This window comes from Bos javanicus, chromosome 7 (genome assembly GCF_032452875.1).
Source record: "Bos javanicus breed banteng chromosome 7, ARS-OSU_banteng_1.0, whole genome shotgun sequence".
In the NCBI taxonomy this organism is placed as follows: Eukaryota; Metazoa; Chordata; class Mammalia; order Artiodactyla; family Bovidae; genus Bos; species Bos javanicus.
The window spans coordinates 75065281-75137369 of NC_083874.1; the positions used below are offsets into that span (position 1 = coordinate 75065281).

General features: G+C 38.6%; 2 non-coding genes across 2 annotated transcripts; both read right to left on the reverse strand.

Annotated features, from left to right (window-relative positions):
• Positions 1-11440: 11440 nt before the first annotated feature.
• Positions 11441-11548, reverse strand: LOC133252199 (U6 spliceosomal RNA). The gene has a single exon (XR_009737823.1). It is a non-coding gene; the product is annotated as a U6 spliceosomal RNA (small nuclear RNA).
• A 7071-nt stretch (positions 11549-18619) lies between these two features.
• On the reverse strand, positions 18620-18692 carry TRNAE-UUC (transfer RNA glutamic acid (anticodon UUC)). Its single transcript has one exon. It is a non-coding gene; the product is annotated as a tRNA-Glu (tRNA).
• Positions 18693-72089: the final 53397 nt, after the last annotated feature.

The following is a 72089-nucleotide window of genomic DNA, read 5'->3' on the forward strand; positions in this document are numbered from 1 at the left end:
TGACCAAGGGAACTTGGATCTCGTGCATTGCAGGCAGATTCTTTACCATCTAAGCCACCAAGGAAGCCTGATACTTGTTATAGATGCCATTAACTAAAAATAGTTTCCTCATAATATACATATGAGAGGATATATTGTTTACTACACTGTCATGATACTCATTTTCAATCTGCTTTGCCAATTATATGAAAGTTTATTTTTTCACTGAAATATGATATGTAAATTTCTGCCTTCTTTAATATTAGTTTTACTTGCAGATTAGTTAATCTTGCAAAGTAATCAAACATTTTTGTATTAACAAATGACTCCAAATCATCTGAAACTCATTTAGAAGATTCGTGTACAAGCTAGAAAATTCCACTTCCAAATTTAAATGTCTTGATATATCTTTAACTACATGACATACTTCAATCACTTAGGTAACAGAAATTTTTAAATGGGGAAATTCCCAAATATTAATATCCTAAAATTTTCCATAGCTTTTTAAAAAATCTCCCTAAGTAAGTTATTTTCTTAGGTATTAAAATATTAATATTTACCTTGAAGGGACAGTCAAGGCATGTATGCTATTTTAAATCTATTGTCATATAAGAGGCCTGAAAAATTGGAATTTATTTCTCTAAAAATTATATAATTCATCTTTAATTGGGCAGCTCTACAACTCTTTTAAGTACTCTCCATTAAGATAACTAACAAACATCTGAGTGATATAGATGCTCTTGATGAGTCCTTATCTCATTAAAAAGTATTATAAGAACTTTGCTAGTTAAACATATTCATGTCTCTTAACCTCTCAGGGCAGCTCTGTAAGTACTGCAAGTGAGGGCAAGATGGAAAGAAGTGACCTGCTCTATCAAAGTTTCTTTCAAGATTCATGTGTATTCAACATACAGGTCAAATATGGAAGCTATAGTGATCTTTGTCTTAAAACTTTTAGATAAGAAATGTCAGTGTGTGTGCTCAGTCACTCAGTCGTGTCCAACTCTTTGTGACTACATAGACTGTAGCCTGCCAGGCTCCTCTGTCCATGAAATTTTTCAGGCAAGAATACTAGAGTGGATTGCCATTTCCTCCTCCAGGGGATCTTTCTCACCCAGAGATCGAACTGGCATCTCTTGCATCTCCTGCATTGGCAAGCATATTCTTTATCATTAGTGCCACCTGGGAACCAAGGATCAATAGATATTTTAATTTGTTCTTCCTACCTTTAATGGTTTAATTATTTGTAAACCCCGATTTATAGACCTTGGCTTCCCAGGTGGCACTAATGATAAAGAATCCGCCTGCCAATGCAGGAGACATAAGAGAAGTGGGTTCAATCCCTGGGTTGGGAAGATCCCCTAGAGGAGGGCACAGGAACCCATCCCAGTATTCTTGCCTGAATAATCCCATGGACAGAGGAGCCTGGCAGGCTGTGGTCCATCGGATTGCATAGAGTTGGACAGGACTGAAGTGACTTAGAACTCATGTACTAGAAAATAAAATCTATATCCCCTTGTATGGAGTTCAAAGCTTAAGATCTTCTGTTTGATTCTTTTGTAATTTTCTATTCTGTGTATTTCCTCATGTTATTAGTTCTTCATAGACTACCATTCATCTTTCTTTCCTAAATTTTTCCTTATCTGGTTCTCAGAATTTCATCTATCCTGCAAGCCACAGGACCTGACTTACTGCAGTTGTACAGCAAATGTGGGTTGAATGAAGGGCCTTCTGTTCATTTCTTTTGATGTATTTTTCTTCACTTGTGGTTACATATCCATTTATTTGTTGACCTGTTTGTTACTGTGACTAGACCAGGTGCATATGGGGACTGTGATCATCAAATAAATATTCGTACCTAGGTCTGTAACTCACACAAAGTAGGTGCTTTATTGTAGTATATCCAATGAATAAAAGTTAAGTCACCCTGAAGCTTTCACTGATTTTTCACCCACCTAGCCGTAACTAATGTTTTCCTTTTATAGTCTCAAAATCTGTGCTTTGTACAGAGTAGGTACTCAGTAACTCTTGAATTAGAAGAATAAGATCCAGTAAGAGGCTTTCTGGTTGTCTGTTTTTGTGGCTTTCTGCTCTGTAGTTGGGTCTGACCTGGTGGTAGAAGCACAAGTGGAATTTTGATGGCTACAGTGTCGTATAGTTGAGATGGAAAGTTCTTTGGAAGGATGCCTGATGCTGAACATCAAACCTGTAGTTGTTGTTCGCTTACCAAAGTCATGTCTGCGTATGTTACTTCACAGCAATGTGCAAATTGCTTACGACTGTACCCAGTAGAGTGGTGCTCGATCTGAGCTCATTTGCAGCAGCTTAAAAACAAACTCCAGAGCCCAGTATCACAACTGTTTTCTTCCTTTTTGATCTTCCCTCATTAGGAGGACAGGCTAAGGGTTGTATAATGTGCTGAAATCTGTCAGTACTTTGTGTGTCTTATTCATTAAAACCTTCAGATGCTGTTTTCCTAGCGGCTTCATTTACCAGGGAGGGCGAGGGAAAAAAACACTAAACAGGTGTTCTTGACTTGAAAAACAGCAATTTCAAGCAACTCACAAGGGGAGAAGTTGGAAATTTTCAGATTCTGAAGTTGTCACTGGGAGATAAATTTGGGTTCCACATTCGCCTCTCATAAACAGACTTTCTTTTACATAAATTTCCGCTGTGCACAAGGCACCTGATTTCTCTGGGGGCAGACATGCTTCACAGAGCAATCATGCTGCAAAGAGATAGTGTGTATTTTCCCAGCCTTCTCCCAAATACACAAATATGAGCTGGAGGAGTAGTATGCTGAGCTGCTAATACAGAATTCTAGCTTCCCTGGCAGGGAGAAAAATACCTATGGTAAATATTTGGCTTGATTGATGGGAAAGTGTCTGAATTTTGACTAATCTAAACTCAAATGTTTCTGTAATACCATAAGAAGATTATTGGTCAAATAAACAATGAGGTACATTAAGTATCTTATACAAAAGAACTGCATAGTACTGTTTTTATTTCTGAAGCAGGAGCTTTGTGAAGCAAGGGGAAAGCTAAAAGAGAGGTCTCCTACAGCAGTATTTCTCAAAACATGGTCCCCAGGCCAGTAGTATGAGCATGACATAGTAGTTTGTTAGCGATGCATTCTTGTCCCACACTCCAGAAGTACCAAATCAAAAATTCTGGGAGAGAGGTCCAGTAACCTGTGTTTTAGCAAATGTTTCAGGTGATTCTAATGAATGCTTAAATCAGAGAGCCATTGTTTTACCAGAATTCACTAATTCATTCAACAGATACTTATTGGGCATCTAACAAATTCTAAGCACTCTTTTTAGGCACTGATAGTATAGCAGTGTGAACACATAGTCCAACTCTGGCTGCCTTGTATTTTGTATGCCAGTGAGCAATCTGGGAAAGTCAAAGGAAATGGGAATTGGTTAGTTTGCTTTATGCCATTTTGGGCACTGTGGGATGTCCTTTTCTGTGACCATGATGTTTGAGATGGGCTTCGCATAAGTTGCAGTGTAAACATTTGAGAACTGAACCAGACTTACTTCATTTTGCAGAGTTAGTTACTTTCCCTTTCATGGCCAGCTCTCCTGGGACTGGTTCCAAGATCTTTATCTAGATGCTCAAGATCCATAACTTACCTCAGCGGGCAGCTGTTCTGCATATATTTTTGTTCCTCCAGTAATTTATTGGGCTTTGCTGGTGGTTCAGGCTTTAAATACTTCATCTGCAGTGTAGGAGACTTGGGTTCAATCCCTGGGTCAGGAAGATCCCCTGGAGAAGGGAATGGCAACCCACTCCAGTATTCTTGTCTGGAGAATACAGTGGACAGAGGCCTGGTGGGCTGTAGTCCATGGGGTTGCGAAGAGTTGGACACAACGAAGTGACTAACACTTTCACTTTCAGTAACTTATTAATCATCATTCTGTGTTTGATACTCTAGACAGTGGAAATGAATTGGTGGACATGATCGCTGCTATCTGGGCTTTTGTTCTGTAAGGATTATCACTGAATCAAGTGGTATAAAGGACATACAGCTCGTAAAAAGGCAAGAAACCAGTGGCTTAGACTCTTAAATAAGCATAAAGAAATATTCTTATTATGAAAAATTGGAGCAGTTTTGCATCCTGACTACTTTATATTAGGTAAGCTAGAATCAATAGGAACTTGCTACCTTTTATCTAGCTGGTCACTTATTCAGATGCTGTTTTTTCCAACTTAGAAAATTTTCATAAAAAAGCAAAGTCAGTCAAAAGACAAGCACAATAAAGACCTATATAATTACTATCTACCTTTCCTCATTCTCTCTCTTTTTTGACATGTACACTGAGTTTCAGCATTCCATTTGAAAGTTTAAGCTCCAGGTATGTAAAAATTTCATCCATTAATAATTCAGTGTGAATCTCTTAAGAATAAGGACATTTGGCTAAGTTATGACAATATCATTGTTATTTCTAAGAAAATAACAATTCCATAAGTCATTGAACATCTAAATCTTCCTCAGATAATCTCTCCACTTTGTTTTCACCATGAAGAGTTCAAGTCAATTACTATGTATAATTTCCCACATTTTTGATTTGCTTGATTATTTCCTTTTGGTGTCAGTTAATGAGAGTCCCTTGGACTGCAAGGAGATCCAACCAGTCCATCCTAAAGGAGATCAGTCCTGGGTGTTCATTGGAAGGACTGATGCTAAAGCTGAAACTCCAATACTTTGGCCACCTCATGCGAAGAGTTGACTCATTGGAAAAGACCCTGATGCTGGGACGGATTGAGGGCAGGAGGAGAAGGGGATGACAGAGGATGAGATGGCTGGATGGCATCACCGACTCGATGGACATGATTTTGAGTGAACTCCGGGAGTTGGTGATGGACAGGGAGGCCTGGCGTGCTGCAATTCTTGGGGTCACAAAGAGTCAGACACGACTGAGCAACTGAACTGAACTAAATGTGTATCTCAATCCCTTAAATTCACTGTGCACTAGAACTTAGATCTAGAGGCTCAACTGGATTTTATTAAATACTTAGTTGAGTGCCCAGAATGTGGCAGTCACAGTATGATAAGCGAAACAGATGCATTCTTGCTCTTACAAGGAATGTATAGGGGTTATATAAAATTATATCTAGGGAAGATAACACAGTAAGCAAATATAATATGTACCTATATAAAGATAACTTCCTCCCTCATTGTGGAGATATTTGAGCTGTGGTCTGAACAGAAGTGACAGGCAATAGGGGATATGGGTGAAAAAAATTATTTGCTCAACTTGCTGACTAAAACAAAGACTTCTTAGGGGATTATGAGTCTCTTGAGTGAAGGAAGGGCGATCTTGGAAGTGCTTAAGAATTTGAGGAGAATAATCATGTGAATTACTGGAAAGGGTTTGGTGAGAACAGTCTTGATCAATCAGATAATAATTCTGATGTATCATGGAGACTGTTCCCTTATGTTGGTAGCTGCCCACATTTTTTCCTGGGTGGGTACAATGATGTCAATACAATGAATAAAAAGGTGAAACTAAAGTAATCATCATGAATTATAATTCAGAGTTGTCAAGTACTATTGACTCTTGCTATTCTCACAAGTCCCTAAAATGCCAAGCAGAATTTGATTGGGAGACATATGCCAGAAAAATTCAGTCTTCCACTGTGGAAATTTGGGAAAGTGGAGTTAGTTACTCATAGTGTTGTCTTTTTTTTTTTTTTTTTGCCATGTTTTTGTCCTTCCCATCCCTTAAAAATGTGTGCCCTTTTATTATTCTGGTCTGTTTTTATGACATGCTCCTGTACTCTGGATGCATGTATGAATGTAACTTTATTAAACACATGCATGTATATATGAGTAACGGTATTTGTAGTGAAAACAGAGAGGGAGGAGACTGAAGAGCTTTTTTAGAGTTTTTATTTGGCTCCGTGGCGGGAAAGCAACATAAACCTGGATGTTCAAGTGCATTTGCGTGCCATAATAATGCACGGGTGATGGTGTCGGATGAAATCCCACCTCCATACAAAACACAGATCTAGTAGGAGGTACATGTGGTGGTTGATTTCTCATCTAGCACTTGACAGAGCCTGTGGGTGAGGTTTTTGACACCTGTCAGAGAGCAGAGGAAACACTACCTCTCGAAGTACCTGGAGACAGAGCAGGTTGAGGTCTGGCTGCTAAGAAGAGAATCTTCAGAGAGAGAAACACGCTGGAGCGACTGCCATTCCTCATAACTGTTCCTCATTTTAGGCCTCAGTCTGCCCATCTGTGAAACCCATCTGTGAAGTGTGTTCATTGAAAATGCTTGATGTATTGATGTGTCAGGAAAAACAGCTAAAAAAGAAAACATTCCCCCCCGCCAGTCATGTAGTACTTCTAGGGATTTGTGATCAAGCTTGTGGTTCTGTGCAAGTTAGATTCTGTTTATGATTTATGTCTTTCATGGTAAAATACTGTGTGTGTGTGTGTGCACCCGTGCATATGTGCTTATGTATTTGTGCTTACTCTGGAGAAGGAGGACCAAAGAGGATGAATACAATATTTCATTTTAATACTAAAGCATTTCCGGAACATTCATAGTTGATTACATGCTTTTGAAAGACTGTGGTCTTTCCAATAGAAATTTCTGAGACTAAGAGACTATTATAAATATGTCTGACATCATTGTCACTAGCTATGAGTCTCTATTGAGCACTTGAAATGTAGCTGGTGTGAATAAGGAACTAAAATTTTGACTTGATTAATTTAAGTTTAAATAGCCATATGTGGTTGGTGGCTACCATTTTGGACAGAGCAAGTCTAAAGAGATGTGGAAGACAGACTTTACAAAAGTCAACATTGTGCTGGGGAAAGGTTGAGGGGAAGGGATAGCTAGGGAGTTGGGATGGACATGTACACACTAATATTTTAAAAATGGATTACCAACAAGGACATACTGTATAGCACCTGGAACTCTGCTCAGTGTCATGTGGCAGCCTAGATGGGAGGGGCGTTTAGGGGAGAATGGATACATATATATGTATGGCCAAGTCCCATCGCTATTCACCTGAAATTAGCACAACATTGTTCACGGGTTATACTGATATACAAAATAAAAAGTTGAAAAGAAATAGATTGAGCTTAAAAAAAAAGTTAACATCTGGATATGTAGTCTGCCAATTAAATTATTTTATTTTGGGCTTCTGATTGCTAGTATATTTTCTTGTGTTTAAAATGTGCACTGATTCCCATTCCCCTGACACCCCCTTCACCTTCCTGGTCTTATACATAAACACACAATTCCCTATTTTACTCTGCTATTATTGCTAAGTAGTAAAATTTTCTTTTATATCCAGACTTCTTGAGGCAGTACTCTCTGCATATTGTGTGTGTTTGCTAAGTCGCTTCAGTCATGTCCGACTCTTTATAACCCTATGGACTGTAGCCCACCAGGCTCCTCTCTCCATGAGATTCTCCGGGCAAGAATACTGGAGTGGTTGCATGCCCTCCTTCAGGGGATCTTCCTGACCCAGGGGTAGTACCTATGTCTCTTGTGTCTCTTGCATTGTAGGCAGATTCTTTACCACTAGCGCCACCTGGGAAGCCCAATTGTCTCATAGAATTTCCACTATTATCAGCCCCTGCCTTAAGACCTCTCTTTGGCCTCCTCAGTTGTAACATTCTGAGTTTCTTCTACCAGTAGTCTTTTTCTCTTCTTTCCAGCTCAAATTTGTTCTTCTAGATTAAGCCAAAAGTTCTGATTTATGTCTTTGGTAAGGAAATATAGCTAATTCTGATCTCTTCAATGGAGAGTTTTAAAATGTGACACTTTTCTCCTTGAAGTTTCTTGGCTTCAGGCCAAATTATCCGGAGGGAACACAGCCCTGCCCATCAGCAGAAAATTAAAGATTTACTGCCCATCAGAAAAAGAGCCATATTCCCCCATAGACAGTCCCTCCTATCCAGAAGCTTCCACAAGCCTCTTATCTTTATCCAGAAGGAAGACAGAATAAAAACCATAATCACAGAAAATTAACCAAACTGATTACATTGATCACAGCCTTGTCTAACTCAATGAATGATGAGCCATACCATGTAGGGCTCCCCAAGATGGACGGGTCACGGTGGAGAGTTCTGACAAAACATGGTCCACTGGAAAAGGGAATGGTAAACCATTTCAGTATGCTTGCCTTGAGCACTTGATGAACAGTATGAAAAGGCAAAAAGACAAGACACTGAAAGATGAATTCCCCAGGTTGGTAGATACCCAATATGCTACTGGAGAAGAGTAGCGAAATAAGTAGAGAAATAACTCCAGAAAGAATGAAGAGAAGGAGCCAAAGTGAAAACAACGCCGAGTTGTAGATGTGACTGGTGATGGAAATTAAGTCTGATGGAGTAAAGAACAATGTTGCATAGGAACCTGGAATGTTAGGTCCACAAATCAAGGTAAGTTGGAAGTGGTCAAGCAGGAGGTGTCAAGAGTGAACATCGACATTTAAGGAATCAGTGAGCTAAAATGGACTGAAATGGGTGAATTTAATTCGGATGACCATTGTATCTACTACTGTGGACAAGAATCTCTTAGAAGAAATGGAGTAGCCCTCATAGTCAACAAAAGAGTCGGAAATGTAGTACTTGGGTGTAGTCTCAAAAATAACAGAATAATTTCTGTTCATTTCCAAGGCAAACCATTCATATCACAGTAATCAAAGTCTATGACCCAACCACTAAGGTCAGAGAAGCTGAAGTGGAACAGTTCTATGAAGACCTACAAGACCTTCTAGAACTAATACCCCCAAAAGATGTCCTTTTCATTATAGGGGACTGGAATGCAAATGTAAGAAGACAAAAAATACATGGAGTAACAGGAAAGTTTGGCCTTGGAGTACAAAATGAAGCAGGGCAAAGTCTAACAGAGTTTTGCCAAGAGACTGCATTGGCCATAGAAAACACCCTCTTTGAACAACACAAGAGACAACTCTCCACGTGGACATCACCATATGGTCAATACTGAAATCAGATTGATTATATTCTTTGCAGTTGAAGGAGAAGCACTATACAGTAAAAAAAAAAAAAAACAAACCAAGACTTGGAGCTGACTGTGCCTAAGATCATGAACTCCTTATTGCCAAATTCAGACTTAAATTGAAGAAAGTGGGGAATACCACTAGACGATTCAGGTATGACCTAAATCAAATCCCTTATGATTGTACAGTGGAAGTGACAAATAGATTAAAGGGATTAGATATGATAGACAGAGTGCCTGAAAAACTATGGATGAAGGTTTGTAACATTCAAAACCTGTAATCAAAACCTTCCCCAAGAAAAATAAAGGCAAAAAGGCAAAATGGCTCTCTGAGGCCTACAAATAGCTGAGAAAAGAAGAGAAGTGAAAGGCAAAGGAGAAAAGGAAAGATATGCCCATTTGAATGCAGACTTCCAAAAAATAGCAAGGAGAGATAAGAAAGCCTTCCTCAGTGATCAATGCAAAGAAATAGAGGAAAGCAATAGAGTGGGAAAGATCAGAGATCTCCTCAAGAAAATTAGAGATACCAAGGGAACATTTCATGCAATGATGGGCTCAATAAAGGACAGAAATAGTATGGACCTAACAGAAGCAGAAGATATTAAGAGGCAGCAAGAATACACAGAAGAACTATACAAAAAAGATCTTCATGACCCAGATGATCATGATGGAGTGATCACTCACCTAGAGCCAGACATCCTAGAGTGCAAAGTCAAGTGGGCCTTAGGAAGCATCACTACAGATAAAGCTAGCGGATGTGATGAAATTCCAGTTGAACTATTTCATATCCTAAAAGATGATGCTGTGAAAGTGCTGCACTCAATGTGCCAGCAAATATGGAAAACTCAGCAGTGGCCACAGGACTGGAAAAGGTCAGTTTTCATTCCAATCCCAAAGAAAGGCAATGCCAAAGAATGTTTAAACTACAGCACAATTGCACTCATTTCACATGCTAGCAAAGTAATGCTCAAAATTCTCCAAGCCAGGCTTCAGCAGTATGTGAACCGTGAACTTCCAGATGTTCAAGATGGATTTAAAAAAGGCAGAGGAACCAGAGATCAAATTGCCAAAATCCATTGGTTCATAGGAAAAGTAAGAGAATTCCAGGAAAACATCTACTCTCCTTCATTGACTATGCTGAGACCTCTGTGTGGATCACAACACACTGTGGAAAATTTTTAAAGAGATGGGAATACCAGACCACCTTACCTGCCTTCTGAGAAACCTGTGTGCAGGTCAAGAAGCAACAGTTAGAACTGGACCTGGAACAACAGACTGGTTCCAAATTGGGAAAGGAGTACGTCAAGGCTGTATATTGTCATCCTGCTTATTTAACTTCTGTACAGAATTCATCAAGAGAATGCTGGGCTGGATGAAGCACAGGCTGGAATCAAGATTACTGGGAGAAACATCAAGAACCTCAGATGTGCAGATGATACCACCTTATGGCAGAAAGTGAAGAGGAACTAAAGAGCCTCTTGAAGAACGTGAAAGAGGAGAGTGAAAAAAAGCTGCTTTAAACTCAACATTCAGAAAACTAAGATCATGGCATCCAGTCCCATCACTTCATGGCAATAGATGGGGAAACAATGGAACCAGTGACAGACTTTACTTTCTTGGGCTCCAGAATCACTGCGGATGGTGACTATAGCCATGAAGTTAAAAGACTCTTGCTCCTTGGAAGAAAAGCTATGACCAACCTAGACAGCACATTAAAAAGCAGAGACATTACTTTGCTGACAAAGGTACCTCTAGTCAAGGCTATAGTTTTTCCAGTAGTCATGTATGGATGTGAGAGTTGGACCATAAAGAAAGCTGAGCACCGAAGCATTGATGATTTTGAACTGTGGTATTGAAGACTCTTGAGAGTCCCTTGGACTGCAAGGAGATCCAGCCAGTCCATCCTAAAGGAGATCAGTCCTGGGTGTTCATTGGAAGGAATGATGCTGAAGCTTCAGTACTTTGGCCACCTGATGTGAAGAGGCAACTCATTGGAAAAGACCTTGATGCTGGGAAAGATTGAAGGCAGGAGGAGAAGGGAATGACAGAAGATGGGTTGGTTGGATGGCATCAGTGACTCGATGAACATGAGTGTGGGCAAGCTCTGGGAGTTGAAGGACAGGGAAGCCTGGCGTGCTGCAGCCCATGGGGTCACAAAGAGTTGGACATGACTGAGTGACTGAACTGATGTCTTTGGTGAGAAAATATAGCTAATTCTGATCTCTTCAATGACTGGCTTTAAAATGTCACAGTTTCTCCTTTAAGTTTCTTGTTTGATGTGCAAACATATAAGTTTAATATCAAACAGAGCTCATAATTTTCCTATCAAAATGAATCCCCCATCCTATGTTGAAAGGTACCACTGTATTTCTTGTTACTTGAGTTGAAGAGCTTGGTCTTTTTTGACTTTTAACATATTTTTAAGCTCCTCCCTCTCAATTCAATCAACACCCGGTGGTAGTTCATTTCTATAAAACATGGAATGCTTTGTGAATTTGTGTGTTCTCCTTGCTGAGGGGCCATACTAACTTTCCCCATATTATTTGAATTTTAGTATGTACTGCTGACGCCAGGAGAGTTCTTCCTTTCTAGTGGATATAGGGTTACAATGAGGTTCCTTTTCCATTGTCTGTACCTTGACTTAACTTTTCCTCGGCTCATGTGTGCCTTATTTTCAGCCTCCTACTTGGTGTTATTACCTTCAGGCTCAGTTGAAGTTGTGCTGACCACTCCATTTCTATCTCGTCTGACTGTTCTGCATGCATCTTACCTTCCAAGTACATTGGCTTGGCCACACTTGTTGAATCATTCTTGCTTTTCCAACCACGTGCTTTTGCTTAATGCTACTAGCTCTGCCAAAAATGGATTCATCTTATTTGTGTTTTCAAATCCTATATGCCTAAAACTTTTAAGGTTTCAGTTCAGTTCAGTCGTTCAGTCATGTCCGACTCTGTGTGACCCCTGAATCGCAGCACGCCAGGCCTGCCTGTCCATCACCAACTCCCAGAGTATACTCAAACTCATGTCCATTGAGTCGGTGATGCCATCCAGCCATCTCATCCTCTGTCGTCCCCTTCTCCTCCTGCCCCCAATCCCTCCCAGCGTCAGGGTCTTTTCCAATGAGTCAACTCTTCGCATGAGGTGGTCAAAGTATTGGAGTTTCAGCTTTAGCATCAGTCCTTCCAATGAACACCCAGGACTGATCTTATTTATACACTATTCATCAGCTGTTTATTGGTGTATGCTATGTACTGGCATTGAACTAGGTGCCAATGTCTTTAGTGCTCAGCTCATAACAAGACAGGATCTCATTTCATGGAGTCTATTTTATAAACTGGAGAATCTGAAAAATAAAGAAGCATTTATGGTACCATGTGATGAACTTCCATCTCATCATCATGTGGAATCCATCCCAAGCCACTTTGGCCCCTCTGAACTCATGGAGATTACTCATTGGCCACTTAATTACATTACTTATTTTTATCTGTTCACTTACTGATTTTACTATTTTGTGTTAATTTCATTTCCTCTATTGCATCATAAACTACTTGAGGGGAGGAAATACTTTTTATACCACTGATTATACCCTATAGCCTCTAGCCTGCTATGTTTCATATAAAAGGCACATATTAAATATCTGGCAGTTTGTAAGAGGGTTGTATTTTACACTTGGGATCTTCCCTCTGCACTGCATAATTATTTCTCTGTTGACATAAAATACAGAAATGTGATGACAGAGAAGGTGAGACTTGTTTGTACTCAGTCTACATTGAGTGATAGATTTAAACATGCAGATTAAATTAGTTATGCCTAATGGGCATTTGTATGTATTCTTTGGATAAATACCTGTTAAGTGTTCTGCTCATTTTTAATCAGGTTAATCAAACCAAAATGGCAGACTGAAACACAAGTAAAAAGAAACATGGAGATGTAGAGCAACAAGAAAACAGAAGATAAAATGCCAGTACTGTCTTCATTTTTCACCTCCTTGGTTAAATTTATTTCTAGGTATTTTATTCTTTTTGTTGCAATTGTAAATAGGATTATTTTCATAATTTTTCCTTCTGCTAGCTCATTGTTAGCATATAAAAATGCAACAAATTTTTGTATTGAAAAATATACAAAATTTTTGTGTATTTTTTGTACCTTGAAACTTTCTTTATTATTTCCAATAGTATATTGGTAGGGCCTTTAGGGTTTTTAAATATAAATAAAATCATGTCGTCTATAAATAGTAATGGTTTTACTTCTTGCTTCTCTCCTTTTGTTCTAACTGGAGCTTCCAGTGGTGACAGTGGTATCCCTGATCTTATAGGGCTCGCTTTCAGGTTTTCACCATTGAGTGTGATGTTCAGTGTGGGTTTGTCATATATGGCTTTTATTATGTTGATTTATTTTATGTGCACTTTGAGAGGTTTTGTGATAAATAGATGTTGAATCTTGTCAAATGCTTTTTCTGCATCTATTGAGATGTTGATCCAGTTTTTATCCTTCACCCTGCACTTTGTTAATGTGGTGCTTTGTGTTGATGATTTGTGAATGTCGAACCATCCCTGCATCCTATAATAAATCCTACTTGATCCTGTTGTGTGTGTGCGTTCAGTCGTGTCCGACTCTTTGCAGCCCCATGGACTGTAGCCTGCCAGGCTCCTCTATCCGTGGGATTCTCCAGGCAAGAATACTGGGGTGGGCTGCCATTTCCTCCCCCAGGGAACCTTCTCAACCCAGAGATTGAACCCGAGTCTCGTGCACTGCCAGGCAGATTCTCCACTCAACCCAGAGACTGAACCCGAGTCTCGTGCACTGTCAGGCAGATTCTCCACTCAACCCAGAGATCGAACCCGAGTCTTGTGCACTATCGGGCAGATTCTCCGCCACTAGTGCCTCCTTGTTGTTTGGTTTGTTAATCTTTTGTGGAGGATTTTCCCATCTATGTTTATCAGTGACACTGTCCTGTAATTTTCTATTTTTGTGTTATCTTTGTGTGTTTTAGTATTAGGGTAATGTTGGCCTTCTAAATGAGTTAACAGCTGTTTCTTTCAGTTTTTTGGGGGAGAGTTTAAAGGTAGGTATTATATCTTTGAATATTTGATAGAGTTCACCTGTGAAGCTGTCTGGTCCTGGACTTTCGTTATTTTCAGAGGCTTTTTGATTACTGTTTCAGTTTTCTTATTGGTGTATTGACTTTTCTCTTTCATCTTGATTCAGTCTTGGACATTTGTATGATTCTCAGAATTTACCCATTTCTTCTATGTTGTCCAGTTTGTTGGTGTATAGTTATTCATAGTATTCTCATATAGTCCGTCCTATCCTTTATAGTTCTGTATTATCCATTTTAATTTTGTCTCTTTCATTTCTGATTTTATCTGATTTTTTTTTTTTTTTTTTTTTTAGTGAGGCAGCCTAAAGGTGTGTTAATTTTGTCTGTTTTCAAAGAATGAGCTCTTATTTTTATTGATCTTTTCTATTATCTTTTCAGTCTATTTAATTTACTTCTGCTCTGATTTTGTTATTTCCTTTCTTCTAACTTTGAGCTTCATTTGTTCTTCACTTTCTAGTTATTTTAGACGTATGGATAGATTATTTGAGCTTCAGATAGACATATATTGCTATGAACTTCCCTGTTAGTGCTCTTTGTGCTGTATCCCACAGATTTTGGATTTTTTCCTTTTCATTTATCTTCAGATATTTTTTCTCTTTCTCTTTTAACTTTTTTTGTTGACTCAATAGTTTTTCAATAGCTTATTCAGTCTCCACATATTGTCATTTTTTCCCGGCTTTCGTCTTACAGTAGATTTCCAGTTTCATACCATTGTGGTTGAAAAGACACTTGATATGATTTAAATCTTCTTAACTTTAATGAGACTTGAATCCCAGCATTTGGTCTATCCTTGACAAAGTTCCATGGGCACTTGAGAAAAGTGTGCATTCTGCTGCATTTGGATGGATGTTGTGTATATGTTATCAAACCTATGTGATCTACTGTTTCATTTAAGTCTGCTCTTAACCTTGTTGACTTTCTTTCTAGATGAGCCATCCATTTATCTAAGTGTAGTGTTACAGTGCCCTACTATTACTTTGCTGTCAATTTTTCCCTTTATGTCTCTTCATAATAGTTCTATGTATGTTAGGTATATATATTAATCCTTGTTATGTCTTCTTGATAAATTATGTTTAATTATTGTACACTGTCCATCTTTATCTCTTGTTACCTTTTTTGGCTTGAAGTATTTTCTCTGATATGAATATGGCTACATTTTTTTTGCTTTTGGCTACTGATAGCTTAGAGAATTGTCTTCTATCTCTTTGAGCCTATGTTTGTCTTAAGAACTGAGGTGAGTCTTTTTATCTGTCCAGTTACACTGTCTTTTGATTGGTGAATTCTATTCATTTACTAAATGTAAATGATTATTTATAAATGAAGACTTAATACTGCCATTTAATCTTTTGTTGTCTGTTCTGTATCTCTTTGTTTCTTTTTCCTGGTGTTTCTGTTTGCCATTTTGGTTTGGTGGTTTTCTATGAGGTGTGTTTCCCAACTTGCTTTTTCAAAATGTGTCTCTGGTCTAGATTTATGTTTTGTGGTTACCGTGGGTTTGTATAAAACATTTTCCTAGATAAAATAGTCCTTTTTTTTGCCTGTAGCCTCTGATCTTCAGTTGCCTGTATTTGGAGAATGTTATTCCACTGCATAGTGGCCTATACAGAGTTTCTATTGAGAAATCTGCTGATAGTGTAATGGGGGTTACTTTGTATGTTATCTTCCTTGTTTCTGTGGCTGCCTTTAAGATTCTGTCTTTGTCATTGAATTTTGGCAGTTTTCATTATAATATGTTTTGGAAAAGGCCTTTTTGCATTGAGATTTCTTATGTAGGTTTTCCTCTTAGCTTCATTGACTTGTAAATACAGTTCCTTCCCCAGGTTTGGAAAGTTCTCAGCTATTATTTCCTTAGGTAAACTCTCTACTCCCTTCTCCCTTTTCTCTTTCTAGGATACCCATTATCCTTAGGTTGCCCTTCCTAAAAGAGTTTCAAAGTTCTCAGGATTTCCTCAATTATTTTAGATCTTAATTCTCTCTCCTCTTCTACCAGTGTCATTTTTAGATTTCTATCTTCAAGGTGCTAATTCTCTCTTCGAGATGGTCTGCTCTGTTTCCAGTATGCTCTAGTGTGTTCTTTGTCTCATTTATCGCATCCTTCAGCTCCTGAATGTCTATTAGTTCTCTTTTAGATTTAAATCTTTGGTAAAGTATTTTTTTTTGTTTATTAATTTTATTCCTGAGCTCTTTGAACTGCCTTTCTGTGTCATTTTTTTTTTTTTTTGGTAGCTTGTGCGTTTCTACATGACAGCTGTTTTGAATTCTTTACTAGATTACTCGAGTCCATGACTTTTGGTTTCTGGAGAATTGTCATATTCTTTTTGTGATACAATGTTACGCTGGTTTTTCCTGGTGCTTTATGAGTTCTTTGGCTGATACATTTGAAGAAGCAAATTCTTTGCTTCTTTAGGTAAAGCTTTTTTTACCTGATTCTGTCAGGCAAGTGTAATCTCCTTGGTTCTGTCTTGTCTCAACAAAAATTTGAAGCGACGGACATTAAAGCCCTTGGCATGTCACAGCTCTTGGACAGACCGTGCTATAGCTCTTAGATAGATCAGTGTTACAGCTCCGTGTTACAGCTCAGTTTTATTTAGAAAATAGCAAGAAAATACATCCTCGAGGCATGAGGGCATGCCGACCCAAAGATGCAAAGAGAAGCAAGAGCCCCGGCCCTTTGGCTCCTCTTTTTTTCCTTTTTTTCCTCCTTCCCTGCTGCCCCGGGCCTGCCCTTTGTAAATTGGGCTAGCCAGGACTGCTGTTTGTTCTACCTGAGGTCCTCACTCCTGTCCTCGGACCTTCCTTCGTTCTATTTTTGTGGGTTTTTCCCTTCCTTGTCTTTTAGCCACCACCATTTTGGACTCCTGTTTCCTATTCTAACTCCCTAACAATTCTAAAAATTCAACAGGTTAGTAATTAGAGATCTTTCTTTTGTTTTTAGGGTTTCCCTGGTGGCTCAGATGGTAAGGAATCTGTCTGCAATGCAGGAGACTTGGGTTTGATCCCTGTATTGGGAAGATCCCCTGCAGATCTTCAGTATTCTTGCCTGGAGAATTCCATGAACAGAGGAGCCTTGTGGGCTACAGTGCACGGGCTCGTAAAGAGTAGGACAAGACTGAGCGACTCACACTTTCACTTTTGTACTTTTGTTTTTCAGTAGGTGGTGCTATAGCACAAGTTTTTGGTATTTCTACCTGAGTTGTCTGTGGTTGTACTTGAGGGTTCGTCCTGTACTTTTCACCCTCCACTGCCTCTGCCAGAGTTCTTGCCCTTTGCCCTACTTTTGCTGCTTGTACCTCTGGGCTTGCTCTGCTTTGCTGTAGCCAGTGCTGGTACTGTTGTTGGTGTTGCTTCCTGGGGCACCTAGATGGGGGGTGCTTTGCTGCCTCAGGAATAGCTGAGGTCATGGGTCCTGCTACTGCAGGAGGGAGGGGCAGAGATTGAGCCTAACGGCGCCTGCACTGTATCCAGCTTTGTCAGGTTCATGGGCACCACCTCTTGGGTATAGGGTCTGGAGTCATTTGCAGCTAGAGGAATGGAGTCAGAGGCCCCCCTGCCACTCCTGCCCTGTTCTCTGCAGCCAGGAGACTGGGGTTGTGTGCACTGCCTCCTGGGTTCTCTGGTGCCACAAGGTTTTCTGGGATCATTGTGTTGGGGAGGGGTGCCATCCTAGGCATTACCTCTGCTGTTCTCGCTTTCTGATTCCTCTGTGTTTCCAATCCACCGATCTTCAGATGTAGACATGTGTGGAACTTGCCAGTGTGTCTTGGGCAGAGGAATCTTTATCATGTTACAGATGTTTGACTGGGTATAGAATGAAGGGGAGAGAGAAAAGGAATGGAGTATTATACCATCACCTCCTCCCCCCCTTTTTTGGTTAGTATTACCATGGTATATGGGCTTCCCAGATGCACTAGTGGTAAAGAATCCTCCTTGCCAATGTAGGAGATGCAGGAGATGCAGGTTCAACCCCTGGCTTGGGAAGATCCTCTTGAGTAGGAAATGGCAACTCTCTCCAGTATTGTCTGGGGAAGTCCATGGGCAGAGGATCCTGGCAGGCTACAGTCCATGGGGCTTCAAACAGTTGGACAGGACTGAGCACACACACACAACTATGGTGTGTGTGTGTGTGTGTGTGTGTGTGTGTGTGTGTGTGTATATTTTATCACTGCCTTTATACTATCGGGGCTTCCTCATGCCTCAGATGGTAAAGAATCTGCCTGTAATGCAGGAGGCCCAGGTTTGATCCTTTGCTTGGGAAGATCCCCTGGAGAAGGGAATAGATATCCACTCTAGTATTCTTGTCTGGCAAATCCCATGGACAGAGGAACCTGGTGGGCTATAGTCTATGGGGTTGCAGAGTTGGACACAACTGAATGACTAACACTAATAGTTTTCTTTCTTGCCTTTTCTCCATTTTCCCTGCCTTCTTTTGTAATAAGTATTAGTATTTATTTACTTACCTACTTACTTATTTTTATACATCTTACATTTATTTTTATTTTTAAATTACTTGATTATTTTTTGACATGCCACATGGCTTGCAGGATTTTGGTTCCCTGACCAGGGATTGAACCCAGGCCCATGGTAGTGAAAGTTCCAAGTCCTAACCACTGGACCACCAGGGAATTTCCTTGGTAGTATTTATGACTCCCTCTTGTCGCCTTTGTTGACGTATTCAGTTCAGTTCAGTCGCTCAGTCGTGTCCGACTCTTTGCGACCCCATGAACCACAGCATGCCAGGCCTCCCTGTGCATTGGACAAACTCATGTCCATTGAGTCAGTGATGCCATCCAATCATCTTATCCTCTGTCATCCCCTTTTCCTCCTGCCATCAATCTTTCCCAGCATCAGGGTCTTTTCAAATGAGTCAACTCTTAGGATGGACTGGTTGGATCTCCTTCAGGTCCAAGGGACTCTCAAGAGTCTTCTCCAACACCACAGTTCAAAAGCATCAATTCTTCAGCACTCAGCTTTCTTCACAGTCCAACTCTCACATCCATACATGACCACTGGAAAAACCATAGCCTTGACTAGACGAACCTTTGTTGGCAAAGTAATGTCTCTGCTTTTGAATGTGCTATCTAGGTTGGTCATAACTTTCCTTCCAAGGAGTAAGCGTCTTTTAATTTCATGGCTGCAGTCACCATCTGCAGTGATTTTGGAGCCCAAAAAATAAAGTCTGACACTGTTTCCACTGTTTCCCCATGTATTTCCCATGAAGTGATGGGACCGGATGCCATGATCTTAGTTTTCTGAATGTTGAGCTTTAAGCCAACTTTTTCACTCTCCACTTTCACTTTCGTCAAGAGGCTCTTTAGTTCTTCTTCACTTTTTGCCATAAGGGTGGTGTCATCTGCATATCTGAGGTTATTGATATTTCTCCGGGCAATCTTGATTCCAGCTTGTGCTTCTTCCAGCCCAGCATTTCTCATGATGTACTCTGCATATAAGTTAAATAAACAAGGTGAAAATATACAGCCCTGATGTACTCCTTTTCCTATTTGGAATTAGTCTATTGTTCCATGTCCAGTTCTAACTCTTGCTTCCTGACCTGCATACAGGTTTCTCAAGAGGCAGATCAGGTGGTCTGGTATTCCCATCTCTTTCAGAATTTTCCACATTTTATTGTGAGTTAGACAAGGCTGTGATCCATGTGATAAGATTGGCCTGTCGTCTGTGTGGTGACATATTAGCTATAATTTTTTACTTTGTTATTTTAGTGGTTGCTTTAGGTCTCATGGCATCCATATTTGACTCATCACAGTTGCCCAAAAGTGATATGTCACTTCACAAGTAATATAGGACACTTACAATAGTATACTTCCATTTTTGACTCCTAGCCTTTGTGATATTTTTTGTCTTAAAGTATGTTATAAACATTGTATACGTGTGTGTGTTACTCGCTCACACATTGTATATGTGTGTGTGTGTCCAGCTCTTGGTGACCCCATGGACTGTAGCCCGCCAGGTTCCTCTGTCCATGGGATTCTTCAGGCAAGAATACTGGAGTGGGTTGCCATTCCTTTCTCCAGGGCATCTTCCCAACCCAGGGATCAGACCCAGGTCTCCTCCAGGCAAGATTCTTTACGGTCTGTGCCACCATGCTTAGGAAGCCCGTACACATCATAGTATGTCTTTATTAGTTTTGTTCAGGCAATTAGTGTTTAATAGATTTAAATAATAGAGATTACATATTTATCCAGATAACTACCATTTCTTATATTTGTCATTTGTTTATTTAGATTAATATTTCCAACTGGTATTATTTCTGCCTGATGGATTTTCTTTAACATTTCTCGTAGTGCAGATATGCTTGTGATTTCTTTCAACTATTGTATGAAAACGTCTTCACTTAGCTTTCATTTCTTATTGAATTGACTTGTAAAAAACTGTTAAGATTCACAACAAAATTGAGAGGAAAGCAATGAGATTGCCCATGTTCCCCCTGCCCCCATATATGTATAACCTCTTCTTGTAATTAACATCTCCCACCAGAGTGGTACATGTTTTAAAATTGAATTATATTGACACATCCTTATCATCCAGAATCCACAGTTTATATTAGGATTTGCTCTGGTGTTGCAAATTCTATAGGTTTATTTAATTTTTTAAATTAACTTTTAATGGTGGATAGTTGCTTTACAATGTTGTGTTAGTTTCTGCTACACAGCAAAATGAATCAGCCATACGTGTACATATGTCCCCTCCCTGTAGGGTTCCCTTCCCATTCAGGTCTCCAGAGTGCATTAAGTAGAGTTCCCTATGCTATACAATATATCCTCATTAATTATCTATTTTGCACACAGTATCAGTCGTGTATATGTGTCAGTCTGAATCTCCCAATTCTTCCCATCTGCCCTCTCCTTCTCTTTTGATATCCATATATTCTCTAAGTATGTGTCTCTACAAATTTTATGGGTTTAAATGTATAATAGCATATATCCACCATTACAGTATTCCTAAAAATTGTTTCACCACCTTAAAAACCTTCTGTGTCTCTTGCATATTCAGCCTTCTGTCCCCACCACACCCAGTTTTTTTAAAAAACAGTCTCCATAGTTTTGCCTTTTCCAGAATGTCATGTGGTTGGAATCATACAGTATATAGTTTTTGTAGACTGGCTTCTTTCACCAAGTAATATGGATTTAATAAGGTTCCCCATGTCTTTCCACTGCTTGGTGCCTCATTTCTTTTTAGCAGAGTAATAGTCTGTGGTCTGGATGTACAATAGTTTATCTGTTCATCTGTTGAAAGACATATTGGTTGCTTCCAAGTTTTGAATAAAGCAACCATAAACATTTGTATGCAGCTTTTTTGTGAGGACATAAATTTTCAACTCCTTTTGAGTATGACAGTCTTCATACCATTATAGGAGACTCTCCATCTTTCACCTTTGATCTGCTTTTTCCCAGTCCTTGCCTGCTCCCTTGCTACTTGGGCCCTTGACTATTCTCTCTCTTATCCAATGTTGATATTTATTAAATGCTATTTAATACCATTTTAGGGTTGATTCATCTTCTCTTTAAATTAAAGACTGAAAGTTTTGAACTGTAAGATGCATACATACTTTTCTAAAAACCTATAACTTCTTAATTACAGTTAGCCAGTTTTTTTTGTCTTTTGTTGTAATCTTTTAATTTCACTCTGGCATTTTCACTGCTCATCAGCACACTGGAAGCAAGGAATAATTTTGCTTAAATATATCTTTTTCTTCTTTGAGAAGTGCTACTAGGACTATGCATTTATTGTTTTAGTGTTTTTAAAATATCATAAACTGTATTTGATTATATTTGCCTAATAAAGATCTCTTGTTCTAAAAAATGAGGTAAGTGTATTGAGTATCAGACATTTTTAAGTTGGACCAAATTTACATTATTGAACTGAACTTTTTAAACATGAGAAATTTTAAATCTGAGTTATATGGATTTAGTTACTACAGCTAATGTGATTATTTGGTAGGCTAATTTTATTAATCATTCTAAATATATGAGGATAATGAAAGTGTGATTCAGGAAGTTTTGAGAGTATAGTGTAGGAGTACAGGAGAAATTCTTAAGGCTGACCTGATGGCAGTGTCCAGTTGGATAGAACAGTTGTTGAAAATGCTGCTTTGCATAGAACTGTAGTCATGCCACATGAGGTTGATAGTCATATTATTTTCCACATATTAATAGTAAGTCTGGTTGTCTGAAATGTACTATGCAAAATCCAAAATTTTATCACCTCTCATCTCTGGTCAAGATTGATTATGAGTGATTCTTTTATTCTTTTCCCACTGCTTTGCTGAATTTATATACAATATATGTGTAGCTTATGTGTTGTTTTCTGAAAAATTAATTAAAAGCCCTTTGGCATACCAGAAAATATATTCTTAATTTGTAATTGATATGTTAGTGTACCCTAGCTTCAAAGGAAAGTGAAAGGAAAAGTGAAGTCGCTCTGTCATGTCTGACTCTTTTGTGACCCCATGGACTGTAGCCTACCAGGTTCCTCTATCCATGGGATTTTCCAGGCAAGAGTACTGGAATGGGTTGCCATTTCCTTCTCCAGGGGATCTTCCTGACCCAGGGATTGAACCTGGGTCTCCCACATTGCAGGCAGATGCTTTAGCATCTGAGCCACCAGTTAGGAAGCTCCTAACTTCAAAGACTTTTGCTTTAAAGGATTTAAATGCAGCCATTTCCTTAACCAAATAATTATTATTTGGGTAAGTTTAGCATTGGGTTAGAAGAGAGGATTAAAAAGGAAATGGTGGTATGATTTACTTTGGGAATTACTGACAGTAACAATTTTGTCTTTCCCCTTCCTAGTAGTTAATGTTTTGGGCCCTTCAGATTGCTATAGCTTTAAAGAGAATTAGTTCCTACAGGGCCTAAATGTCAAGGTCTTGGTGACAGAAGTTTATTTTGCTATAAGCAAGATAAGTAAGTATCTCAGCATTCCAGATCCTATAGAATTCCTATAGCCATTGCAAAAAGCTGATTATATTGACATCTGGTTACTTGGCAATTACAGCCTGTGCAAGAGAAGTTGCTGTATAAGGTGATCAGTATTTGTTTCTCATTCTTTCTAAATACCAGGAATATCAGGGCTGATTCAGAGTTGCTATCAAATTCTCCAGAGTCCTGACATATGACCCTGGTCAATAATTTCAAGCTAGCATATTCAATGTACATCCAAAAACAGTCAAGTTTTTCTGTAGGGTTCTTGGAACTGGAAAAGAGGCTCAGCGGTGAAGGATGGGGGGAAGCTAACCACAACCAATTGCTAAATCTGAAGGTTAAGATTGCTTTAAATATTATTGTTGTTGTTCAGTCACTCAGTTGTGTCCGATACTTTCCATGACTCCATGGACTGCAGCACTCCAGGCTTCCCTGTCATTCACCATCTCCCAGAGCTTTCTCAAACTCATGTCCATTGAGCCAGTGATGCCATACAACCATCTCATCCTCTGTCATCCCCTTCTCCTCCTACCTTCAATCTTTCCCAGCATCAGGGTCTTTTCTAATGAGTCAGCTCTTTGTATCAGGTGTCCAAAGTATTGGAGCATTAGCTCCAGCATCAGTCCTTCTAATAAATATTCAGGACTGATCTCCTTTAGGATGGATGGGTTGGATCTTCTTGCAGTCCAAGGGACTCTCAAGAGCCTTCTCCAACACCACAGTTCAAAAGCATCAGTTCTTTGGTGTTCAGTCTTCTTTATGGTCCACCTCTCACATCCATACATGACTACTGGAAAAACCATAGCGTTTGACCACATGGACCTTTCCTGGAAAAGTGATGTCTCTGGTTTTTAGTATGCTGTCTAGGTTGGTCTGGAGAATGAAATGGCAACCCACTCCAGGATTCTTGCCTGGAGAATCAATGGACAGGGAAGCCTGGCAGGCTACAGTCCATGGGGTCACAAAGAGTCACACATGACTGAGTGACTAATACTACTAGGTTAGTCATAGCTTTTCTTCCAAGGAGCAAGCGTCTTTTAACTGCATGGCTGTAGTCACCATCTGCAGTGATTTCGGAGCCCAATAAATAAAGTCTGTCACCATTTCCATTGTTTCCCCATCTATTTGACATAAAGTGATGGGACTGGATGCCATGATCTTAGTTTTTTGAAAGTTGAGTTTTAGCCAACTTTTTCACTCTCTTCTTCAACTTTCATCATGAGGCTTTTTAGTTCCTCTCTGCTTTCTGCTATAAGGGTGGCATCATTTGCATATCGGAGGTTATTGATATTGATATTTGTCCCAGAAATCTTGATTCCAACTTGTGCTTCATCCAGCCAGCATTGCCCATGATGTACTCTGCATAGAAGTTAAATAAGCAGGATAACAATATACAGCCTTGACATACTCCTTTCCCAATTTCTGTTGTTCCACATCCAGTTCTAACTGTTGCACCTTGACCTGTATTGAGGTTTCTCAGGAGGCAGGTAAGGTGGTCTGGTATTCCCATCTCTTAAAGAATTTTCCACAGTTTGTTGTGATCCACACAGTCAAAGGCTTTGGCATAGTCAATAAAGCAGAAGTAGATGTTTTTCTGGAACTCTCTTGCTTTATCTATGATCCAGCAGATGTTGGCAATTTGATCTCTGATTCCTCTGCCTTTTAAAATCCAGCTTGAGTATCTGGAATGTCTCAGTTCATGTACTGTTGAAACCTGGCTTGGAGAATTTTGAGCATTACTTTGTTAGTGTGTGAGATGAGTACAATTGAGCGGTAGTTTGAGCATTCTTTGGCATTGCCTTTCTTTCAGATTGGAATGAAAACTGACCTTTTGTAGCCCTGTGGTCACTGCTGAGTTTTCCAGATTTGGTGGCATATTGAGTGCAGCACTTCAACAGCATCATCTTTTAGGATTTGAAATAGCTCAGCTGGAATTCTGTCACCTTCACTAGCTTTGTTCATAGTGATGCTCCTTAAGGCCCACTTGACTTTGCACTCTAGGATGTCAGGCTCTAGGTGAGTGATCACACCATCATGATTATCTTGGTCATTAAGGTCTTTTTGTGTTGTTGTTCTGTGTATTCTTGCCACCTCTTCTTAACATCTTCTGCTTCTGTTAAGTCCATACTGTTTCTATCCTTTATTGTGCCCATTTTTGCATGAAATATTCCCTTGGTATCTCTAATTTTCTTGAAGAGATCTCTAGTCTTTCCCATTCTATTGTTTTCCTCTATTTCTTTGCACTGATCACTGAGGAAGGCTTTCTTATCTCTCCTTGCTATTTTGTGGAACTCTGCATTCAGATGGGTATATCTTTCCTTTCCTTCTTTGCCTTTCTCATCTCTTCTTTGCTCAGCTATTTTTAAGACCTCCTCAGACAGCCATTTTGCTTTTTTACATTTCTTTTTCTTGTGGATGCTTTTGATCACTGCCTCCTGTACAGTATCATGAACCTCCATTTATAGTTCTTCAGGTACTCTGTCTATTAGATCTAATCCCTGAAATCTATGTCACTTCCACTATATAATAGTAAGGGATTTGATTTAGGTCATACCTGAATGGCCTAGTGGTTTTCCTTACTTCATTCAATTTAAGTCTGAATTTGTTAATAAAGAGTTCATGATCTGAGCCACAGTCAGTTACCAGTCTTGTTTTTGCTGACTGTATAGAGCTTCTCCATCTTTGGCTGCAAGAATATAATCAGTCTGATTTTGGTATTGACCGTCTGGTGATGTCCATGTGTAGAGTCTTCTCTTGTGTTGTTGGAAGACGGTGTTTGCTATGACCAGTGCGTTCTCTTGGCAAAACTCTGTTAGCCTTTGACCTGTTTTATTTTGTACTCCAAGGCCAAAAATGTCTGTTACTTCAGGTATCTCTTGACTTCCTATTTTTGTATTCCAGTCCCCTATGGCGAAAAGGGGAGGTGTTTTTTTTTTTTTTTTTTGTAGTTCTAGAAGGTCTTGTAGATCTTCATAGAACTGTTTCACTTCAGCTTCTCTGGCATTAGTGGTTGGGGCATAGACTTGTATTACTGTGATATGAATGGCTTGCCTTGGAAATAACAGATAATTCTGTAGTTTTTGAGATTGTACCCAAATACTGCATTTTGGACCCTTGTGTTGACTACGAGGTCTACTCCATTTCTTCTAAGGGATTCTTGCCCACAAGAGTAGATACAGTGGTCATCTGAATTAAATTCACCCATTCTGGTCCATTTTAGTTCACTGATTCCTAAAATGATGTTCACTCTTGCCGTCTCCTGTTTTTGTAAGAAGGAAAATTGCTTATTAATCTTATTCTATGATCTTTGGGCCAAAGAAAAATAGAAGAAGAAGAGAGAGTGAGAGAGTGAGAGTGAAGTCACTCAGTTGTGTCTGACTCTTTGCGACCCCATGGACTGTAGCCTACCAGGCTCCTCCCTCCATGGGATTCTCCAGGCAAGAGTACTGGAGTGGGTTGCCATTTCCTTCTCCAGGGGATCTTCCCGACCCAGGGATCGAACTTGGGTCTCCCATATTCCAGGCAGACGCTTTAACCTCTGAGCCACCAGAAGAAGGAGAGCCCTTGGTAAATATGCTCAAAGGTGTATTTCTTTTGTTTTGTCTATAAACATTCGGAGTGATTAATTGGCGTTTTCCCATCATATCTTCGGAGAAGGCAATGGCACCCACTCCAGTACTCTTGCCTGGAAAATACCATGGACAGAGGAGCCTGGTGGGCTGCAGTCCATGGGGTCGCTAAGAGTCGGACACAACTGAGAGACTTCACTTTCACTTTTCACTTTCCTGCATTGGAGAAGGAAATGGCAGTCCACTCCAGTGTTCTTGCCTGGAGAATCCCAGGGACGGGGGAGCCTGGTAGGCTGCCGTCTCTGGGGTCACACAGAGTCAGACATGACTGAAGTGACTTAGCAGCAGCAGCAGCAGCAGCAGCATATCTTACAAAGGTAGAAAAGTAAAGGAGGGCTGATTGTTTATAAGCTTGAAGTATCTCATGGTATGAAAATTTCCTTGGGCAATTTTTGACAGCAGTGAGATGAATGGTTCATGATGTATACTAATTATAATTTATAATTATGCCTTTGAATGCTGTCATAGGGAAGTCATGTATGGGACTTGCTGTCATGTATTGGGAAGTCACAATAAATGTGTTGATGTAAATGAAAGACAGTTGAGTAGATTAATATTGTTTTAGGAATGAAAACTAAGGTCAGTAAATAAAACTTACAGAAATAATAGATGGAAGAATTTGCCAGAAAATGAAGTTATTTTAAAGAATGGGATTGGCTCTCTCTCTAGGTAATGAATTCCTCAATTGCTTTGTATGATTAGTATTGGTATAGGTAGCCTTTGATATTGTTCTCATTTATTGACTATTTGTTATATGTCTACATTGTAGTATAAATTCAAAGGCTTTCTAGGACAGGTAAACCCAGGTTGGTACAGTGGAGAGTGGTGTCTATGGCAAATTGGAGAATGCCCTCTCTGTTTAAAGTTGTTTAAATTCAAATAAAAAATAAAAATCCATTGTACTGGCTAAATAGAAGATCTAACTAGCCACTGCATCTACTATGGTAGGCCTGTTCACATACAGGATTTTTATTTTATGATTAAACTCAGCACTACATTATTCTGGTTTTACAAATAAAGGACCTGAATTTGGATAATTGGGCTATGGTCAAATGGCTGTTCAGTGGAAGAGCTAGAATCATTGCATCATGATTCATTCATTTTATCTTCCTCATAACACAGACCTTAAGAAGTTAAATCACTTACTTAAGATTCCCAGCTATTTTCTGAAAAAGTCCGAACTTGTACATGGGCCATTTTATTCCTAGTCAGTTTGGATTCTTTCACTGACGTATGTTGATGGCAGTGCTGTTTGTTAGATGATGCCACAGTGGGGCCCCTGGGGAAGGTTATCTGTATATAATTTCAGGCTTGGCATCATAAGGAAGATGAGAGAGGGTGGCTCAGACAGAGTCAGATCTTTATTTAACAAAACAGTTGACCATAGCTAAGGTATGGTGAGTACAATGGAGTGAATAGTATCCTCCCCAAATTCAGGTCCACCTAGGACTTCAAGATGGCTTTGGAAATAATCAGTAAAGGACCTAGAAATTGCAGGTAAAATTAGTTAAGGATCTAGAAGTGAAATCATCTTGAAATTAGAGTGGACCTGAAATCCAATGACCATTCCCTTCAGAAGAGGAGAGGACACATAGATACCCAGGCACAGAGGAGGCAGGGACAAGAGAAGAAAACCCTGTAAAAGTGGAAGCAGACACTGGGGCTCAGTAATGCTATAAACCGAGGAGCGCCAAGGAGTGCCAGCTGACCACCAGAAGCTGGGTTGAGGCAGGAGGCAGGCTGTGCTTAGAGTCTCTAGAAGGTGCCAACCCTGCTGACACCCTGATCTAGACTTCTAGACTCCAAATAACAGAACTGCAAGTAACAAATTTCCATTGTTTTAAGCCATAAAGTTTGTGGCAGTTGGTTGTATCAGCCTTTGGAAATGAATATGGTGAGTTACTCCCAAAAGTCTGCCTGTTCCTCACGTCCCATTTCCACCCACATGTATTATTATTTTGGGTTGGCCAAAAGATTCATTTGGGGTATCCTGAATGAACCTTTTGGCCAACCCAACGTGTATATGCTTTCTAGCTCTGGGTTCCTGAAAATATCATCACTAAAATTATTTTAAAGTGTATTTCCAAGAAATTCCTAGAAAAATAAAAATGTTACCCAGGAAGAGTAACATATCAAACCTTAATAGCAGGATTCTTTTAAAAAATGATGATGGTTTTTAATATCTTACTCTAGAAGCTCTTATGCTGATTCAGTGTTTTAACTGGATTTGAGTGAGGCTGTTTGAAGGTAGAAGTCAAATGCTTCTGGCTTTTAGTTTCTGAGAGTTGCAATTATTATAAATCATGAATATATCTTTAAAGCACACTTTATGTCATATTAATGTACTAAAATGCATAGTGATATAGATACTTGATTATAGTTTGCAGTCCAAAGGAAGGTATTTTTAAAACAGTAGATTTAAATTTGATACTGAAGGTGTTCTTTATTTTTCAACTTTAGTAGGACTCAAAATTCATATGCTAGCTGAAAATCTGAGGAGATAATTAAGCCTATGTTTCTTACCACTTTAGATTAATTGAAAGAGAAAATATTTTAAAGGGTACACTTTCTGTTCAGGTACGCATGTGCAGGCTTTATTAAGCATAAAGAAATAAACCAAGTCTAAATTTATGACAAGTCTTTTTATTCATAATAGAATAAACCATAATTTTTATTTCCCCTGAATAAAATGCACATACATCTTCCCTATAAATTTGAATTATTTTTCTCATTTTCTTAGAGATGATGATTTCTTAAGAGGGAAGCTGTTGTATAAAGAGAGTTCTAGCTCAGTTCTCTGTGATGACCAAGTGGGGTGGGATGAGGGGAATGAAAGTGAAAGTGGCTCGTCATGTCCGACTCTTTGCAACCCCATGGACTGTACAGTCTGTGGAATTCACTAGGCAAGAATACTGGAGTGGGTAGCCTTCCCCTTCTCCAGGGGATCTTCCCAACCCAGGGAAGGTCTCCCGCATTGCAGGCAGATTCTTTATCAGCTGAGCCACAAGGGAAGCCCCAGAATACTGGAGTGGGTAGCCTATCCCTTCTCTAGCATATCTTCCCGATCCAGGACTCGAACCGGGATCTTCTGAATTGCAGGTGGATTCTTTACCAACTGAGGTATCAGGGATTCCCGGAGGTGGGGGAGGGGGTTGTGGGGATGGAAGGGAGGTTCAAGACAGAGGGATATATATATACACATACCTGATTCACTTTGTTGTGCAGCAAAAACTAACACAACCTTGTAAGGCAGTTATAGTCCAATCAAAAGAATTTTTGCACAACTGTAGAAGTGATATTGAGAGACGAGAACCGGGAGTGAATGATGAATTGTTGTTATTTCATGTTTTTAAGCCCAAGACTTATACAAGCTCTTTTGTCCTATCACTGCAGTGCTTTGAAACTTCTTATATTTTCTTGGCTCACCTTCATTGGCTCTGTAAATACTATTTCTATATTGTAGTAGATTAGGGCTTCTTGACATTGCATTATTGATATTTTGAGCCAGGTAGTTCTTTGTCTTGAGGTGCTATCTCGTGTGTGCTGTGTTCAGTTGTATCTGACTCTTTGCGACCCCATGGACTGTGGCCCGCAAGGCTTCTCTGTCCATGGGATCCTCCAGGCAAGAATACTGGAGTGGATTGCCATTCCATTCTCCAGAGGATCTTCCCCACCCAGGGATTGAACCCTGGTCTCCTGCATTGCTGGCAGATTCTATACCGTCTGAGCTACAGGATATTTAGTAGCATTTCTGGTTTTGACCACTAGGTGCCAGTAGTACTCTGCTGCTGCTGTTTAGTCCCTAAATCTTGTTCAGGTCTGGACTCCATGGACTGAAGCCCGCCAGGCTCCTCTGTTCATTGGATTCTCCAGGCAAGAATACTGGAGTGGACTGCCAGTTCCTTCTCCAAGTACTTACTTCCTAAGTAGTGACAAAACTAAAACATCTTCAGATGTTGCCAAACACCCCCGGGGAAGCGAACTTATCCCTCACCGAGAAGCAGTGAAGTTTATGTGTGTTTTCTGCTTGATGTTAAATCTGTCAGAGGACTTTCTGAGGATTTGGAATTTTGGTTGCCTTCTTTGATTTTTCCCCTCATATCACTGATATTACAGAATACTGGAATTATAGAATTAAGTCTGAAACTTCATTGTACAAATTCAAAATTCAGGATTCAAAAAGCTGTGACTTACCTCACCCAGCCAAAGAATGGTTGAAATTATCCTGGATCGTATCCAGTCATTACATCTTCTAATCTTTGTTTACCTTCCTCTCTTTATGATTCACTAATGCTGCTATTGCAAAGACTTGGACACGACTGAGCAACTGATCTGAATGCTGCTATATGTCTTAATTCTTCCTTACTCTTATGTCTAAAAATATTTCCATCTTTATCCACCTCTTTTCAATAATTCTTTGTCATTGTCTAGAATTCCAGTCTCTCCACTCTGCTCGCTGGGTATTTCTAGTTTAGTGCAGTAGAAAAATTGAAAAATTTACCTAATTTTTTTTTGCCACTTGAATGATGCTTTAGGTTCATTAGGTGTTTTTTTTTTCAATCATTTTCTTCATTCATTTGCCTGATATTTATTGAGTGTATCTTAGAGTCAGGCCCTGTGCAAGATTCCAGGCATTTAATAAATAAGACTACTTGTAATTATTGAACCAAAGATAACTTTTGGTACAAAAGACTTACAGTATCTTCATTGGGCATTAATCAAACTTCTCTTGGCTTACTCTTTCCTATACTTATGATTGGCTGAAATCTGGTTTTGTTGCCATTAATAGGTAGGTATTTCTCTTCTTTCATGTCCTTTAGTTTCATTGGCCAAGTACTTTAATAATGGTAGTTACCAAGTGAGCTGTGGGGACCTTCCCTCCCCATGAACTTCTGGCTACCATCTTCTCCCAACTTCTTCAGAAAGCCCATATATTGTTCTCCTCACAGTGGAGTCTCGTTTTGTCATTCCTTTACTTAAGTGTCTGATCCTCTGGAGATTTTCTGGTTTGTCACTGACTGAAAGTGATACAGGTTTTCAATCAGTTACTATGTGGAAGCAGCCTTCCCAGGTGGAGCTTGTGATAAAGACTCCACTTGCCAATGCACGAGACACAAGAAATGTGTGTTCGATCCTTGGGTCAGAAAGATCCCCTGGAGTAGGAAATGGCAACCTGCTCCAGTATTCTTACCTGGGAAATCCCATGGACAGAGGAGCCTGGCGGGATACAGTCCATGGGGTTGCGAAAGAGTCAGGCACCACTGAAGTGAATTGAGAATGCGCTGTGTGAGACGGTGCCGTAAGATAGCAATGGTATGCGAACCACATATGTACTTTGACATTTTCTTGTTGCCCCATAAAAAGATAGTTGAAATTAATTAACAGTGTATTTTATTTAAGCTAATATTACCAGACTATTACCATATTAGCATATAATCAGTATAAAAATAATTAATGAGATACTTTGTTTTTTGTTTTGTTCTAAGTCCATGAGATCAAATGTTTGTTTTCTACTTAAAGCACATCTCAGTTTGGACTAGCCATATCATAAGAACGCAACCCCTCCATGTGGCTAGTGGATAATCTATTGATGGGAAAGATTTAGAATGTTAATTTTTCTGGTCTATCACACCCAAAATGCAGAAAGTCCCAGCCAAGGTATTATGGTGTCCCCAAGACTGACATGCCCTCCCACTCCAGAGATGTGTTTCTTTCAATTGTCTTTTAAGAGTTTTTTCATTTTGTCATTAGAAAATCCATTTAAGTATATGTTCCATGGAAAGGAAAGGGTTAGATCTTTTGGATTTCTCACTGTAGTGACTGTAATAGTCTGGGGTGTACACTATTATGTCCCCATAAAGCATGCTGTACATCTCCTAACAAGACTGCCATTCATTTTTTCAATAAATCCTGCACAAGGGTATTAGGGTCTGTGAACTGACAATTGATTTACTGCCTGGAAAATTATTCTTTATTGATTTATATTACATGAAGGCGACTGCAAATCTATAGTGTCTCTAATCAGAGAGAAAATGCTAAAGTTAGTGTCATTCTTATTTAGACAGGCAATTCCAAGGAGGAGAATTGGTTTAGCACCTCTAGGTGACATCTCCATGTTACTCAATTTCTAATTCCTGTAATCCGTGAATTATCATACATAAAGCAAGTGAGTCCAGGATAATTAATTTAAAAAAAAGCAAAGAGTCCTTTGTGCAAATAAGTCTTTTAAATGCCAACCTGGCGTTCTCTTTCTGTGTGGAATTGGATGCCTCTGCTTGATTTTTCTCTGCATCATTTCTGGTTTGTTTTCCACATATTGAAAATGCAAATGTTTTAAATGAGTAACACCTTTGAAAAAGAAAGTGCTCTTAAGTTGAGTAATCACGTTAGGGGAGGTTTCTAAAAACTATATTAAAATGATTTACTTAGTTTGTAGAAGCTTTAGGAAGCTCTCTAACTTTGGGAAGGGGCTGACATCACCTGCCATCTTGCCCTCCTTTTTTTAAACCTCCTTTCGTACTCTGTTCTAGTCAAGGGGCTTTTGTCTAGAACATAACCTAAATTTAATTTAAATGCAAAAGGACAAAGTACAGCAACATGTTAGATCACTGCTTGGGCAGTGGAATCGGTGGGTTGCTGTGTATATCATCTGGGTATGTCAATTGGGTTCGGTTTTCTACAACTCCTTTGAAATTGTATGAAAAAGATGTACATGTGTGAATTTGTTTCTTCAATTTTTTCCCCATGGGAGAGAGCTTGGATATCAGATTCTTAAATTGATTCACGACCTTTAAAAAAAAAAAACAACTCAGATGCGCATTGTGTGTTCACTATTGAATCCTCAGCACTTTGCACAGTGCTTAGCAAAGAGCAGGTCTCTAAATATTTGTTGGATAAATGAATACTCTCAAGTTGTGTCAACGTATCAAGTGGGTTTCCTGGAATACTCTAGTTTGTCCAAAGAAAACATTGTTTACTTTGCCTGGTTTCTTGCAGTGCCTACCAAATGTAGTCACCAACAGTATTTATATTTAAAGGTAAGCTAAGATTGCCATTTGGTATTGGGAGCTCAAGGTTTTGATATGATCTTCCAAGTGACTTTTTTATTTTTTCCCATTTCCTATAGCTTTTCTCTTATACTCTTCCTGTTTCTTTCTACCCTGGCTCCTAAATCTTTCCTTTCCTTTGATCCCACCCTAAAAATGGTAGATCCAAGTTGGAGCTTGGGAAGATTTCCCCCTTGAAAGGTTAATGGTGAAAGACATTGTTTTGATGTCCATTCAAAGGCATTTTTTATTTGATTCAATGGGAAATTTGTTTACTTATTCAAAAGTGAAAGTCACTGAGTTGTGTCTGACTCTTTGCGACCTCTTGACTATATAGTCCATGGAATTCTCCAGGCCAGAATACTGGAGTGTGTAGCCTTTCCCTTCTCTGGAGGATCTTCCCAACCCAGGGGTTGAACCCAGGTCTCCCCTTATTACAGGTGGATTCTTTACCAGCTGAGCCACAAGAGAAGCCCAAGAGTACTGGAGTGAGTAGCCTATCTCTTCTCCAGCAGATCTTCCCGACCCAGGAATTGAACCAGAGTCTCCTGCATTGCAGGTGGATTCTTTACCAACTGAGCTGCCAGCGAAGCCCTACTTATTCAAAGGGCATGTATTAATTATCAATCACATTCTGTGCTTGGCCCTGAGGACACTCATACAAACCTTGTCTTTAGGGTGCTTACAATAATATGGAAATGACTATATAAGATTTTTAGTTAAAGGCTCTGTGGTTTGGTTTTATGTCAAATACAGTAATTTCACCAGTAGGAAACTTGGATAGAGTTCATTACCTTGATCTTTCTGCCGGAGCTTATGGGCTCATCACAGTGCCTCGGGTGACATACAGAACCCTGAGGAACAGAATCTGAGCACTTGAATTTGGTTTTTGATTGCTGGACCTTCCTATGAGACTCAGGGAAATGGGCATTTTTAAAAATATAAACAAAGCCAGACTACTCCTTTATCACTTTATTTTTCTGTCTTCCAACCTAAGACAACAAAGACAAAAATACTTCCTTCCCTAGAAATAATCTTTAATTCTACACTTTTCTGCAATGAAGGACATATCTAGATCTCTTATTTACCATACAGCACACACTACCAGGTTTAGTATTTTTCCTTACTCTATTACTTAAAAAAAAATCTTAAATGATAGAGGTACTGGGTCTTTAAAAATTGAAAACTAGATTTTTTTTTTTTTTGGTTGTTGTAGACAAGCAATTTAATGAAAATGCTACTGAAATGCTTTTTCCTCTATGAAAACTAGTAAATCAATTACAAAAGCAATTTCCTTACACAGTATGATTTTATTGTGTTTGACCAGGGCATTTGATAAGTATTAGTTCTTGCTGAGAGCAAAGAGTAAATTTTATTTCAAGCTTTTCTTTCATGCAAACAGTGAGAGAAGTATCAGAAGGGCAGTTGGATAGTAGCCTTGCCTGGTTGGTGATGACAAGAGGATGGGGGAATCCATGGGCTGGCCTGACTTCCTCATCGTCTACACTGAGAAATGCAAGAGACAGACTGTTGATTTTTTTATTTGGTAATAAAAATGGGGGGAATAATAGTAAATCTCATATCTGGGTTATTTCCTACAGGAGCAGCTATTGTGGTATTCCTTCCTTCTTCCTCAGAGACTTTGGTCCATTAAATAAACACACACCTAACCCCAATTCAAACAAAACAAATAAATGTACAACAAGAGAGAAAAAAAATCAACATCTGATGTGTGAACATATTGGAGTGGAAGGTTAGATGCTGTGGATTTCATTTTTTGCCCTTGAACTGAATATACAGATTGTCCTTGGTCCAAATATTAAAAGAGCAAAAAAAAAAAAAAAACCCACAAACACAAGCAATTTACTGTGTGCCTAGTACTGCCTTAGGATTCATGTGACACATGCACTCCCTTTTGCTGCCCCGGTATATTTTATATCATTCACAGATGATTGAGATTTTGCAGCATGGTGGTTAAGAGCCTGGATATTGAGCCAGTGTTTCTTAGTCTGTTTTTTCTGCTATAAAATGCTGACCATAATAGAATCTATGTCAGTCTAACTCATAGTGTTGTAATGAAAATTAAATGAGGTAATGGGTGTGCTCCACAGATGTTAGCCACAGAAACTGCTGGAATGAATGGGGCATGGTATTTTATTATAGGAATCCAGAGGAAGGAGATGTAACAATTTTCTTAATGACTTCTCCCATTCCTCTCCATCCCACGCTCAGGTGAGAAGGTGTTCCTTTCTCATTGCTGCCTCAGCACCTTCTGCAGTACCTTATCATGTTATATTAAAACTGTGTATATAAATACCAGCCATACCCTTTGCCCAGCATGCAAGCTTCTACGTGGTAGAGTCTGTTAGTTAATTTTGTTTACTCAGCACCTACTGATCCTCTTGGAGCAGAGAGAGAGCTGAAAAATGTTCTTAAAGCAAAGAATTGAAGGCAGGAAAAAGTCAAGAACTAGAGTGGTCTTTTAGAAGATAGTGTAAGAAACTAACTGCAAGAGACGAAAACATTTAAGATAGTGGCAATGGAGTAAGGAAAGGCTAGAGGAAGGAATAGCGAAGGAAGGAAGAAAAGGAGGTAAACTAGGGGCTCATCCAAGGAGGAAAAATATTTGAAAATATTTGGAATATTGGCTAAAAGCAATATACAGTCTTAGAGAGTTCAAATCACATTACGTGTTCTGTTGATAGGATCTTCAATGTCACCTTGAAGAAGTTGGTAGGAATTTGTGTTTTAGAAATAAAAGGAATCCTTGATCAGGCACTTAATAATTCTGATTAGTGTTATATGAAGAATTTGTGGGTTTTTAAACCAATTTAAAGCAGAACTGTAAACCCATCAAGTAACTTCAGTAACATTAGAGATGATAAGCTTGAAATCTGATGTTTATGAGGCAAGGAGAAGGGTTAGCAGTACCCAAGAACAGCCTTTCAGTCTGTAGGATTAATGACTCATTCCTAAATACTCAGTGATGAGCTGCAGCTTTTCAGTCACCTTCCTATGTACTAGTGTTCCAGCAACAACAACAGAAAAAAAAAAAAAAAATGATCCCTGACCTAAAGAAGCATTCAGTCTATAGGGGAGACAGAAAATTACATGGGCAGTATTATAGTGTGCTATGAGCTATGGGATTATACAGGCGGGATGTTTAATCCAGTATAAGGAGTCAGGGGAGACTTCCTCGAAGATGTGATCCATAAACTGATGTCTGAAGGATGAATAGAAAATAGCTAGAGATAAGGAGGAGAAAGAACTGTTTTGTGCAGAAACAGTGAAAAAAACTTCAATGAAGTTGAGTAAAATTCAATGAACATGGAGGGTAGATATCAAGGAAATAGGTAGTAGATGTAATCAGGACCCAATCACATAGGTAATTGTAAGCTATATAACAGGGTCAGAATTGTATATGTGAAATAAAACCCCTGTCTATGTAGTCAGCCTGATGATTCAAGGAAAGAAACACTGAGAAGTCACAGGCTTTTGGGATAATCCATGTGAGCAATAGTTGTAGTGAGAGAGTAGGTTCAGAGGCAGATGAACATAAGAGATATTTAAAAGTAGACTTGACCAGTGTTGATTAGACATGTGGAGTTAGGAGAAGAGTCAGATTTAAGTTTTGTATTCATTTTTGGCTTGTGGATCCAAGTGGGTAGAAGTATTATTTTCTGAACTGGGCAGCCAGGAAGGAGAATACTTTGGGTGTCATTAGATATTGAGTACAGTTTTAAATGTACTGAGTTTGAAATGTCTTTGTAATATCCAAGTGGAGATTAATGAAAGTGGCGGTCAAGAGAGAGAGAAACTTATTAAATCGATACATACAATTAAAAGCTATCAAAATATGGATATTAATTGAAATAATGAGAGGAAATAAACTGGCCTAGGGAGTACAAGTGGAGTAAAAATGAGGCCGAAGACAGAATTTGTAGAGCTGACCAATTATTTTCTTTTAAATCATCTTCATTGAAGTATAATTTATATACCACAGAGTGCACCTGTTTTAGGGCTTCCAAGGTGATGCTAGTGGTAAAGAATCTGCCAATGCAGGAGATGCAAGAGACATGGGTTTGATCCCTAGTCAGGAAGATCCCCTGGAGTAGGAAATGGAAACCCTCTCCCGTATTCTTGCCTGGGAAATCCAATGGACAGAGAAGCCTGGCAGGCTACAGTCCGTGGGATCACATAGAGTTGGACATGACTGAGCACACACACACACACACACACCCATTTTAAGTAAACATTTTAATGATTTTTACAAATGTACACATCCCTCACACAAATGTACGCATTTTACAAATGTACAGGCTCCTCACACAAATGTACACATTTTACAAATGTACACATCCCTCTAACTCTAATCAAGATACAGAAAATATCTAGTGTTGTGCTGGATCGGGATTGGGAGTTCCAATTTAGTTTTCAGGAGTTTTGAATGCTGGTTATTAAGTATAGACATTGTTGAAAATTATATGAGCTTACAGTTAAATAAACTTTATTAAAAACAAAATATACTTGAAGCCTATTTCCTGGTTATTTACTGTATTTAATACTATGATTTTGGGAGTTATTCATATGTGTTTTATTTGAGCGGATGAAGTCCTGTATCTTAGTAAGTGCTCAGTGATGTCATGTTGGTAACTGGAAATGGGCCATAGTGAGATTTAATGTCATGGAATTTGGCAAACATTTACAGATCAGGGCTTGACATTTTTTAGCTGATTGTCTAGATGTAAGTCAGTGAAGGGTAAAATGTTAATAATAAAGATTAAATTTGAAAGTGACGTATCTATAGCTGTTACTTTATGAATAGCATAAAAATTGAGGCTATTTGAAGATATGTTCCTCATATATTTGAGAACTATTACCTGGTTCAGGAAAGCAACTACTCGTGTCTTTATTAAACCAGATAGTTTCCACAGAAGCTTAATAGATGCAATTTATAAGAGGATGAGAAGGAATTTAACAGTATGTGACCTATCAGATGTAATGAAATTAATTTATTGGGAAAAGAATGAGAGAGTTGGATGCAACATCATTTTTGAAAACTTGGTTGAATTGGAATCACAGGTAGCTTATGTATGTCAGAGTTTGGCAAAAGCCAGTGAAAGCATTTTGTGAGAATTAATTGCCCAATGGAATTTATAATAAAGTATATTGTATATTTTGTTATTTTTAAATTGTGTATGGTACAATTTTTTTATCAATAAAACATAAAAACATATAAAACTATATAATATATTTTTTTTTTCACAGAGAGCTGGTTATTAAGCACTTACTAGCACAGCACTGATCGTACATTCTCACACAAAGTTCCTTCATGTATCTTATGCATACCCCTGATCTTTGGACTGAAACCACCATTGATTTGCTTTCTATTACTGTATGTTAATTTTGCCTCTTCTAGAATTCCTTATAAATGGAATAATACTCTTTAGTGTATTGCTTCTTTGCTCAACATAATATTTCTGAGACTCATCCACATTGTTGTGTGTATCACATAGCAGTGAGTTATTTGTTTTGGTTGCTGGGTAGTGTTCTGTTGTATGGATGTACCATGATTGATTTTTCATGGCTGTATTGATCTTTTTTCTCTTCTTCAGCTTTTGGCTCTTATGAATAAAACTGCTGTTTACAACTCATTTCTTGGAGCCAATGTTTTAAATTCTTTTTGGTTAAATATCCACGAGTGGAGTTGCTAACAGAGAAGGCAATGGCACCCCACTCCAGTACTCTTGCCTGGAAAATCCCATGGATGGAGAGCCTGGTAGGCCGAAGTCCATGGGGTCGCTAAGAGTCGGACACGACTGAGCGACTTCACTTTCACTTTTCATTTTCACACATTGGAGAAGGAAATGGCAACCCACTCCAGTGTTCTTGCCTGGAGAATCCCAGGGACGGGGGAGCCTGGCGGGCTGCCGTCTATGGGGTCGCACAGAGTCGGACATGACTGAAGCGACTTAGCAGCAGCAGCAGCAGCAGAGTTGCTAAGTTTCACGTATGTTGTAACTAAGCAGCTGCCATTGAACTTTTCAAGTGGCTGTAGTTTTACATTCTACACGGTAGTGCCTGAGAACTATAGTTGTTCTCCATCCTCGCCAACACTTCACTGTGTTCATCTTTTTAACTCTATCCATTCTGATGTGTGTGTGTATCAGTACTTCATTGTAGTTTTAATTGGCACACTACTTTTTTTTGAAGAACTGAAAAAGTGCAGCAAAATGTCTAACAGAGTAAGGTGTCAGGGAAGCCAGGACAGAAGAGCTTTGTGAAAAACAGGAGGTGTATAGAGCTAAGAGGTTAAACAAGAACAGCAAAGAAAAGCAAAGGGTCCATTGGATTAAAGAGCAGGAAGTTCATTTGTTACTTTGGTATGTGTCAATTACAGGGAGAAAATTGAAATCATTCAGTGGACTCACTACTTGCTGCCCTCAAACCTAGAATCCTATGCTTTCCATGACATGAAAGATCCAAAATACCATTTTTTTTTTTCCCTGTGGGTCAAACCCTAACATCAGACAAGGGGAAACTGCTGAGTAGAACCTTAGTCCGGCCCTGAGTCCTCTCTGGCAAGGACCCCTTATTTCCAGACTGACCTCAAATAAGGTGTTCTCATTTGATGCTTCAAGGCGGCTTCTCCCTCTCTCATGAATTGCTAGAAGATAGGTGAAACTTCCTACCTACAGTGTCTTTCTATTTGGAGATATTTTTCCCAAAAGGGCATGATAGGTCATGTGAAATGTCCCCTGGTTTATTCTCATTAGGCATTAGACAGAACCTTGTTCAGTGCCTACTATGTAGGTTTTATTTTATCATGTTTATTAATATACTGAATATATAAATGAAAGAATGAATGAATGAGGAACAAATGAGTTACCATATAAAGTAGGATTTGGGTTAATGTCCTCTGTTATCAGTTTTCATTCGAATTTCTTAACAAGTCACATTGGTTTTGTTGTTGTTGTTAAGTCACTTCAGCTGTGTCCAATAGATTGGATCCAATGGATCCAATAGACGGCAGCCCACCAGGCTCCGCCGTCCCTGGGATTCTCCAGGCAAGAACACTGGAGTGGGTTGCCATTTCCTTCTCCAATGCATGAAAGCGAAAAGTGAAAGTGAAGTCGCTCAGTCGTGTCCGACTCATTAGACTGCAGCCTACCAGGCTCCTCCATCCATGGGATTTTCCAGGCAAGAGTACTGGAGTTGGGTGCCATTGCCTTCTCCCACATTTATTTATAACATTATAAAAGTTTCCTGTGCAACATTGATATTTCTACTTCTGTATACACTGCAGCATGATTACCACCAAAATTTTAGATTCCATCCCTCACCATACAATTGACTGCTTTTCTTACTTCTTTCCCTCATTTCCTTCCCCTCTGGTAACAACTGCTCTGTTCTCTGTATTTATGTGTTTGTTTTGGTCCTTAAGTTTATTTTGTTTTTTATTATTTTATATTCCATACAGGGATGAAAATATAAAACAACAGAGGGAAGGAAGAGGCTTCCCTGATAGCTCAGTTGGTAAAGAATCCGCCTGCAATGGAGGAGACCCCAGTTCTATTCATGGGTTGGGAAAATCCACTGGAGAAGGGATAGGCTACCCACTCCAGTATTCTCGGGTTTTCCTTGTGGCTCAGCTGGTAAAGAATCCTCCAGCAACGTGGGAGACCTTGGTTCGATCCCTCAGTTGGGAAGATCCTCCGGAGAAAGGGAAGGCTACCCACTCCAGTATTCTGACCTGGAGAATTCCATTGACTGTATAGTCCAAGGGGTTGCAAAGGACACGACTGAGTGACTTTTACTTTCATAGAGATGAAAAAACAGTATTTCCCAGGATGACTTATTTCACTTAGAATAATACTCTCAGTGCCCATTCATGTTGTTACAGATGGCAAGATTTTGTCTTTTTTAAATGGCTGAATACTATGCTATTTTACATGTGTGTATACAACAATTTTTAAAATCCATTCATCCATTAATGGACACATAGACTGTTCCCATTTCTTGGTTGTTGTAAATAATACTGTGATGAATGTAGAGGTACAGAATCTTTTCATCTTAGTGTTTCATATTCTTTAATAAATACCCAGAAATGAAATAGCTAGATCATATGATAGTTCTATTAAATTTTTGCAGCATGTCCATTCTATTTTCCACAATGGCTACACCAGTTTACATTCCCACCAACAGTGTATGCTGATTTCCTTTTTTATACATCCCTACCAACAGTTGCTATTTCTTTCTTTCTTTGGTAATAGCCATTCTAATAAATGTGAGGTGGTATCTAATTGTGGTTTTGATTTGCATTTCCCTAATAATTAGTTATGTTAGCCATATTTACATGTGCCTTTTGGCCATCTGTTTATCCTCTTTGGAAAAATTATCCTATGCCCATCTTTAAGTTGTGTTGCTTTTTGTTGTTGAGTTGTAGGAGTTGTTCATGTATTTTGGATATTAACTCCTTATTGGATATGTGATTTGCAAGTATCCTATACCATTCAATTTATTGTCTTTTCATTTTGTTTCCTTTCCTGTGCAGAAGCTTTTTAGATAGATAGTCCACTTGTTCATTTTGCTTTTGTTTTCCTTGCCTGAGGAGACATGCCCAGAAAGATTTTGCTAAGACTTATGTCAAAGAATGTACTGCCTGTGTTTTTTTCTAGTAATTTCATGGTTTCACATCTTACACTCAAGTTTTCAATCCATTTTTGAGAAATTTTTGTGTATGGTTTGAGTCTAGTTTGGTCTAGTTTCTTTCTTTTTCCTTTTTTTGCATGTAGCTGTTTGGTTTTCCCGGAAAAGGCAATGGCACCCAACTCCAGTACTCTTGCCTGGAAAATCCCATGGACGGAGGAGCCTGGTAGGCCGCAGTCCACGGGGTCGCTAAGAGTCAGACACGACTGAGCGACTTCACTTTCACTTTTCACTTTCATGCATTGGAGAAGGAAATGGCAACCCACTCCAGTGTTCTTGCCTGGAGAATCCCAGGGACGGCAGAGCCTGGTGGGCTGCTGTCTATGGGGTCGCACAGAGTCAGAGACGACTGAAGCAACTTAGCGGCAGCAGCAGCAGTTTGGTTTTCCCAGCACCATTTGTTGATGAGATGGTCCTTTCTCATGTATGTTCTTTGCCTCTTTGTCATAAGTTAATTGCCCATATATGTGTGGATTTACTTATACACTCTCAATGTTGTTCCACTGGTCTGTATGTCTGTTTTCCTGCCAGTACCATGCTATTTTCATCGCATAACTTTGTAACATAGCTTGAAATCAAGAAGTATGGTACCTCCAGCTCTGTTCTGTTTTCTCAGAAGCTATCTGGTTCTGAACTTTTGTTTTTTTCAGAGATCTTTGATTACTGTTTAGTCTCCTTACTAGTAATTCATCAGATCAGATCAGATCAGTCGCTCAGTTGTGTCCGACTCTTTGCGACCCCATGAATCGCAGCACGCCAGGCCTCCCTATCCATCACCAACTCCCGGAGTTCACCCAAACTCACATCCTTCGAGTGAGTGATGCCATCAGCCATCTCATCCTCTGTCGTCCCCTTCTCCTCCTGCCCCCAATCCCTCCCAGCATCAGAGACTTTTCCAGTGAGTCAACTCTTCACATGAGGTGGCCAAAGTACTGGAGTTTCAGCTTTAGCATCATTCCTTCCAAAGAAATCCCAGGGCTAATCTCCTTCAGAATGGACTGGTTGGATCTCCTTGCAGTTCAAGGGACTCTCAAGAGTCTTCTCCAACACCACAGTTCAAAAGCATCAATTATTTGGTGCTCAGCCTTCTTCACAGTCCAACTCTCACATCCATACATGACCACAGGAAAAACCATAGCCTTGACTAGACAGACCTTGTTGGCAAAGTAATGTCTCTGCTTTTGAATATGCTATCTAGGTTGGTCATAACTTTTTTTCCAAGGGGTAAGCGTCTTTTAATTTCATGGCTGCAGTCACCATCTGTAGTGATTTTGGAGCCCAGAAAAATAAAGTCTGACACTGTTTCCACTGTTTCCCCATCTATTTCCCATGAAGTGGTGGGACGGGATGCCATGATCTTCATTTTCTGAATGTTGAGCTTTAAGCCAACTTTTTCACTCTCCGCTTTTACTTTCATCAAGAGGCTTTTGAGTTCCTCTTCACTTTCTGCCATAAGGGTGGTGTCATCTGCATATCTGAGGTTATTGATATTTCTCCCGGCAATCTTGATTCCAGCTTTGTGTTTCTTCCAGTCCAGCGTTTCTCATACATTCAGCCTTTTCTATTTTTTCCTGATTTAGTCTTGGTAAATTGTGTGATTCTGAGAATTTATCCATTTCTGCTTGGCTGTCCAATTTGTTGATTGTATTCTTTTCTAACCTTTCATGTTTCTTCGGTATCCATTGTTATTTCACCTCTTTCATTTTTGATTTTATTTATCAGCACCTTTTCTCTCTCTATTTTTGTCTCAGTGAGTCCAGCTAATAATGCTGGGTGAATTTTGTTTATGTTTTCAAAGAATATGCTCTTATTTTCATTGATCTTTTCTTTTATCTTTTTAGTATTATTTCATTTATTTCCAGTCTTATCTGTATTGTTTTTTCCATTCGTTTTTCTTTTTCTAGTTCCTTTAGGTGCAGGGGTTAAATTGTTTATTTGAACTTTTTCTTGTGTTTGAAGTGGACCTGTGTTACTATAAACTTCCCTCTTAGTAATGATTTTGCTGCAACTTACAGATTTTCATATATTGTATTTTCACTTTTATTTGTCTTCAGGTATTTTTAATCTTCTTTGATTTCATTTTTGACACAGTAGTTATCAATAACATGTTTAGTCTCCACCTGTTCATTATTTTTCTAGCTTTCTTCTTGTACTTGGTTTCTAGTTTTATACCATCTTTTCTATGACTGGAAAAGATGACTGATATGATTTCATTCTTAAATTTATTGATACTTCTTTTGTATCACAGTATATATCCATCTTTGAGAGTATTCCATTGTGCACTTGAGAAGAATGTGTATCCTGCTGCATTTGGATGGAATTTTCTGGATAAATCTATTAAATCTATCTGGCCTAATATTTCATTTAAAGGCACTGTTTTCCTGTTTACTCTTTGTCTGGAAGATCTGTCCATTGATAAGGGTGAGATGTCAAAATCCCCTAATATTATTGTCTTGCTATAAAGTTCTCCCTTTAAGTATGTCAATAATTGCTTTACATATTTTGGTGCTCCTGTGTTAAGTGCATATATAAATAATGCCTGTTATGTCTTCCTGATGAATTGTTCCCTGTATCATTATATCCTATCCATCCTTGTTTCCTGTTACCTTTTTTTAGCTGGAAGTCTATTTTACCTGGTATGAATATGGGTTATACCTACTTCTTTTTAGCTGTCATTTGCTTGGAGTATCAAATTCTGTCCCTTTACTTTGAGCCTATGTTTGTCTTTAGAGCTGGGGTAAATCTCCTAGACACAATATATAGTTGTGTTTTTTAAAAATCCATTTAGCCACTCTATATGTTTTCATGGGTGAGTTCAATCCATTTACATTTAGGGTGCTTATTGATAAATGAGAACCTAGTACTGCCATTTTATGTTTTGTTTTTTGATTGCTCTGTCTCCAGTTTTTTTTGTGTGTGTGTAATTCTATCTGCCATGTTGATTTGGTGGTTTTCTGTGATGTTTCTCTCATTTTCCTTTTTTTGTGTATGTTTAGGGTCTCTGCTCTACATTTACGTTTTGTGGTTATTGTGAGGTTTGTATTATAAATGTCTCATCAATAAAACAGTCCTTTTTCTCCTGAAAGCATCTTATCTTCAGTTATCTATATGGTTCCTATCATTTTCCTTTCCCTCTTGTGTGTTTCTGTTGTCTCAGATTACGGATTTTTATGCTGTGAGCTTGTTACCAAATCGAAGTAGTCATAGTTATTCTTACTGTTTTTTAATCTTTAACCTTTAATTAAATGTTTAACACCATGTCCATCAGCAGATGAATGGATAAGAAACTGTGGTACATATACACAATGGAGTATTACTCAGCCATTAAAAACAATACATTTGAATCAGTTCTAATGAGGTGGATGAAACTGGAGCCTATTATACAGAGTGAAGTAAGCCAGAAGGAAAACACCAATACAGTATACTAACGCAGTTATATGGAATTTAGAAAGATGGTAACGATAACCCTGTATACGAGACAGCAAAGAGACACTGATGTATAGAACAGGCTTATGGACTCTGTGGGAGAGGGAGAGGTGGGAAGATTTGGGAGAATGGCATTGAAACATGTGAAATGTCATGTATGAAACGAAAAAAAAAAAAAAATACTCCAAAAAAAAAAAATGTTTAACACCTATTATGATACAGAGTTGCATTTTTCTGATTCTGTTATCACCTTGCTCAGAATTTTGTGTGCTCTTGCCATTTTGTTTCAGTTAGAAGAGCTCCTTTAAACATTTCTTGTAAAACAGGTCTAGTATTGATGCCCTCCCCCAGCTTTGGTTTCTTTAGGAAAGCCTTTATTTCTTCTTCACAAGCTGATTGATAATTGTGCTGGATAGAGTATTCTTGGCTGACAATTTTTATCTTTTAGTATTTTGGGCATGTCATTCTGTTCCCTCTCGGCTGTAGAGGTCTTGCTGAGAAATATACTGATATGCCTAATGGGGGTTCCTTTGTACGTTACCATACATTTTCCTTGGCTACCTTTAAAATTCTTTGTCATTGACTTTGGACATTTTAATATGATGTGCTTGGAGAACATCTTCTTGTGTTGAAATTACTAGTTGTTTTCTTAGCTGCATGGGCTTGTAAATCCAGTTCCTTCCCCAGGTTTGGCAAGTTCTCAGCTATTACTTCTTTAAGTAAACTTTACTGTCCTCTCCCTCTGGGATACTGCTTATTATTGTGTTATCCTTCCTAAATGGATTTGGATAATTCTTTGAATTTTTCTTAATTCTTTGGTTCTTTTTTAGAGTTAAAATCTCTTTGGTTAACATATTCCTTTTGTTCATTAATTTTATTCCTGAGTTCATTAAACTGCCTTTCTGCATTTTCTTGCAGCTTGTTGAGTTTCTTCATGACAGCTATTTTGAGTTTTTTATCAGTTAGACAACAGCATTCTGTGACTTAAATTTGGTTTCTGTGGTAGTGTTGTTTTCTTTTGTGATACAGTTTCACTGTGATTTTTTTATGGTGCTTGACAGATTATTTCTCTACCTGCCCATTTGAAGTTGCAAACTCTTTTCTTTTTTAGGTAAGTCTTCCCCTCCCTTTTCCCCCAGTAGATTCTAAGCATTCAACTAGTTAGAAATTAGATGCCTCCCCCTGCCCCCACTGCTGCCACCACCAAGTAGGTTGTTACAGCACAAGTTTTTGGTTTCTCCTTCCTGTGGTTATATTTGAGAATTATCAGTTTCTATACTCCACTGCCTCCATAAGAGGTATCACTCAGTGCTCTGGTTTTTGCTCCTGTTCTCTGGAATCATTGGTTCTTTGCTGCTGATGGTGTCATTGGTATTGCTGTGTGGAGCACTGGAATCGTGTGTATTTCTGCCGTGTCCAGGGTCTCCTGAGTCATATACTTCATTGTTGCTAGGAGGGTGGAGAGTAGGGCAGGAGCTAAGATTTTAAGTGCTATTGCCATGTATGGGATTTTCATGTAACAGGGTGTCACAGTTGTGGATGGAGTGCAGGGTTGCAGTTGTGAGTGCCTCCATGACTTAAAGGACAAAATTTCAGGTTCCTCTGCTGCTACTGCCCACTTCCTATACCTTGGGGTGCCACTGTGGCTGAGATACCAGAGTTGTGTCCACTGCCTTCCCTGAGGCTACTGGTTCTCTGGGCTTGGCCACAATGGCTGAAGGTCTAGGATCACAGACATCCTCTTTCCCTTAGTTCTGTCCCCTCCGGTCTTCACACTTTTAGGTGTACAGATGTCTGGAATTCTCTTTTATCTGGTGTGTTGCACAACGTCACCTTTGTTGACTTGTGAGTGTTTTACTGGTTGTAGATTGAGATGTAGAGACCAAGAAAGTGTCTCAAGCTGCCATGATGCTGAAGTCACTCCTCTATTATGTTTTTTTTTCCTTCTATAAATACTCAAACCTATGTGAAGGGGTTATGTCACTGGTGATTGCTGACAAGTAGTTGTGGATGCAAAGTTGCAGGAGTTGGAGCTCTGGATTCTTGATATAAATAAGCAAGACTTCAGATACAAAAAAGAGGAAAGTTACCTCTTCTAGACTAACTTAGAAAATGGCCAATACGTTAAAAAAAAAAAAAAAAAAAAACAGTAAAAACTCTTAGCAATTCTAAAGTCAACTTTGGAGCCTGGAAACCAAACTGTTTTGTACATCCCTCTATTAATTCCAAATTCTATGAAGTTTGAGTGTTTGCTTCTCACTGAAGGCTCTGAGTTCCTCTAGGGCAGAAATAGCATCTTCATCTTTGTATCTTCTGTTGCACATAATACATAATAGGCGCTTGATAACTTTCTTTTTGAAGAATGAAACAACTTAGGAGGTAATAGATTGGGGACAAGGTTTACGAGACAGAAGTAAAGTGGAAAGTATATTTGAGAATTGACTGAATACTGATTAAAAGAAAGGCAGGAAACTTGAAATTACAGCTTCAGATTTCAGCTGAGCTCTTCAGCTCTCCTCAGTGTAAAATAAGGGTTTATACAATGTAACTTGTTTGATAATGCATATTTGAAGACCCTGAACAAAAGTGGCAAGTAATTCAGGCCTCTGTTGAGGGTATGTAATACTTGATTTCTCAAAAGAATCAATTTCTTTATGTAAAAGGCTTTTTAAAGTAGGAGGTGGTTCCCAAGGACTATGGGAAACTCTTAACGAAGCATAGAATCATTTTTTTCCCCCACAAAATAACGCAGTGAAAGCTAGAAGAGTTCAAAAACATAGTGGAGCTCCAGAGCTCAGTTATGTCAAGAGTTCTATTTCTCTCTTTTCTTTCATACTTGAGTTCTCTCCTCTGTAATCTGATTCAAGTCCACCAGGAATAATCCCATATGCCCTTCATTTCTATATGCTCAGCCTCTTCAAGAAACTTAAGATTTCCCAGGTCATCTTTCAAGACTTGGGAGTTTCCTTTCTATTTGACTCTGCAAATTCACTAATCTGACTTCATCTTTACTCTCTTTGGCCTCCTTCCACTTTTCTAAAGCTGTGGTGTCTTTATTGTTGTCACTTAGAGTTCATTGTCTCTCTCTCTTCACCCCCAGAGTTCCAGTCTTCAAATCCAGAGGGTCAGACTGCACTTCCTGCTACCCCCCCCTTTCGTGTAATCTTCATGGACACATCATGTCTCATTTCATGAAGATTTTAGTTCCTAGCTCACGCACTGTTGTTTTCTCTAATACTTTCTCATTATCATAGTGACTGATTTTAGATTTTGTGTTAATAATTCTTCCCTGATCTCCAGGTTCCTTGACTCCTTCTTTTCCAGAGAACCTGGCATCCACCTTATGCAGCCATAAACTCCCTAAATGAATCCCAGACTGAGATTCCCTAAAATGACATCCCTTCTACAATTTTAGTTATAAGCATCTTACTGTCTAGCTATTATCTCCCTTACTCAGTGCCTCTAGTACACTTGGCAACAATCCTTTCACTCCATTTGCTTTACACGAATACCATATTTTCACTGTTACTTGCTCCCTCATTTTGTACTTAGCTTGAGTTCTCTAGTCTAACTATGAAATATCTCTGCTCAGACCTTGTGCTTCATTTCAGAGTTTGGCTGTTGTTTGACTCTAAGTCTGGTCCAGTCTTGTACCTGCTCATTAGGGCTGGATCCCTCCTGACCCTAAGCTAGTTTGATACCAAGTTGTTTTATGCTGTCTTGTTGAGAGTCCAATCCTGTTTTATTCTTGCACAGATGACCAGTCATACTGCAATAATGACCAACCCTAAGAAAGGCTTTCATTGCTTTCCCTTGTAATCAAAAGTGCTTTTCAGAATCCTATCTTCCTTGGGTAGAAATTCTTTCTTCTTGCCTATATCTAGCTGAAGACTTCACACTCAGAGAAACTCACTGTCAACTCCAGAGTGATTTTCCCTTGCGTGCAAACCGATAGATTCAGGTTTGATATTTATGGTCTTTGATTATTTAACAGGTCTGCCCTTTTAATCACTTCCCTGAATACACTCTCAAATATCTTGCCCTTTTCCCCTCTATCCCATCATTGTGTTTACATAGTACCACTTAATCTTAGTTGAATCCCACTCTGTACTTACTCTGCTCCTGAACTTAGATTGAACATGACTGGAGAAAAACAACATTATTTTGAAATCCATGGCCACTTTATTCAAGTGGGCTCATCTACTGTTGAGCCATCCTACTTCATTTTCCTAGTCTATTCATTTTTTTACTCTCCTAGATTTTTTTTTTACCCTCCTATTTCCTTTTCATCTTGTTTTCGTTAAACTTTCAACACATACTTTCTCATCTTCATTTTCATTTGATAACCTTTCACTGAGAAAGTAGAAGCACTTAAGATTTCTACGTGATCCCACTCTGACATCTGCCAGTCAACTTGGAACTATACCCATATGATCTGTCTTTCCTTTATTTTTTAGTGATGAAATCTCAGTGTTTCTCTCTAAGGCCAAGCTCAACACTTGTGCTCCAACAATTTTCCTCTTACTTTCACCTCTTTTTTACCTATTTATTCTAGTAACATGCAAATATGCTCTAATTTCTCATATCTGAAAAAACATTTCCTGGCTTCACATTTCTCTCTAGCTTCTGACCTCATTTCCTGTAAAGCTCCTTGAAAGAAGTATATATTTGCTTGCTCCCAAATTCCTTGAACATATTCAAAGCAGTTTTTAATCCCCATCACTCCACTGAATCATAGAAAAAGCAAGAGAGTTCCAGAAAAACATCTACTTCTGCTTTATTGACTACACCAAAGCCTTTGACTGTGTGGATCGTAACAAAGTATGGAAAATTCTGAAAGAGATGGGAATACCAGACCACCTGACCTGCTTCCTGAGAAATCTATACGCAGGTCAAGAAGCAACAGTTAGAACTGGACATGGAACAACAGATTGGTTACAAATTGGAAAAGGAGTACATGAAGGCTGTATATTGTCACCCTGCTTATTTAACTTATATGCAGAGTACATCATGTGAAATGCTGGGCTGGATGAAGCACAAGCTGAAATCAAGATTGCCAGGAGAAATATCAATAACCTCAGAAATGCAGATGACACTACCCTTATAGCAGAAAGCAAAGAACTAAAGAGCCTCTTGATGCAAATGAAAGAGGAGAGTGAAAAAAATTGGCTTAAAACTCAACATTCAAAAAACTAAGATCATGGCACCTGATCTCATCACTTCATGGCAATAAATGGGGAAACGATGGAAACAGTGGGAGACTTTAGTTTTTTGGGTTCCAAAATCACTGCAGATGGTGATGGCAGCCATGAAATTAAAAGACGCTTACTCTTTGGAAGAAAAGCTATGTCCAACCTAGACAGCATTTTAAAAAGGAGAGACATTACTTTGCCAACAAAGGTCTGTCTAGTCAAAGCTATGGTTTTTCCAGTGGTCATGTATGGATGTGAGCGTTGGACTATAAAGAAAGATGAGTGCCAAAGAATTGATGCTTTTGAACCGTGGTGTTGGAGAAGACTCTGGAGAGTCCCTTGGACTGCAAGGAGATCCAACCAGTCAATTCTAAAGGAAATCAGTCCTGAATATTCATTGGAAGGACTGATGTTGAAGCTGAAGTTCCAATACTTTGGCCACCTGATGTGAAGAACTGACTCGTTGGAGGAGACCCTGATGCTGAGAAAGATTGAAGGCAAAAGGAGACGGGGACGACAGAGGATGAGATGGCTGGATGGCATCACCAACTTGATGGACATGAACTGGAGCAAGTTCCGGGAGTTGGTGATGGACAGGGAAGCCTGGCTTGCTGCAGTTCATGGGGTCGCAAAGAATTGGACATGACTGAGCGACTGAACTGACTCCACTGAAAGCACCTGTCAGAAATTTCCAATGACCTCCACATGGCTAAAGCCAATGACAGCATCTTAATCTTCATCTTTCTTGACCTTGGATATAACATTTGGATTCTGGGCTACTGTTTTCCTCTGAGAGATTAAATATTTCTCTGTCTCCTTTGCTGATGTTAGTCCTTGAATCTGTTCCATTCTTTATTTACTCTCACTTCAGAGTGATGTTATCTGTACTTTTGTTCTTAAAATTATTAAACTGATGATTTCTAAATCCATGCCTGCAACTTGGACCCCTATGAACTCAGCTATCTGGCTGCTCACTTAACAGTTCAATTTGGATGACAAATTAGCATCTGAAGCTTTATATGTCTGCAGATTGACTGCCAGTTCCTCTCTCCATCAGAATCTGTTGCTGCTTGTCTTCATCTCAGTAAAGAGTAACCTCATCCTTCCAACAGAATATAACAAAATTTTGAATGTGTCCATGACTCTTGCCTTTTTCTCCAGTCCTACTTCCAATGAGAAAATCTAGTTGTCTCTATGTTTGATTTGTGTAGAGAATTGTGATATTTTCTAACTGCCTTTACTTCTATCTTCCTGATTTAACAACCATCATTTCTCACTCAAATGGTTGAAGTAGCCTCCTAACTGTTATCTCTCCTCTGTTGACATCCATTTTCAATCCAGTAGTCCAAATGTTTCTTTTGAAACATACCAGATCACAGCTTCTTCCAGTGGTTTCCAATAACAAGGGCATGCCACTCAGAGCAAAAGAAATTTTTGTTAAAATAGTTTGCAGCGCCTTTTGATATCTGATCCTTTGTTGTCTCCTAGATACCACGTCCTTCGATTTTCCCCTGTCCTTCCTAAACTTTAGCCATACTGCCCTCCTTCCCTTCCTCACACTTACCAAGCATACTTCCATTTCATGGCCCCAGTCTCACATACTCTTCTTCTTTCTGAAACATTTCTTCTCCAGTAGTCATATTGCCTTCTCTATCTGTTACTTATGGTCAAATATTGCTGATTAGATAAGCTTTCTTTCTTTACCATAAATAAAAATTCTCCCTCCTCCTATTTCTTTTCTTCCTTATTTTACCTTATCTTGTTTATCACTTATATTTACTCTTGTTTGTTTACTATAAGTCAGGTAACTTATTTGATATAATTCCTTCAGTCTGATGAATTGTAAATTCTAATTCTTATTTTTTTAATTGGAGGATAATTGCCTTACAATTTTGTGATGGTTTCTGTTGTGCAACAACATGAATTAGTCATAATTATATATATGTGTATATACACACATATATATATGTATGTGTGTATATATATACACACATATGTATGTACACACACACACACATACATACATACATATATTATTGCCTCTCTCTCTTGAGCCTCCCTCCCACCCCCATTCTACCTCTCTAGATTGTCAGAGTGCCAGGCTGGGCTCCCTGTGTTATATAGCAACTTTCAACTAGTTATCAATAAAGAAGTTGTGGTACATATATACAATGGAATGTTACTGAGCCATTAAAAGAAACAAATTTGAGTCAGCTGTAGTGAGGTGGATGAACCTAGAGCCTGTTATATAGAGTGAAGTGAGTCAGAAAGAGAAAAATAAATATCGTATATTAACATATATATATTGAATCTAAAAAATACTACTGACGAACCTGTTTACTTAGAGGAAATGGAGATACAGATGTAGAGAACACACTTGTGGACATAGCGGGGGAAGGAGAAGCTGGGAGAAACTGAAAAAGTAGCACTGACACATATACCTTATGTCTTCTAAGCCATAAACTTGGAGTTATAAATGCCAGGTCGTGAGGGGCTCTGCTGTGTTTCAGTGGCCAGCACAAAGCAAGTGCTTATTCTGTGTTTTTCAAATTACTTAATATGAGATCATTTTGTATTTTGGTTTCCTTACTTTGGCGTACAAAAATGGTATGTTTTATTAAAGCTCTACACACAGTGTTCATCAAGAAAGCCCAGACTGTCTTTTCCCCTCAGCTACTCCTAGTTCATCACTGGTTTTAGTGATTTACCCTGCATATCATTTCCCAATTGCTTATCCACTTGACTTAATTTTTTTTTTTTTTTGGTAAAACAGGCATATAAATAAATAGAAAATACTCATATTGAATTTTATTAGAATGAGGTAAAACATTGAGAAATGTCTCTGGAGTAACAATGGCTTTAGGTAATGTTGGAAATGGCTGGAGGTTTATCTGAGTTGGGGAGATATGGAGGGGACACTGCCCTTGTACTACAGTTGAGTAGAAGGCTTGAGGAGACCACATTTGTAGGAGTAAGTTGGAATTTGCCCAGAATGAGTTGTCAAACTTCCTTGCAGGCATTCCAGTTGATTTAAAATGTTGCAATTAGCAATAAAACCCATTATTTATCTATTTCTACCTTTTTTTAAATTGGAATACCATCTACTCATTAAGAGGCATCAACTCATGATCAACTCTGCCCCTTGGCCTGAGGGTCTGGTTCCATGACCCCTGTGCTGGGTAAGGGTCCTTTTCTCTAGTGCCAGTTGGGGCGATGGCAGCCCCAACCCAGATCACAGATGGTGATTGAAAACGATGCAATTCAGCCTTCTTAGGTGACCTTGGCTAGGCTGCTCACAGGTCTCTCTGTGCTCCATAAATTACAGGTAATTACGCAGAAATAGGAGATCAGCTCATTCCCTTGAGTTATATGTGAAGTGCAACTGATTTCACTTAGGGCTGAGCAGCAGTAAAGTATATTAATATCAGCTTAATTTGTGGTAATTGAGGTAGCAATAAAGAATTACCCCTGGAATATTTTATTCCCATGATCTTATGAGGGTTTAAACTATGGAAGCGGTTTTTTTTGGTCATAGTATAAAATGTCCAATTCTCTCTCATCAGGAACTTAGTGTAATTAGCGTCTGGCAGACAACACTGTGTTCAGTCATTTCCCCTGTCCCTTGGATGCATTTTTATTAGCCAAAGCATCAAGTAACCTTATTTATTATTCTAGATAGAAGCATTTTGATCTCATTAACATGGATAATTTTCTCCAAAGTTATGTAGTCATACTGCAGCCAAAGCTCCCTTTATGATAATTAAGATATACAATTTTTTTCTTCTGGTGTCTTACTATACAATTAAGATACCATTCAAATCAGTAAATTTATTAGTATATTAACACACTAATTGGATTACAAACACATCTTCTTATTCCTGAAATGTTTATGATTTAATTGACTTGTTTAAACTAATTTTCATCTCCCTTTGCAATGATAACTCGTTGTTAATTGAACTTATTTACACGTGGAATACTGATACTGCATTCCCCTGAACCAAGGAAATACGTCTAGAGGTCTCATCAGAGTGTTAGGTTTTTGGCTTTATTCACTGGGCACCAGAAACTGCTACTAGAGATAAAAATGATCTTAAAATGTTCATTTGCTGAAATATGTAAGAATTAATTGCAGTAACTTGTAGGACAAGTAAGTATGATTTTGTTAGTAAATAATTATTTGTTTATTCATGTACCCTATATGCGGAAGAGCTATTGCTTAAGAAACATAGTGACTCCTTTCTATTTAGGCAGGGATCTGTAGCGGCAGTGACCAGGTCTGCTATCACAGAGGTAATTGACACAGTGATATGTTTTAGAATGCTGGGATTCTGCACTGCTGTTGCCAAGTCTTGAATGCTCTCTGAATTAAAGATTTTTAAAGGAGACAAAGAGACATATATGCACATTTATGAGAAGTAATTTCAAATGCACTGTAACACCCAATGGTAGTGAATTACATCCATGGGGTAAAAATCATGATTTAAAGTTTAAATGTAGAGTTTAAAACTGTATTGTCTTGGGAAAAGGGTGCTGAAACATAAACAGAGTTGTCCATGGTGATTTTGAAGATCTTTACTACATTTTTCCACCTTGCTACTTGGAATTTCCTCTTTGTCATTCCTGTTGTTTAAGATGTAAGCCACATGAAAAAAAAGTACCTAAAACAAAGATGAATACCTGTGTGACCAGTCCCCAGGTTGAGGAATTAATTGTCACCAGCGTGCCAGAACCCCTCTCCCCTTCCTTTCCAATATTTCTCAAAATTGCCATCGTCCTGACTTTTAGGGTAATTACTGTCCTGCTTTTCCTTTTAAGTTATATTGAATTATCTATTCCTGAATAGAAATTTTCCGGCTTTATATGGAAAGTCACACACCGCATATTCTTTTGTGTCTAGGTTCTTTGGCTCAATAATAATATTGTGAGTATGTATTCCATATCTAAGTTCTTATGTGTGGCTATAGTTTGCTTATTTTTATTGCTGTGTAGTATTGCATTGTGTGAACATAACACAAATGATGTATCCATTTCATGGTTGATGACCACTCTGGTTGTTTCCAGGTTAGAGCTATGACATAGATATAATGCTGGATTTGGAAATAAACTTTGAAGTGAAATATCTAGGTTAGAGTCCTGCAATTTAAGTTTTAAAAGTAGCTTATGAGAATTTCCATGGTTCCACATTCTTGTTACTCCTTTAAATTGTCAGGCCTTTTAGTGGTGCAATGGTATTTAGCTCTGACTTTAAGTTACATTTTCCTGATGATTAGGGGGTCCAGAATCATTTCCCATTTATATTTACTGTTTAGATGTAAGTTTTCAGTTATTCAGTATTTTTATTTACTGAAATCTCTTTGGACTTTCTGCCCCAAGGCTTCTCAGATTTCCCCTCTGTGCCCAGAGAGTGCCTCTCCCTTCTTGCTGGACCATACTCTGAGGTATCTATGCCTTTGACACATTTTTACTTATAACTATATGAGTACTCCTCCTCTCTCAAATATTTTTCCCCACCTGCACTTCTTAACCCATCTGGATGTGGAGCCTAGGGAAGTCTTCTCTTTAAGAGCAATTGGAATTCTATAATGCAACAGACCTGCTTTAAAATAAATTACGCCTGAGGTTACTTACTATTTTTTACCTCTCTTTCCTAAGTTTTCATCACAATGCCTTTTGGCCTCTCAGTAGAATTAATTAAGTTATGTGCGTGCGTGTATGCTCAGTTGTGTCCAACTTTTTGCAACCCCATGGACTGTAGCCTGCCAGGCTCCTCTATCCATGGAATTTCCTAGCCAAGAATACCGGAGTAGTTTGCCTTTTCCTTCTCCCGAGGATCTTCCTGATCCAGGGATCGAACCTGCATCTCCTATGTCAAAAGTAGTATTTTAAATTAATACCTTATGATTCTGAAGATCAGAAATCTTAAAAGGATCTCACTGGTAAAATCAAGGTATTGGCAGGGCTGCATTGTTTTCTGGAGACTTTAGGGAAGAATCTGTTTTCTTGCCTTTTCCAGAATCTACAGACCACCTGCCTTCCTCAATTCATAACCCTTCCTTTCTCTCTTCCCTCTGGCCCTGAATTTCCTAGCTTGCTTTTTCACTTTTAAGGACTCTTATGATTATATTTGTGCTCTTTTAGATAATACAGGATAATCTCTCCATGTCAAGGTCACATAATTGACATACTTAATGCCATCTGCAATTTTAATACCCTTGACATGTAACATGCTAATAAAATATTCTCAAGTTCTAGTGATGTGAATATCTTTGGGGGTGTATTATTCTGTCTACCAGACTTTTCATATGAATAAAGGGTTAGAAAGCATCATGAATTACAAATGCACTTTACTTTATGAAATCTTTGTCTTGCCTAAACTCGTGTCCTTGAACTTATTTATGACTTTGCTTTCAAAGCAGAGAATTGACCTTAATATAAAAAAAAAAAGATAAAAATTTTGATAAAAACTCTGACAGAAAAAAAAATTCATAGGAGATAAAGTGAGAGTAAGATGATGGTCAAAATAGATCATTTCAAACCTGAAGTTGGCATAGTTTGTTTGGGAAGTCCCTTTTATCCTTAAGCAGATCTTACAGCTTGAAACAAATCTGTTACACTCCAGACAGATTTATCATTTTCACCACTTCATTCAATTTGCGTTGTAAGAAATTCATTTGGGGATGCTGGAGAATACTTCTCAAATGCATGTTGTTGATTAAACAGGGCAGAGTAGCTGTGGACCAGAATTGGTAAAGAGTTATAGAGGGAGAAGGCAGTGGGAGTTGATGTGAGTAATGGTTTCTATCCATGCTCTGAAAAATCCTCTTTAAATTACACTTGTGAGTGGATGGGAGAGCGCCTTCTCTTGAAGCCACCATCAATCGTATGCCCAGGTTGCAGTTCGTTTTAATACATCAGCCTCTTTCCTTCCCGCACACTTGCTCTTCTTCTGTCTGGAGAGGAGAGACTGTAGTCTTCACAGTAACAGAAGGACATGAGGGCCATTGACTCAAGAGTGAAATCAAAGGACAGAATATTTAGCCTCAAATCCTCTAGAAAATATTAAGTCAACCTCCTAGGATGAAGGCTTTTTTTAATAGAAGCTGTGTAACATTTAGTTGAATTGAAATTTTGATGGATTCTTCTCCGAAGGAAGGGAGTCCACTGATTAGCTAGTCGTGTTCCTTTGCTGCTACTTAGGGCATATTCTGATGCTTTTAGCTATTGTTCAGGAGTTGTTTTAATGAAAATATTTACAATGCAATCATGTAGTAGAAGCAATACAACTAGAAATTAGGAACATATATTTTGAGTGATACGGACTTGGATTAAAATACCACTAGAGAGCTGTGTGACTTGAGGCAAATTAATACATTTCTTATATGTAAAATGGAGTAACCATATCTAACACATTGGGTGGTTATGATGATTAAATGTGGGATGATACATGTAAAGCATTTGGTAAACAGCTTATGTACAATATCTTGATACTGTACATAATGTGATATCATTACCTCCCTCCAGGCTTCTTCAATTATTCTAGGAGCCACAAAATTAATATAACTGTATTGGAAGCTGAGTGTAAGAGATGGTGTGTGTGTGGAAACTGTAACAAATTGGTGAGCAAAGGAACTTAAGTTAAAAATTACTTAAAATACTTTAAAAGTGAAAGTTGCTCAGTTCTGTCCGACTCTTTGCAACCCCATGGACTATATAGTCCTTGAAATTCTCCAGGCCAGAATACTGGAGTGGGTAGCCATTCCCTTCTCCAGGGGATCTTCTCAATGCAGAGATTGAACCCAGGTCTCCCACATTGCACGCAGATTCTTTACCAGCTGAGCTACCAGGGTAATCCTAAAAAAACTTGGTGCACCAAATAAAACATGACTGGGGAACAACCTTGACATTCAGGCTGTGACAGTTAGCTGCTTTTGTCTCGCATCAGCAGTGACCACACCACAGGGGAGACTTAGATCCTGCACAAACCAGGAATTCAGAGACTGGTTCTATGTTTCCCTGGCTATGGGAACCACCTTTTCATTAGGGTCCTTTCACCCAACCCTAATCTATAAAATAAAAATATCTATATCTACCTTACAAGATTGCTTTAAGGATTGATTAGAGGTAATATCTGTAAAATATCTAGCAAGAAATTGGAAACTGTAAGTACTTAATATATGATAGGAATGTATTTTCTCAAACTTACAGTAGATTCTCATCTTCTACTGTACCTGTTACAGTTTCTTGAGTCTTTCTAGAATGACATCTCTGTCCCCTCAGTGTGAAAATGATTCTTATTTCACTTTTTTATATCACAAAACCCCACATAATCAGCTGTATTCAGGTTTAATAGGGCACAAGGAAAAGTGGAACGCTCATTGTCCAGTTACATAAATATAAAACAAATCTATTCGTGCTATGCCAAGAATAAAAATCTTACAGTGTGTTGTCTTAAAGAACTGAATTTGTGCATTGTGGTCAGATTTTGTATGGGTACAATTTTGTGAGTACCCATGGGGCTTTAAACACTGTTTCTAGGGGAAATTCTTCCAACCAAGCAGGTTATACTTGAGATCCAGCCTAATAGCGTGGTGAAAAGTACAGGTTCAGGAGTCAGAGAACCCTTCATTGAAATCCTGGATTTACCACTTGGGAGCTGAGTGACAGAGTGAGTTTCTTAATCTCTCTGTCCTTCAGTTTCTCCATCTGCAAATGGGGGTAGGATAAATGCATCCCTCATATAGCGTTTGGAGGAATAAATGAAGTAATATCACACTTGATAAGCACATAGTAAGATGTCAAGTATTACCTATTTAATATTACTATTGTTACTGTAGGTTTTAAACACTTTTTAGAGCTTGCCAATGTTTATATTTATATTTTTAGATATGAGAGGACACTTGAGAGAGACATTTGAGACACAAAACACAATTTCCTAAGTGACTGTTATTTTATGCATTTACCCAGCAGTTGAGAACCTTATGATAAAAGTGTTTGATGGCCTTAGATTTAATTATTGTTGTTTTGAACTTTAACCCTGAATAATGCCAAAAGCAGATGTATAACAGAGATATTAGAAATGAAAACAGAATAGTGATCTTAGAACACTGATAAATATTTGCTTGTTATAGTGGAGTTTATATTAAAGTAAATATATTTTGGGGTCTAATATAGTGTGGCCTTTTCCTAATACTTTAAACAAAATGTATGTAAGGAAATATAATGCTTTCTATTGTATCGTAATTGATTTCTCCTGTATCTTTACATGCACAGACACACTATTGTGTTTTCTCAGCCCTTGTATCTCATATTTAATGAAATAACATGGACATAATATTAAATAAAAGAACAAGGGTGAAGATAACTCAGCAGTTTGTGTCTGTGGCATTTTCTATTACTTATCCCGGGAGGCACTACAGCGCAGCTTTTGTTGATTCACAGTAGGAAATAAAAGTTAAAGAAGTTGACTATGTAATCCATCTTTCCATACACAAATTAAATATCTATCTCAGTGTTTGCATAGTGCTTATTGCAGAATATAGAGAAATATGCCTTAGCACATCATCTAAGCAATTTTTCACTTGATATTTAGCAAGATGTGATGGATTTTGTAGACTAAAAATAGTGAGAGTATCTAGATAACCAGCAATGCACTTCCAATTTTATTCTAAAGTTATAGAATAAACTATAATATATACAAGAAAGATCCTATATTAAATTTCATTAACTATATTTTCTTCTATTCCTGTATGGCATATGGGGTCTCACCCATAGCAGTGGAGGCTGTGGGAGCAGGAAGGGTAAATAAAGTGATTGCCCCCTTCCTAGAGATAAGGAATTCTTGGCAGGCAGCATCCCTTTGATATGCAGGGCGATCACTCCTGAGTTCTACCTCCTTTTCTGCCTCCCTTTCTCAGGCTCCTGGAATTTGCACAACCCCCTTGCCCTGAATCACGCCATGACCAGGTACTGGAAACTAGAGACAACTTTGTAGTCCACAGCCCACTGAAGTTGCTCAGAAACCACCCAGTCTTAGCTAAGCATTCTCAGCTGCTTACTTTGCCTTGTCCATTCCCTCATGAAAACCACAGTAAAGGTTGTGACCCACCCTTCTCTTGCTTCTGCTCACTCCTTTTACCCCCTAGCTTACCCTGGTACTTCTCTTTGTGGCCCTGCATGGCGAGGCATGGCCCCTGTTCTTAGGAACTGTGAGTCACAGAATATCTTTTCAGTGGCAGTCAGCTCCTGATCTGTTGACCTGAAGAAAAACAAAATCCAAGGATCATTTTAAAACATAATTTTCAGTTCAGTTCAGTCACTCAGTCGTGTCTGACTCTTAGCGACCCCATGAATCGCAGCACACCAGGCCTCCCTGTCCATCACCAACTCCTGGAGTTCACTCAAACTCATGTCCATTGAGTTGGTGATGCCATCCAGCCATCTTATCCTCTGTTGTCCCCTTTTCCTCCTGCCCCCAATCCCTCCCAGCATTAGGGTCTTTTCCAATGAGTCAGCTATTCGCATGAGGTGGCCAAAGTACTGGAGTTTCAGCTTTAGCATCAGTCCTTCCAAAGAAATCCCAGGACTGATCTCCTTTAGGATGGACTGGTTGGATCTCCTTGCAGTCCAAGGGACTCTCAAGAGTCTTCTCCAACACCACAGTTCAAAAGCATCAATTCTTCGGCGCTCAGCTTTCTTCACAGTCCAACTCTCACATCCATACATGACACTGGAAAAACCATAGCCTTGACTAGACGGACCTTTGTTGGCAAGGTAATGTCTCTGCTTTTGAATATGCTATCTAGGTTGGTCATAACTTTTCTTCCAAGGAGTAAGCGTCTTTTAATTTCATGGCCGCAGTCACCATCTGTAGTGATTTTGGAGCCCAAAAAAATAAAGTCTGACACTGTTTCCACTGTTTCCCCATCTATTTCCCATGAAGTGATGGGACCAGATGCCATGGTCTTCGTTTTCTGAATGTTGAGCTTTAAGCCAACTTTTTCACTCTCCTCTTTCACTTTCATCAAGAGGCTTTTTAGTTCCTCTTCACTTTCTGCCATAAGGGTGGTGTCATCTGCATATCTGAGGTTATGGATATTTCTCCCGGCAGTCTTGATTGCAGCTTGTGCTTCTTCCAGCCCAGTGTTTCTCATGATGTACTCTGCATAGAAGTTAAATAAGCAGGGTGACAATATACAGCCTTGACGTACCCCTTTTCCTATTTGGAACCAGTCTGTTGTTCCATGTCCAGCTCTAACTGTTGCTTCCTGACCTGCATATAGGTTTCTCAAGAGGCAGGTCAGGTGGTCTGGTACTCCCATCTCTTTCAGAATTTTCTACAGTTGGTTGTGATCCACACAGTCAAAGGCTTTGGCATAGTCAATAAAGCAGAAATAGATGTTTTTCTGGAACTCTCTTGCTTTTTGGTGATCCAGCAATGTTAGCAATTTGATCTCTGGTTCCTCTGCCTTTTCAAAAGCAGCTTGAACATCTGGAAGTTCACCGTTCACATATTGCTGAAGCCTGGTTTGGAGAATTTTGAGCATTACTTTACGAGTGTTTGAGATAAGTTCAATTGTGCAGTAGTTTGAGCATTCTTTGGCATTGCCTTTCTTTGGGATTGGAGTGAAAACTGACCTTTTCCAGTCCTGTGGCCACTGCTGAGTTTTCCAAATTTGCTGCTGTATTGAGTGCAGCACTTTCACAGCATCATCATTCAGGATTTCAGGACATTTAAAAAAACAATTAAGATTAGCTTTGGTGTCAACAATGAAGGAAAACATTCCCCCATACCCACCTCCAAATCCAGGGCATGGTTGGGAGAGCAAATAGTAATGAAAAGTGTGTCTTTTCTGTTTATTCATTCATTCTTTCCTTCTCCAAAATATTTGATTGTCTGTGTGTTAGATGTGACTTTAAGGGGCTTCCTAGGTGGCTCAGCTGGTAAAGAACCCAAAAACCTCTCAAGGAGCTCAATCCAGTGGAAGAACAGACAGGAACATCTTTGAGTTTAACACAGATGCTAGGCATGAGGAGAGCCATAAGGAGAGTGGCCATGTAGCTGCTGAAGTTTCACCTGGAAACGCCAGGCTGAAAATAATGAAGGCAAAAAGTATTTCCAAGAGGCAATGATACTCAGTTGAGGTTTCCTTTTTCTTATTCTTCTTTGCAAGTAAGAATTTTACGTTTGTTGAGGTAAAATGTATGCATGATAATTCAGTTCAGTTCAGTCACTCAGTCGTGTCCAACTCTTTGCGACCTCATGAATCGCAGCACGCCAGGCCTCCCTGTCCATCACCAACTCCCGGAGTTCACCCAGACTCACATCCATCGAGTCAGTGATGCCATCCAGTCATCTCATCCTCTGTCATCCCCTTCTCCTCCTGTCCCCAATCCCTCCCAGCATCAGAGTCTTTTCCAGTGAGTCAACTCTTCGCATGAGGTGGCCAAAGTACTAGAGTTTCAGCTTTAGCATCATTCCTTCCAAAGAAATCCCAGGGCTGATGTCCTTCAGAATGGACTGGTTGGATCTCCTTGCAGTCCAAGGGACTCTCAAGAGTCTTATCCAACACCACAGTTCAAAGGCATCAATTCTTCGGCTCTCAGCTTTCTTCACAGAATGATAAAATACACCTTTTAAGAATGTTCAGTTCCATGACTTGACAAATGTATACAGTTACATAACCATCAGCACAATCAAGATACAATGTTTCTATCATCACGGAGTTGTTCTCTTTTACCTCTTTGCAATCAACCTTCTACTCTTACCCCTGCTCCTTGGCAATCTGTTTTCTGAACCAGCAGTTTTGCCTTTCTCAGAGTATCACATGAATGAATTGATACATATGTGTATGTATGTATTTCCACCCCACTTCATTCTGTTTCTTGATTTTTGAGTCTGTCCAGTACCACACTGTCTTGATTTCTGTTGTTTACTACAATGTCTTGAAATCTAGTCTTGTAAATTATACAACTCTGTGCTTCATTTTCAAAATTGTTTGTTTGTTTTTTTCCCTTTGTCTTCCCATATTAATTAGAATCAGCTCCTCAGTTTCTACAAAGAATCTCCTGATATTTTGATTGACTTTTCAATAGGCCAACTTTAGAAGCACTGCCATCTTACTGATAATGGGTTTTCTAATCATGATTATGATTTCTTGTGCCTTTATTTATGTCTTTAAAATTCGATCTCAGCAGTGCTTTATAGATTTTAGTATGTAGCTCTTCCACATACCTGTTGAATTTACCCCTAAGTATTTTATGTTTTAATGTTGTCATGCTGCTACTGCTAAGTCACTTCAGTCGTGTCCAACTCTGTGCGACCCCATAGACGGCAGCCCACTAGGCTCCCCCGTCCCTGGGATTTTCCAGGCAAGAACACTGGAGGGGGTTGCCATTTCCTTCTCCCATGCATGAAAGTGAAAAGTGAAAGTAAGGTCGCTCAGTTGTGCCTGACTCTTAACATAGCCTCAATGGCATGGCAGAAGCTGGGTGGTCAGAGCGGTTTGGTGTTATTTCTTTAATTCCAATTTCCAACTATTTTTTGGAAAAGTACACCTATTAAGATTTTATAGACCTCCCCTCTGACCACCCAGCTTCTGCCATGCCATTGAGGCTATGTTTTATTACATGATTAAATATGCGGGACATAGCAAAATAAGACAAAATACTCAGTTGCGATCTGTTTATGTTTTTTACCCTTTTTGTTTACCTGGTAAAACTCCCTCCCAAGAATAATTAGGGCCTGCTAATTGATTTCTTGGTGCCAATGGAAGAAAGGTTCATTGTTCTTTCTCCCTGGTGTGCCAGATGGTTGTGCTGTGGCCAGTGAGGTGGGTGAAGTTGTGAGATCACTAGTTGGAGGAATCAGTGGGTAACATAACACTTACTGGTTAAGCGTATGTGAAATATATTCAGAAAAGAACAGCTGAGAATATTGAAAGTATTCTGAACTTTATTGTTAGAGTCATATTGATGTGTATTATATATGCAGATATACAAATATGTATTTTATTTGTATTTATTAAGTTTTGAATAAATCTTTTTGAATACAATGAACTCAAAAGTTGGGAGTGCATACTTGAAAAAATTAGGTACTAAATTTCTGTTTGTCCAAAAAGTTGATGAAGAACATTTAGCTTATGCAAAATACTTGTTGAATATCACTGTAGTCCCCATGGTGGGTAGTAATTGTCATCAGAAACAGAAGACAAATGTGCTAAGGAACATCAGAATTAACTTCAGAAGTTAATAATTCTATTAAAAGGAATGTGCCTGAAGACTGTGATTTAATGTGCAGCTGCAGATGATATGTTTACATGTCACTGTGAAATATCATTTATCATTTAGATAAAATGGCTGTTTAAAATAGCTTTTATTCAATTTTTATTCTGAGCAAGTATGAAAACTTAAATAGTAGCTGTAAATGTGGTTTTTTTTTAGCAGAAAAATATCTCCAATCATTAAATGATATCATGTTTATACCAGAGTGTTCAGATCCTTCAAACAGAAAACTAGTTAATTCCAACAGTGGATCAGTTTTGTTTTGTTTTGTTTTTCCCCCAGTCCAAGTTATGGATTCAAAGTAAAGGCTTTGGACATTCGTTCTGTCAAATGTGAAATGTCTGATATTATGGTGGATGCTTTTGTGAAATTTAGTTAAAAGACTCACCATTCAAAATGAAATTATCTGGTTTTGCTGTATTACTAAAAATTATAGAACATGGCATCACAGACAAACGCTGTTGTTACTAAGTTAAGAAAACTTTGGAGCCATGTGCTTAGTATTCATTGGGGGTAAGTGCTGGATCATGGAAAAAGCAAGAGAGTTCCAGAAAAACATCTATTTCTGCTTTCTTGACTATGCCAAAGCCTTTGACTGTGTGGATCACAATAAACTGTGGAAAATTCTGAAAGAGATGGGAATACCAGACCACCTGACCTGCCTCTTGAGAAACCTATATGCAGGTCAGAAAGCAACAGTTAGAACTGGACATGGAACAACAGACTGGTTCCAAATAGGAAAAGGGGTACGTCAAGGCTGTATATTGTCATCCTGCTTATTTGACTTACAGTACATTGTGAGAAACGCTGGGCTGGAAGAAGCACAAGCTGCAATCAAGATTGCCGGGAGAAATATCAATAACCTCAGATATGCAGATGACACCACCCTTATGGCAGAAAGTGAAGAGGAACTAAAAAGCCTCTTGATGAAAGTGAAAGAGGAGAGTGAAAAAGTTGGCTTAAAGCTCAACATTCAGAAAACGAAGACCATGGCATCTGGTCCCATCACTTCATGGGAAATAGATGGGGAAACAGTGGCAGACTTTATTTTTTGGGGGGCTCCAAAATGACCACAGATGGTGATTGCAGCCATGAAATTAACAGACGCTTACTCCTTGGAAGGAAAGTTATGACCAACCTGGATAGCATATTCAAAAACAGAGACATTACTTTGCCAATAAAGGTCTGTCTAGTCAAGGCTATGGTTTTTCCAGTGTCATGTATGGATGTGAGAGTTGGACTGCAAAGAAAGCTGAGTGCCGAAGAATTGATGCTTTTGAACTGTGGTGTTGGAGAAGACTCTTGAGAGTCCCTTGGACTGCAAGGAGATCCAACCAGTCCATTCTGAAGGAGATCAGCCCTGGGATTTCTTTGGAAGGACTGATGCTAAAGCTGAAACTCCAGTACTTTGGCCACCTCATGCGACGAGTTGACTCATTGGAAAGGACTCTGATGCTGGGAGGGATTGAAGGCAGGAGGAGAAGGGGATGACAGAGGATGAGATGGCTGGATGGCATCACTGACTTGAAGGATGTGAGCTTGAGTGAACTCAGGTAGATGGTGATGGACAGGGATGCCTGGCGTGCCGCCATTCATGGGGTAACAAAGAGTTGGACACACCTGAGTGACTGAACTGAAGTGAAGTAAAGCATGTCTGTCAATGGTAACAGAATTAAGAGTTGTCAAATTTTTACAGTTTAAATACATACACAACTTAGAGTAACTGAACTACAAAGTTTTTATGTGAGAAGCTCTTCCGAATAAGAACAAAAAAGTAATTTTAGCTAGCAGAGGTGCTTTCCATCTATCTTTGCTACCCATAATTAAACAGATGTTAGAAATACTTTAGACTCTGAAATATTTGAAAATAAGCATAAATATTCTTCCATGATACTGAACATTTTGGTAATGAGTCATCTAAAATGTTTGTTGCATCTTTTCCAAAATCAGTTTGAAATAATCAATGTATTTGTGAATGGAGCACCAAGAAACATCAGCTCTTACTGCTTTTTATTAAAATATAATTGCTTAAAACAAAATTTATGAACAGGTAGGTATTGCAGAACACCTCTTTTAAAACAAGGGAAGATCAGAACAAATTAAATATTATTCCTCTAATGGTATACAAGATTTCAGTTTGAAATTCTATAATGGTAGTTTGCAGTATTTCAAACTGTAGGAAACAGTTTTTGATGGAGCTCCTATTTTTAACTGAAAGTGAAAGTCTCGTCCAACTCTTTTCAACCCCATGGACTATACAGTCCATGAGATTTTCCAGGCCAGAATACTGGAGTGGGTAGCCCTTCCCTTTCCCAAGAGATCTTCCCAACCCAGGACTCCCACATTGCAGGTGAATTCTTTACCAGCTGAGCCACAGGGAAGTCCAAGAATACTGGAGTGAGTAGCCTATCCCTTCTCCAAGGGATCTTCCCGACTCAGGAATCGAACCAGGGTCTCCTGCATTGCAGGCGGATTCTTTATCAACTGAGCTATGAGGGAAGCCCTTTTTAACTGAATAACTGAATAGGAGTATATGTTTCTTTTTTACTTTGCTGAAATGAATTGAGTTTGAGGAGTTCTGTGAGTTTTCAGTGTTAATATTTGGTGAAAGGTGTTAAGAATATCTAAAATAGACAAGACTTGTTTGAAGATTTTTATCTTGTAAAAATGGTTGTGTAGAAAGATTATCTTAATTGAGGCAAAAAGTCACTATCTACAAATATATCAGGTTGAAATATTTACAAAGTTCAGTATGAAAATGTTGGAAACAAGAATATTCTCTATTTACCTGTTTGTTCTTCTTACCTTGGGAGTTAAATAGGGAATGATAGAGGAATGAATCAACATGTTCCAAAAACTATATGTTTGAATTATCTTGGTTCTATTTCCATTCCCCGTATTTTCCCAACTATGTAGCTACTTATCTCATCAGTTTAACTTTCAGAGATAGTTGCTATTATCAAATTGGTTTGTATCTTTCCAAAGATATATATTTACTTAAAAAATCTTAAAATATAATTCTTCTTCCTAGTACAGGATATTTCTTTGACTTAAATATTTTAACTGTTGGCTAGAGGTTGCATATTAAAATAAGAAAAACAGCACATTACCAACATTTTGGCAAAATATCTCACATTTACAAAACGAGCTTCAGGTATAAAAATCTACTTATTTATCATTTTTTTTATCTTGTCCATACCATTTCTATTCTATTCATTCCATATTTTCATTACTCTTTGAGTCATTACTATAGTTACATTACATAGGGCAGGGGTCAGCAAACTGTGTTCTCCATGCCAAATTGAATAGAGACAATAGCCTCCAAAGCCCAAAATATTTACTGTCTTCGCATTTATAGAAAAAGTTTGCTTACCCTGGTGTAAGGGAAAACTGGATTAAAAGGTATTCTATGGAGAGTTCAGTCAATGAAAATGGTACTTTCTTCTTGCTAGACCTACCAATAAAAAAGGGGGCTGACTTCACATCAGATTTAGGAGAAATGGCAGTTGTAATTAGATTACTGAAGAGCATCTGATGAAAAATTCTGATTCAATTTAATGAATAGGTTGCATAAAAGGCATATAGTTAAGCATATTTTAGTTGATCTGTAGACTGAATTTTTATTAGATTATGGTTTTTATTAGCAATTAACATCTGTTAAAAACAAAACAAGATTTAGCAATGTCATTGAAGAAAGATGCTCCAGAGTAGTATTCCAGCATGACTTGCTTCTCCCCACCTCTCATCCTCTCTACTCATATACATGTGTATGCATATGCTTGGGATACTAGCATATCACACAAAAGGATACATATATATACAAGTACATATTGTTAAGTATAAGTTTATATATGTCTATAACACATTATCCTTTATACTATATTGTAAGTTGACTTGTTCAAATAAAATAGCGTGACCAGTTTTTTATAAAACTGCATCCCCAGCTTTAGTTTTCTGTATTTTCTCATTGCAGGTATAAACCACAGTTGATTTAATTTACTTCTTAATTTGAGGAGCTTTGTTGATTCATTTATTTACTATTAATATTATAAAAGTGCTGTGCTGACTATCTTTTAGTTAAATTTTTCACATCTTCTGAATTCATTAGCTCTGTAATTTCTGGAAGTAGAATTTGTGGAACAAATAATGTAAGTGTATCAGTACTTTATTTTTTATTGCCGAGTAGTATTCCAGTGTGTGGCTAAGCCACAATTGGTTTATCCATTGTCTTGTTCATGGATGTTTGGTTTTTGTAATATTTGGCTGTTGTGAAGAAGACTGTTGTAAACATTCTTGTATAAGTCTTTGTATAGATACATGTTTCCATTTACCTTGAATAGATAACCAGGACTACACATGGTGGGCTATAGGTAGATCGGTATTTTACTTATCAAAAAATGTCAGCAGTCCTCCAAAATGGTTGTATCTTTTACATTCTTATCAACAAAGAGAGACCATTGTTCCACTTCCTCACCAGCATTCTGTTTTTAGCCATCTGTCATGTCAGAAGTAGTGTCTCAATATGGTTTTTAACTTTTTTTTTCTTGGTGACTAATAATATTGAGTACATGTTCTTATTTTCTTGGATAATTAAATTTGTTTTTTTGTCAATATCTGTTTAAGTCTTGTATCCATGTTATAAGTTAGGAATTTTAGGGTTTTTTTTTTTGGTAATTTATGGGAGTTCTTTCATCCAAATACAGGGCTTTTGTATTGTCCTGCAAATCCTTTTTCCAAGTGCATGACTTGTTTATTCATTTCTTACTTGGTGTCTCTTGATAAGTGAACATTTTGCTGAAGTTCAGTTGATCACTTTTGGTAGCACTGTGCTTTTCTGCCTGTCCAAGCCTATGTCACAATTCCCACAGTGGAAGAAATCGTTTTTTATATTATTTTCTGAAAGTTTTTTGCTTTTAATGATTACAATTTGGCTCTACAATTTGGTGACCCATCAGATTTTTCATATGAATGAATAAAGGAGTTGAACTCAAAAATTTCTGCTTAGATTTTCAGTTTCCTAGCCTCTCAATTGAGGTGTTTGGCGAATCATAGAGATGGTTGAGTAAGTGACCCCAGAATGTTGGACTCTGGATAAAGAACTTTATCCACATTTCTAGTTGTTCTCAGGAGGGCTTTTCTAAAGCAAGGAGGCTTTCCCAATAGGATCAGAGAGGAAGTTATTCCCCCTGTTTCCAGTTTCTCGGTTTTCCTGTATACCCAGAGATTGTTGTCTATTTACATTGATGTTTGTCAGGAATTTAGATTTAAACTCAATTCTGTTAGTTTTTGAGTACTTACATACATTCATATATATATGTATATATATGTATATTTCATAGAAAGGCCAAAAAAAGAAAAAAAGGAGAGAGGGAAAAAATTCTCTAATTTAGTTTTCCCAGCTGGAAGCTTGGTGAAGAATAATGAAGATACTGTGGCTTGCTAAATATATCTGTGGAGGAGTGATGCTTTAAAGAGAAAGGGGTTTTTACTTTATGATTTGCTGAAATCAGCTGAGACTAACTCCTTCTTTTAGTGGCACCGCCAGCAGCAACTCCCACATTACTTGGTTTACGATTTATAATAGGTACCAATTATCATCCTCACAGTGGGACTTCTGATACATGGCCTAGAGTATGTGGTAAACACTCTAGAAGCTTTAGTAAGTGTTCCATTTATCTGTGGCTATAATGACAAATGACCCGAAATCTTGTTAGTTTAAGATAACATTCTATTACATCTTATGCTTTTCTGAGTTGAGTATTTAGCTAGGGCTTGGCTGGGTGATTCTTCCATGTGGTGTGAATGGTGGTCACTTCACTAGTATCCAGCTAGTGGAGGGCTGCTGTGACCCCTCTGGGATGGTTTCATTGATATTCCAGAGCCTGGGTGGGGATGGCTATAAGGCTGGACTCAGCTGGAATTGTCAACCAGATTGCTTATAGAGGTCTCTTCATGATGGCAGCCTTGAGATGGTTAGACTTTCATTCAATAAAGCAGAAGATGGCATGGCCTTTTATGTGCTACCCTCTAGAAGTCATTCTGCATTATTTCTGCTTACTAGTTGAAGCATCCACTAGCTTACTTCACTTCAAGGGAAGGTTTGTAAGCCCTACTTCTTGTTGAGAGAAGTATCAAAGATTTTGTATCCACTTTCACTACCAGAATCTGCCTTTAATCTGGCTTGAGATCCAGGATCTCATTTTAACTCATGTCCTGGACCAGATGATACTCTTTGAGTTCAGTTACTTGGGCACAATTCTTTTTTTTTTTTATTTTTAAATAAAGATTTATTAGAACACAGTGCCACCTATTCCCTTACGTATTGCTGTGGCTACTTTCCCACCACAACAGCAAATTTGAGTAGTTGCTACAGAAACCATATGTCCTGCAAAGCCCCAGATATTTGCTGTTTGTTTTTTTTAGCAGAGACAGCAGAGTCCAGTAGAATTTTCTGAAATGATGCAAATCTTCTATAGCTGCACTTTGTATTATGGGAGCTACTAGCCACCTGTGGCTACTGACAACTTGAAATGTGGCTAATACAACTGAGGAACTAAATGTTTACTTTGATTTTAACAGCTGCATGTGGCTAGTGGCTACTGTGTTAGAGAATGCAAGAACAATAGTTAGAAATAGCAGAATGTCTGCTCTTGAACCATTTAGACTTAATTTTTCACATCTCAGTCTTGGAGGAGGTATATTGGAGTGTATTGGCCTTTCTGTACCCCTGTGGTAGACATGACTCATACACTCCAATATCTAGTTCTTACCTCCTTCCTAGCACAGGGAGGATTATGA